This window comes from Lolium perenne, chromosome 4 (assembly GCF_019359855.2).
Source record: "Lolium perenne isolate Kyuss_39 chromosome 4, Kyuss_2.0, whole genome shotgun sequence".
Classification (NCBI taxonomy): Eukaryota; Viridiplantae; Streptophyta; class Magnoliopsida; order Poales; family Poaceae; genus Lolium; species Lolium perenne.
The window spans coordinates 165,323,342-165,395,054 of NC_067247.2; the positions used below are offsets into that span (position 1 = coordinate 165,323,342).

Below are 71,713 nucleotides of genomic sequence, written 5' to 3' on the forward strand. Positions count from 1 at the left end.
TCAAACTTGGACACAGGGACAGGCTTAGTCATCATATCAGCAGGATTATCATGAGTACTAATCTTGCATACCTTCACTTTACCTTTTGCAACCACATCTCTGATTGCGTGGTACTTAATATCAATGTGTTTTGTCCTCTCATGGAACATCTGATCTTTAGTAAGATAAATAGCACTTTGACTGTCACTGAACAACTTAATGCAAGAATTATCTCCACAAAGCTCAGCATATAAACCTTTCAGCCAAACAACCTCTTTACCTGCCTCAGCAATAGCCATGTACTCAACCTCAGTAGTAGATTGTGCAACAGCATCCTGCAAAGTAGCCTTCCAGCTAACAGCACATCCACCAACAGTAAACACATAACCTGTGAGGGACCTTCTCTTATCCAAATCGCCAGCATAATCTGAATCCACATATCCAGCGAGCCCCTCACCAATCCTGCCAAACCTCAAGCAAGCTTTTGATGTGCCGCGAAGGTACCTGAAAATCCACTGAACAGCTTTCCAATGTTCTTTACCAGGATTGGCCATGTATCGACTGACCAAACTCATAGCATATGACAGATCAGGACGTGAACAAACCATGGCATACATCAAGGAACCAACAGCACTAGAATATGGAACTCGAGACATGTACTCAATATCATCTTGAGAGCTAGGACATTGCAAAGCTAACAACTTGAAATGAGAAGCAATAGGAGTAGTAACTGACTTTGCATCATGCATATTAAAACGATGAAGAACTTTCTCAATGTACTTTTCCTGACTAAGAAACAACAAACTAGACTTTATGTCCCTTTTAATTTCCATGCCTAGTATTTTCTTAGCAGGACCAAGATCCTTCATCTCAAACTCACTACTTAATTGATTCTTTAAAATAGTGATCTCTTTCATGCTCTTGGCAGCAATCAACATATCATCAACATATAGCAGCAAATAAATAGGTGATCCATTAACAAACTTGATATACACACAGCTATCATACTGAGATCTCTCAAAACCATGTGTAAGCATAAATGAATCAAACCTTTTATACCACTGTCGTGGCGACTGTTTCAGACCATAAAGGGACCTCTTTAATTTGCAAACAAGATCCTCCTTACCAGGCACAACATAACCTTCAGGTTGGTCCATATATATCTCCTCCTCCAACTCACCATGCAGAAAAGCAGTCTTTACATCTAGCTGCTCAAGCTCAAGATCATGCATAGCAACAATACCAAAGAAAGCACGAATAGAACTATGCTTCACAACCGGGGAGAATACATCATTATAATCAACACCTGGAATTTGACTGAAACCTTTTGCTACTAACCTTGCCTTAAACCGTGGAGGCTCATTAGGAGACAAACCTTCCTTTCTTTTAAATATCCACTTGCAGCGGACAACCTTCTTTTGTTTAGGCAAGTGCACAACATCCCATGTGCCATTCTTCTCAAGCGATTGCATCTCTTCTTGCATCGCACCTACCCACTTCTCTTTATCAACCGAAGCAATGGCTTCAGTATATGTAGCTGGTTCAATATCATGCTCCACCTGTTCAGCACAACTCAAAGCATAATCAACAATATCACATTCTTGAATTAATTGGGTAGGAGGTGTAATATTTCTCTTAGGGCGGTCAGCAGCAATATACCGTCCTTGTCGCTGAACAATAGGTGGTGAAGGTGGAACATCATTATCATCATTGTTGGTTTCAGGAACCATATTTTCATTCTCCTTTGCGTGCTCCACCTGCACGTCAATTCTGTGCTGCTCATCATCAGAAACATCAGGAGAATCAATAGCATCAGAAATATCAGTAGACGGACTATCAGTAAACATAACCGCCTCATTAAAAACGACATTCCTACTCAACACAATTTTCTTAGTTTCAGGATTCCATAATCTATATGCCTTAACTCCTGAACCATAACCAAGGAAGATGCACTTAGCAGCCCTTGGATCCAACTTTCCATTATCAACATGAGCGTAAGCAGTGCAACCGAAAACTCTCAAATCTGAATAATCAGCAGGCGAACCAGACCATACCTCAATTGAAGTTTTCTTATCAAGTGGAACAGAAGGTGACCTGTTGATGAGATAACATGCGGTGGAGGCTGCTTCAGCCCAAAAACTTCTATGCATCTTTGCATTAGACAACATGCAACGAGCCCTCGAAATAATGGTCCTGTTCATGCGTTCAGCCACGCCATTCTGTTGAGGGGTGTACGGAATGGTATGATGTCTTAACATCCCATCATTGCTGCAAAACTCATCAAATCATTTGAACAAAATTCCATACCATTGTCAGTACGGAGTATCTTAACCTTCTTTTCAGTTTGGGTTTCTACCATAACTTTCCACTTTTTAAAAGCATTAAAAACATCAGATTTATGTTTCAGGAAATATGGCCACACTTTTCTTGAGTAATCATCAATAATAGTAAGCATGTAATTAGCACCACCATTAGAAGTTCTACGGGACGGACCCCAAACATCAGCGTGTACATAATCTAAAATGCCTTTGGTGGTATGAACGGAAGCATTAAATTTTACTCTTTTATGCTTACCAAAGATGCAGTGCTCACAGAACTCAAGCTTACCAAAATCGCAGCCATCAATTAGCTCTCTCTTTGCCAATTCTGCCATGCCAAGCTCACTCATATGTCCAAGACGCTTATGGCAAAGGTTAGTCTTACTAGATTCATCAGAACTAACAACAGCAGCAATACCAGGCAAAGTGCTACCTCTAAGGACATATAATTTCGCAGAATTCATATCACCAATCATAATAATGAGAGAACCTGATGATACCTTCAAAAGTTTGTTCCCACCTTTGTACTTGTACCTGTCACAATCAAGGGTACTCAAAGAGATCAAATTCCTCGCCATGGAGGGTATGTGTTTCACTCCTGTCAACGTGCGTGTCATCCCATCATGGGTCTTGATCTGAACAGAACCAATGCCAACAATGCTGCACTGGTTGTCATTCCCCACACACACAAAATCTCCACTCTGCACATACTCATAAGAACTGAACCAATCTTTGTTACAGCAAATATGAAACGAACATGCAGTATCAAGAATCCATTCATCATCACGTGAAACACATGCAGCCAAGACAGCTAAGCAATCTCCATCAGAACTATCACTACCAGCAACAATAGCAGCCTCACCCTTACCGGTGACAACGGCAGCCTTACTGTCGAGGGTACTCCTCGCCAATGCCCTCCGATAGGGGCTTAGGGTTGATGGAATCCTGTAGGCTAACACGAGACATCGGTTCACAGACAAGCGGGGAGAGCGATTTACCCAGGTCGAACCTAAGACCTGGGTAAATCGCTCTCCCCGCTTGTCTGTGAACCGATGTCTCGTGTTAGCCTACAGGATTCCATCAACCCTAAGCCCCTATCGGAGGGCATTGGCGAGGAGTACCCTCGACAATTGGCGCCGTCTGTGGGAACCCTGTCGGCACAAGATCGGACATCGGCTGAACCCGTCATGTCATCAGCACCATCATCGTCTCATCTGGGAAGCCCGATCCGTTTTGGCTCCTACGAATTCACCCTGCACAGCGAATCGTCTCGCTCCACCTTCTCTGGTCTGCAAGGCAACATGGACATGGCGTTCGGGAGCGTCCACTACAACGTCAACTCAGAGGGAATTCTCCGGCTACTGGAATCTCCTATCTCCAGATCGACAAGCCCAAGTGCGTCATCGACACCCGACCCTTCGGCTGACCAAGAAAACCCGTCGAGTCCGTCCACGCCATCGACTCCTCGCTCGGCATCTTCCATGTCAGTTGGATCTGATGACCCCGTGCCCTCGGAGATGACCTCGTACTACTGCATAAACTACGACACCAGGCATGGACTAGGGTCAAGCGACACGCCCTTCATCTGCAACGCCTACTATTCGTCGGGAGAGGACAGCATCGGTAGCGTCGTCCGAGGAGACACCCGAAGAGTGGCGCCCCTCCAAGTCAACGTCACTAATAGGGGAGATGGGGAACGCACCCCCCGTTCCAGCAGGCGGGCTAGTTTCGGAGATAGCGCCAGCAATGACAACAGCGACCACACCATTACAGAAGAAGAGTGGGCAGCAGCCAAGGCAGCCGTGCTCAACAACACACCGCTTTCGGCGGGAACCACGGTTGGTACGCTCAACGCTTACCGCTCCATATTGGAGAAAAATCGGGAGCGCCTGTCTAAGGAGCAAGCCACCCTCGAGAAACGACTATCTGCGGCAGACCGGTCCAGCGAGTGACGAAGGGCCTCGCAGGGGAGCGCCTCCCGAAGTACCCACGGAGGGGGCAAACATCGATCGAGGATGTCCAGGCTCTCGGAAGATGATGCAAGGGAGATAACATCAAACTTGACCAAGTCCTTTATGACCACGGACACCGCAGGCATGCCACGGCCAAAAACCGTCGCAGGAGCAACAGCCAATCTTGCAGCGTACCTCATTAACCAGCGTCCTGAAGGATCCATGGCTCAAGCCCACCGCGGTGCTTTGGAGAGTCTTGCGATACTAGGACATAATCTAGTTCCGCCGAAAGAGAAGACCCTGCAGGCCAGCGGGTCAAAACATCACGCAAGAGACGCTCGGGACGAAATCACACAGAGCAGGATTGACAAAGCAAGGCGACGACGCGCCATGAGAGAAGAACTTGACAGCGATTCTTCGGACGAGACCCAGGAGAACGACGGCGAGCTTAGAGGAGCCGATTGTCTGAGCTACAAAATTCGGGAGGCGATGCCACCCAAAAAGTTCAAACCTACGCCTACCGACGCTGCCAAATACGATGGGCAGCAGGAGCCAAGATCCTCGATAGAGGACTATCTGCAGACAGTAATTCTGCAAAAAGGGAATCAGATAGCAGCAATGCAATGTCTGCAGCTTTACCTAAAGGACTCAGCACGAGCCTGGCTCAGAGGGCTGCCGAAGGGTTCCATTAAGTCATGGGATGACTTAGTAGAAGCTTTTGTTGCTAACTTTCAAGCAACCTACAAGAGGCCCGTCGGGATCGAGGAGTTACGGCACTGCCAACAGAAGCAGAAGGAGTCGATGCGCGCGTACATCGGGAGGTTCACCAAACTCCTAAATGCTGCAGAAGACGTATCTGTCGACAGGGCAATTGACGCTTTCAGCGATGGCATCCGACGTGAAAGCTATATAGAAGAGCTTGGGCGCAAAAAGCCGAAGACCATAACCAAGCTAATGGAAATCGCCAACAGCTGGGCCGATGGTGAAGACAATGTCCGAAAACCACGGCAGCGCAGCGACGACGAAGAGGATGACCAGCCGAAGAATGATTCGGGTGGTCGAAGGGACCGGAGTAAGAGAAGGAAGAACCGCAGTTACGATGACAACAACCTAGTGGCCGCAGGTTACTCTGATCGATAGGATGATCGGTACGACAACAAGCGAGACGATCGGCAGGACGGTAATCGGAACGACTCTGGGAACCGTGGCAACTATAAACCATGACCTCAGAGAACTCCCAAATTGCCTTACGCTGAACAGATCAACGCCCCTTGCTACCTACATTCTTATACCGATTCCAAGGATGGAAAAGTAAAATCTAGCCACCTGCTCAGGGATTGTCGGCAGTTCCTCGATATGCATGAGCTCATCCAGCAGGCAGGCCAGAAACAGCTACCGCCACCACCACCGCCACCCCCGCCACAGCATCAAGTCCAGCAAGCTCAACCTCATCAACCCAACGAGGCGTTTCCACCGCCACGTGGGCAAATGAACATGATTCACAGGACAGGTGTTTCAAGGAGAGAGATGAAGAAGCTCACCCGAGAAATCAACCTGGCAGAAAGCGTCATGGCGAACATTCCCGAATATGTCGAATGGTCATCTCAGGAAATCACGTTCAGTCGAATGGATCACCCGATGACCATACCAAAGCCAGGGCACGCCGCCCTAGTGGTCGAAGCACAGATAGGAGGGTTCAAGATGAGCAAAGTCTTCATGGATGGAGGAAGTGGACTTAACTTGATATTCCTTGACACAATTCAAAGTATGGGGATCACCATGAGAATGCTGGAGGACTCAGATACTCGCTTCCATGGGATACTCCCTACTTCACCGGCGCATTCTCTTGGCAAAGCTTTCTTGAATGTCATTTTCGGTAAACCCGACAACTTCAGGAAGGAGAAGATCGAGTTCGAAGTCGTGAACTGGGAATCACAGTATCACGCCATACTCGGAAGACCAGCTTACGCCAAGTTCATGGCCGTGCCGCACTACGCATACCTCAAGCTGAAGATGCCAGGGAACAATGGAACAAACATCACAGTCTATGGGAGCTTTTCACGCTCGGACAATTGTGATCGTGACTTTCAAAGGATTGCTGCTAAATTTGGGCCACGGCGAGATACTGTCGACCCCCCGCCCAAGCTGACGATACAAGAAATCAAGGAGGAAAAACTCGACAGGGAAATTAAGAAGAAGCCAGCTCCCGAAGGCCCAGCAGCAATAGCATCGGCAGAAAAAGTTTCGGCAGAAGATGCAGGAGGCAGCAAGATACTAACAATTGCTGCTCAAGCACCTGGCGAAATCAACAGCACTGTCGCGACCACCAGCATGACGAAGAAATCGGAAGATCCTTCTGAAGAAGAGAAGAACCCCTTTCTTGATAAAACACTCCCTTAGTTCTTAAATTTTTCCCCTTTTACTTTACACAGGGCCTCTTGTTTTCGCCCTCCAGTTTCATATTTACCCTATCAATAAGTACTTAAGTTCCGATTCTTGTTAAAGTATTGCAGTAACCAAAAGCATCTATGACCGTGCTGCCGCCAAGTAGCGGCATAATTTAACGTGCGGCAGAAGATAGCGCTCAGGACAAAAACCTTTACGGGCACTGCAAAGAAGAATAAGGACATCAATCCGCTCCTCTGCTTCAGATGCCTCTACAAGTGCCGTACAAAGCAAGAGTTTGGAAAACTTACACACAACCCATGCCTGATATTTCACTTATGGAAATATCAGAGAACAACGGGTTCATCGGCAGAATCGTTACACCCGAAAAATTCGGGAATGACTGTCGAAATTTATAAACGGTTGAAAGCAAAGTTGCGCATACAACAGGTTTAGCAAAACCTGCAACACGAGCTGATCACTCATAATGATTTGCTAACCAACTAGTACACATACATCCAACGGGCAATTAAGCTTCGCCCCTTCGAGTATTTGCCAACGGCATGGTAAAAGTACATATTCATGTATCAACCAAGACAAAAAAGTTGCGGCTTAAAAATCCGAACACTCGGAAGAACTAGCCAAAACAATTTACAAAAGTAATTTTACACCTTTACATCACCCTTGCGGAGTTTCCTTTTCCTCAGGTACCTTTGACATCTCCTCAAGCCTGTCGACAATTATATGGGCAGGTGCTAAAACCTTCGGGTACAACTCCTCGAGATCACCAGTTGCATTGGCGATAGACAACAAGCAAGCGAAGGATAACAAGCAAGCACAAGGGCAAGCGTGCACTTGGCCCCTGCAAAGACTTGAGATCTTACCAGCTCCCGAACCTTCTTAGCGCTCCCAAATTCAGACATCAAAGTCAAGAGGGTAGGAGGAACTGCATTCAGAGGAAACATTGTTTTCCAAACTACCCTCATAGCCTTGTAGCACTTGTTGAAGAACTGGTGGACCTGGTGTACTCGATCCTGAAATTTGACGACAGCCGAGGCCTTCGAGTGTTCCCGCCAGAAAATTTCTTCGGATGAGGACAGCTGAGTCAAAGCATGCACCCGCTCGTGTATCCGTTTGTTCTCTTCCGCATGGTTCAACGCTATGACTGCCAAAACAGTTAGTCAAGACTCAGACAAGAAGTTGCTAGCAAAGAGGCAAAGGGATCAGGAAACTTACAGTTTAAACTTTCGGTAGCCTTATGCAGTTCGCCAAGAGTATACCGCTCTACGTCGGCTGCAATCTCGCTCTTTTTGTTGATGATGGCAGCTAAAGCATAAGTGCTGCGTAAGTCCTTTTCCATCTACGTGATCCGGTCTTTCATGCGCTGGATCCGATCGCTTTCAGGAAGAGCACCCGACGAGTCGTCTGCAAACGAAGGTACTGGGAAGACCTGCAAAAAATACTGGTTATAAAGAAGTGATGGATATGGCACAGCCAAACATCCAAAATAACTCCCATCGGGAGAAGTGCAAGAAAGTGATATCATAACAAAAGTGTGCTAACAACAATGCTAGCACGGAGTTTATTACAAAGCATGAGTTGTGCGGCAGAACAATGTTTTGCATCAGCTCAAGGCACAAGTTTGTTACAAGAATCAAGGGAGCTGGGTTTGAGTCGATGAACTAGGGCCAGTCGACGATTTCCTTGATGAAACCAGCTCAAGAAGCTGACGGGCGCAAGTAAGAGTAGAAGCCTTAAAGGTGCTCAAATCAACAGGCTGCCCGTCTTGCTCTTTTGGAAGCCCCTTAGTCATTTCTTCGATGTCACCCTTAAAGCCGTAACCCATCATAAGTTGGAAGGCAAGGACAGCACCAAAAGTGCGCGATGTACGCTTGAATACCTCGATGACCTCCTTGGTATCAACCGCGAAGGTATCGATCAGCTGTCCCAGGGTCTTCTCTTGCTTGATCTTGGGAAAGATCATCGAGTGCATCCGCGCCAGAGCACCCTTCCCCTTCACAAGAAGCTCTTGTGTAAGCTGGTGAGAAGCGAGAATCGTTGACACAACATTCGCTGGGGAGTTATTTGGAACTCTTTCCAGGGCATCGACAGGAATGTTTGCTGCCTCTGTAGTAGAAAGGAAGGAGAAAATTCAGTCATTGACAAAATGTTTAAAACCATAAGAATGTCACTCGACACAAGTATGTTAGAAATTACCAAGCAAGGCCAAAGAAGATTGGCGAAGGACTTCATCCTTTTCGGCTGCTCGAGCCTCAGCCACCAGCCTGGATGCTTCTTCCTCCTTCAACTTCCCTTTCAGTCTGGCCAGCTCATCCTTCAGAGAATCAATCTCTTGGTGAGCCACGGCAGCTATCTTGACTGCGCCATCCAGTTTTGAGGAGGAAGATTCGACTTCTTCTTGCAGCCGAACTTTGTCAGCCTCTAGAGAAGTGAATCGGGAGGCGAAAACCTCCAGAGAAGAGATAACGCCGCGCAGGTCCTTAAGAGAGAAAGAAAAACAATTAAACAAGGCACGCTCCAAGAAATCTGTACTAAGATCAGAAGAGAACTTACAGAAAAAGGAGCCGCAGTAGCAGCAGTTGGAGAAATGTCCTTCCCTTTGGAAAGGGAAGACGCAGTCGATGCTTGAGCCACTGGGGCAGCCTTAGGAGCCGAAGCTTCGGAAGCCACCACAACCGGCGAAACGGCATCAGACTTGGCCTTTTTAGGAGGAGGCTCGATAAAGCCCTCATCACTGTAAAAGAAAACAGTCGACTGTGATTATAACAAGAGTATGAAAGGTAAAAAAGGCACAGTATAACCTTCAGAGAAGAATTGCTTACATATCGAAGAGATCATCTTCATCGGCAAAGCCGCCGGTTGATCTCTTCGCAGGAGAAGCTCTGGCCCCATCAGCAGCGGCATCAACAAAAGTATCATGATCAGTGTCGATGTTACGCACTGATCCATCTGCGATGCAAGTGTTATCGGCTGAAGGGCGAAGATCAGCGTGGGCAACTTCAAGATTCATCGGACCGTTATATTCATCCTCTAGACCTGTTTCATCGGTGGTGTGAAAATCTATGGGGATTGAGGAGCCTCTCCCCTCGGAAGTATCATCCGGCGAATCACGTGTATTTTCAGAAGCCATAGGGATCTGGCAAAGAAAAATGAAAAAGTAAGAACAAAGGTAATCATGTCGGCTGAGCAAGAAGCTATAATAAAGATGTGAAGAAAGGAAAATACCCCTGATGGTGGATGATCAACGTCAAGGGGAGCATAAGAAGAGATTAGCGGGATCGAATCTTCCTGGTTGAAGGAAGTAAGACGACGAACTTCATCAAGCAACTCCTTTTCTGATAGATCAGCAGCATTAATCCTGGTCTCATCCTTTGGGCCTGAGTACAACCACATCGGGTGAACTCTGGCCATGACTGGCTGGATTCGACGCTTCAGGAAAACTGCTGCCACCTCCGTACCAATCATAGTTTGGCCGTCAGCCTCTTTGATTCGAAGGAATTTGGCAAACAATTCTTCGGCTGAAGCCCTTTCGTCGGCTGAGAGGATGTTCTTCCAAGAGTCCTTAGGCTTGGCTTCAGAAACATCGGCATAGCAGGGGAGTCGACACTCGGGTGACAAGGAATCTTTAACGTAAAACCATTTCAGCCTCCATCCTTGCACAGACTCTCTCATTGGGAAATTGAAGTAATTAACTTCTGAGCGGGCAACGAAATCTACCCCTCCGGTGACAAAGTATCCATTACTACTGCTGTATCTCTTCACATAGAAGATCTTCTTCCACAGTCCGAAATGAGGTTCAATACCCAAAAATGCCTCGCAAAGGGTGATAAACACAGCAACATGGAGGATTGAGTTGGGGGTGAGTTGCCATAGTTGGATCTCGTACGTCCGCAAGAGATGGAGGAGGAATCCGTGAGAGGGGAGTGAAAGGCCTCGATGAAGAAAAGATAAGAACATCACAGAAAACCCCGCGGGAGGATCAGGCCGAGAAATCGCACCTGGAAGGATCACATCACCCGTGTCGGAGGATATCAATCCTAAGCTTCGGGACCTCTTCTCATCACGCTTGGTGACGGTTGAAGCTACCCAGTCCCCAGGTTTGACCGTCGAGCCCGACGGCACTGGCGGCGCCGGAGCTGGGGGAGGGGCGCTCGGGGCACTCCCCTTCGGAAGAGAAGAGGAGGACTTGGCAGCAGCACCTCCGCTGGTGGAGCTAGCGGCGGCGGCGGTGTTCTTCTTCTTCACCATCGCGAGATCTGAGGAAGATTGATACTGTGGCGGCGACGTGACAATGGCGAAAGAAGGGAGAAGAGGGAGAACGAGGAGATGCTGCGGGAACCGTGGAGAAGATTGAGAATTTTTTGCCTCTAGAGATTTTAAGGAGAAGTTAAGGGGTAAGTAAGTACGTGGCGCCTGAGGAAGGGAAGGAACTGACGGCCCACTACGCCCACGATTGCGCGAAAATTGAGGAGCCACCTCGGTCGTTACACGTACAGTGGTCAAGCCCTAAAACACTGATTGAACAGGGCTAGAGCTAGCTCGTCATGATGGACCTGTCAAATCAGCCTGCAACAGTAACACGTCAGCAATGACGTCATAATTTGGAAGCATTCGAAGGAAACATTAAAAGTCATCGGATGAAGGATTTGAGTCCACGCACGGATTGCAAGCATCCGAACCTGGACTCGGGGGCTACTCCCATCGGGAGCGCTGACGCGCACCCGATAAAAAGAAGATTCGACAGAATGAGCAGTCGAAGGAAAAAGGACTGAGTCTGCACTCAAGCGATTACACCCAGACACTCCCATCGGGAGCGCATGATGTACATCCAGTAAAAGTTTTTTGCACTCCAGGATCATGCCCGGGGACTTGATTCTGTGTAGAGTAACGTTGTTTTGCCATCGGCAGTTAACCAACAAAAGTTGGGCACGTTGCTCATTATCCTTTGCGTGAAGAAAATATATCGGAGGACCTATGAAGCCTTGCGAAAAAATTCGGCAGAGGAAAGTATTCGAGTAGTACAACTTGAGTCTACGCATGGATTGCAAGCATCCGTACCTAGACTCGGGGGATACTCCCATCGGGAGCGCTGACGCGCACCCGATAAAAGGAAGATGAAGCATAATCAAGATGAATAAGAATAATGAAGGATAAGAATATCATAAGAGGACATGCATTAGTCTCTACCCGAATTATCTTCGGCTAGACACTCGGGGGCTACTGACGTGGGCACTACCCTTCGAGTAACCGACGTTGCCCTATCCTGTATTGACTAACTGGAGGCCCATGAAGACACCCGAAGACTAGATGGGCTACTAGGCCGGCGTACCAGAAGATCCCTTGACGGGCAAGACAAGGAAGCGAACGAACAAGGAAAGATTGGATCTAAACTATTGTAAAACTAGTCGTATTCGGTTAGACCTCTTGAGACCTGGCCTCCTATATAAAGGCCAGGAGAGGGGCTGCCGAAGGACACGAACAATCTTAGCAATCTTAGCCAGGAAAAGCTTAGAGCTAGGTAACCCTAGCAACAGCAATCTCGCCTAGATCTCTGCCGAACTATTCGGCACCCCATTGTAACCCATTATTCTCATAATCAAAGAACAGACAGGCAGGACGTAAGGGTTTTACCTCATCGAGGGCCCCAAACCTGGGTAAATCGCTCTCCCCGCTTGTCTGTGAACCGATGTCTCGTGTTAGCCTACAGGATTCCATCAACCCTAAGCCCCTATCAGAGGGCATTGGCGAGGAGTACCCTCGACACTTACCATTACCATCATTATTTTTCGGTTGGTAAGTTCCGTTCCTTTTCTCCTTGTTCTGCAGCTTCCAACAATCATCAATATTGTGATTAGATTTCTTACAATACCTGCAGAACTTGTCACGTCCTTTGGACTTTGAGCGACCTCTGTCGCCCTTGCTCTTATCTCTGTTGTTGTGGTAGTAGTTATCTCGCTGCTCAAGCCTGCCACGGACCTCTAATGCCTCCGCCTTGGAGGACGAACTTTCAGCCTGCACCATAGATTTCATTTTCTCCTTTTGTTGGAGAGCATCATAAACTTCCGCGAGAGTTAGTTTGTCGCGGCTCAATAATATGGTGTCACGAAAATTACTAAAAGAATTAGGCAGCGAGCATAAAAGAAGAAGACCTAAATCCTCATCCTCATACTTAACTTCTATAGACTGCCAAATCAGAAACAATTTCTTTCCAGGAAGATAGGTGATTCATTACCGAACCTCCCTCTTGCAACTTATGCGAGAACAGCTTCATCTTCACGTGCAATCTGCCCGTGAGATCCTTGGACAAACAGATCTCCTCTAGTTTGACCCATAACTCGACGGTGGTTTTCTCCTGCAGCATGATACGTCTCCAACGTATCGATAATTTCTTATGTTCCATGCTACTTTTATGATGATACACACATGTTTTATACATATTTTATGTCATATTTATGCATTTTCCGGCACTAACCTATTAACGAGATGCCGAAGAGCCAGTTGCTGTTTTCTGCTGTTTTTGGTTTCAGAAATCCTAGTAAGGAAATATTCTTGGAATTGGACGAAATCAACGCCCAGGATCTTATTTTTCCACGAAGCTTCCAGAACACCGGGGGAGATACGAAGTGGGGCGACGAGGCGACGCCACACTAGGGCGACGCGGCCCAAGCCCTGGCCGCGCCGGCCTGTGGTGTGGGCCCCTCGTGGCGCCCCCTGACCTACCCTTCCGCCTACTTAAGCCTTCGTCAAGAATAAATCCAGTACCGAGAGCCACGATACGGAAAACCTTCCAGAGACGCCGCCGCCGCCAATCCCATCTCGGGGGATTCAGGAGATCGCCTCCGGCACCCTGCCGGAGAGGGGAATCATCTCCCGGAGGACTCTTCACCACCATGGTTGCCTCCGGAGTGATGAGTGAGTAGTTCACCCCTGGACTATGGGTCCATAGCAGTAGCTAGATGGTCATCTTCTCCTAATTGTGCTATCATTGTTGGATCTTGTGAGCTGCCTAACATGATCAAGATCATCTATCTTTAATGCTACATGTTGCGTTTGTTGGGATCCGATGAATAATGAATACTATGCTATGTTGATTATCAATCTATTATCTATGTGTTGTTTATGATCTTGCATGCTCTCCGTTGCTAGTAGAGGCTCTGGCCAAGTTTTTGCTTGTAACTCCAAGAGGGAGTATTTATGCTCGATAGTGGGTTCATGCCTCCATTAAATCTGGGGGAGTGACAGCAACCTCTAAGGTTGTGGATGTGCTGTTGCCACTAGGGATAAAACATCAATGCTATGTCTAAGGATATATTTATTGATTACATTACGCACCATACTTAATGCAATTGTCTGTTGTTTGCAACTTAATACTGGAGGGGGTTCGGATGATAACCTGAAGGTGGACTTTTTAGGCATAGATGCATGTTGGATAGCGGTCTATGTACTTTGTCGTAATGGGCAATTAAATCTCACACTACTCATCACATGTATGTGCATGGTCATGCCCTCTTTATTTGTCAATTGCCCAACTGTAATTTGTTCACCCAACATGCTTATTCTTATCGGAGAGACACCACTAGTGAACTGTGGACCCCGGTCCATTCTTTTACATCGAATACAATCAACTGCAATACTCATTCTACTGTTTTCTGCAAACATCATCATCCACACTATACATCTAATCCTTTGTTACAGCAAGCCGGTGAGATTGACAACCTCACTGTCACGTTGGGGCAAAGTAATTTGGTTGTGTTGTGCAGGTTCCACGTGGGCGCCGGAATCCCTGGTGTTACGCCGCACTACACTCCGCCGCCATCAACCTTCAACGTGCTTCTTGGCTCCTACTGTTTCGATAAACCTTGGTTTCTTACTGAGGGAAAACTTGCCGCTGTACGCATCACACCTTCCTCTTGGGGTTCCCAACGGACGCGTGCTGTACGCGTATCAAGCTCTTTTTCTGGCGCCGTTGCCGGGGAGATCAAGACACGCTGCAAGGGGAGTCTCCACCTCCAATCTCTTTACTTTGTTTTTGTCTTGCTTTATTTTATTTAGTACTTTGTTTGCTGCACTAAAACAAAACACAAAAAAATTAGTTGCTAGCTTTACTTTATTTACTGTCTTGTTTGCAATCTCTATATTAAAAACACAAAAAAATTAGTTGCTTGCATTTACTTTATCTAGTTTGCTTTATTTACTGTTGCTAAAATGGGTACTCCTGAAAATACTAAGTTGTGTGACTTCACAACCACAAATAATAATGATTTCTTATGCACACCTATTGCTCCACCTGCTACTACAGCAGAATTCTTTGAAATTAAACCTGCTTTACTGAATCTTGTTATGAGAGAGCAATTTTCTGGTGTTAGTTCTGATGATGCTGCTGCCCATCTTAATAATTTTGTTGAATTATGTGAAATGCAAAAGTATAAGGATGTAGAAGGTGACATTATAAAATTAAAATTGTTTCCTTCCTCATTAAGAGGAAGAGCTAAAGATTGGTTGCTATCTCTGCCTAAGAATAGTATTGATTCATGGACTAAATGCAAGGATGCTTTCATTGGTAGATATTATCCTCCTGCTAAAATTATATCTTTGAGAAGTAGCATAATGAATTTTAAACAATTGGATAATGAGCATGTTGCCCAAGCATGGGAAAGAATGAAATCTTTGGTTAAAAATTGCCCAACCCATGGACTGACTACTTGGATGATCATCCAAACCTTTTATGCAGGACTGAATTTTTCTTCGCGGAACTTATTGGATTCAGCTGCTGGAGGTACCTTTATGTCCATCACTCTAGGCGACCCAACAAAGCTTCTTGATAATATGATGGTTAATTACTCTGAATGGCACACGGAAAGAGCTCCACAAGGTAAGAAGGTAAATTCTGTTGAACAAACCTCTTTCTTGAGTGATAAGATTGATGCTATTATGTCTATGCTTGTGAATGGTAGGACAAATGTTGATCCTAATAATGTTCCGTTAGCTTCATTGGTTGCCCAAGAAGAACATGTTGATGTGAACTTCATTAAAAATAATAATTTCAACAACAATGCTTATTGGAACAATTCTAGTAACAACTATAGGCCATATCCTTATAATAATGGTAACGGTTATGGTAATTCTTATGGGAATTCTTACAACAATAATAGGAATACACCCCCTGGACTTGAAGCCATGCTTAAAGAATTTATTAGTACACAAACTGCTTTTAACAAATCTGTTGAAGAAAATCTTGGGAAAATTGATATACTTGCTTCTAAAGTCGATAGTCTTGCTGCTGATGTTGATCTTTTGAAATCGAAAGTTATGCCTAATGAAAATAATGATATTAAGTCATTTGCTACAGCAAACGCCATCCAAGTTAGAATTAATAAGAATATAAGATTGATGGCCGAATTGCGTGCTAGGTGGGAAAAAGAAGAAAATGCTAAAGAAGATAATATAGCTAAAGTTTGGACTATTACCACCACAAGTAATGCTAATGCTCCACATGTTGCTGCACCTCCTACTATTAATGGTAAAATAATTGGTGTTGGCAATGTTTCTACTTCTAATGCAAAGCGTGAAAAACTGCTGAAAGCTGCTAAAGCTACTAAAGCGCTGTGATAAAACTGCTGAATTTTTTTCCAACATTGGGGACAATGATCCCATTGCTTTAGATTATAATGGTTTGGATTTTGATGATTGTCACATCTCTGAAGTTATAAAGTTCTTACAAAAACTTGCTAAAAGTTCTAATGCTAGTGCTATAAATTTGGCCTTTACAAAACATATTACAAATGCTCTCATAAAAGCTAGAGAAGAGAAATTAGAACGCGAAGCTTCTATTCCTAGGAAGTTAGAGGATGGTTGGGAGCCCATCATTAAGATGAAGGTCAATGACTTTGATTGTAATGATTTATGTGATCTTGGTGCAAGTATTTCTGTTATACCTAGGAAAATCTATAATATGCTTGACTTGCCACCATTGAAAAATTATTATTTGGATGTTAATCTTGCTGATAACTCTACAAAGAAACCTTTGGGGAGAGTTGATAATGTTCGCATTACGGTTAACAATAACCTTGTCCCCGTTGATTTTGTTGTCTTGGATATTGAATGCAATGCATCTTGTCCCATTATATTGGGAAGACCTTTTCTTCGAACTGTTGGTGCTATTATTGATATGAAGGAAGGCAATATTAAATATCAATTTCCTCTCAAGAAAGGTATGGAACACTTCCCTAGAAAGAGAATGAAGTTACCTTTTGATTCTATCATTAGAACAAATTATGATGTTGATGCTTCGTCTCTTGATAATACTTGATATACACTTTCTGCGCCTAGCTGAAAGGCGTTAAAGAAAAGCGCTTATGGGAGACAACCCATGATTTTACTACAGCACTTTTATTTTATATTTGAGTCTTGGAAGTTGTTACTACTGTAGCAACCTTTCCTTATCTTAGTTTTGTTGCATTGTTGTGCCAAGTAAAGTCTTTGATAGTAAGGTTCATACTAGATTTGGATTACTGCGCAGAAACAGATTTCTTGCTGTCACGAATCTGGGCTGAATTCTCTGTAGGTAACTCAGAAAATTCTTCCAATTTATGTGAGTGATCCTCAGATATGTACACAACTTTCATTCAATTTGAGAATTTTCATTTGAGCAAGTCTGGTGCCTCTTAGAAATTCGTCTTTACGGACTGTTCTGTTTTGACAGATTCTGCCTTTTATTTCGCATTGCCTGTTTTGCTATGCTTGATGGATTTTTCTATTCCATTAACTTTCAGTAGCTTTGTGCAATGTCCAGAAGTGTTAAGAATGATTATGTCACCTCTGAACATGTGAATTTTGATTATGCACTAACCCTCTAATGAGTTGTTTTAAGTTTGGTGTGCAGGAAGTTTTCAAGGATCAAGAGAGGAGGATGATACAATATGATCAAAAAGAGTGAAAGCTCTAAGCTTGGGGATGCCCCGGTGGTTCACCCCTGCATATTTCAAGAAGACTCAAGCGTCTAAGCTTGGGGATGCCCAAGGCATCCCCTTCTTTATCGACAACAATATCAGGTTCCTCTAGTGAAACTATATTTTTATTCCATCACATCTTATGTACTTTGCTTGGAGCGTATGTATGTTTTTATTTTTGTTTTGTTTGAATAAAGTTGGATCCTAGCATTCATTGTGTGGGAGAGATACATGCTCCTCTGTTGCATATGGACAAATATGTCCTTAGGCTTTACTCATAATGTTCATGGCGAAGGTTGAAACTGGTTCGTTAAAATTGTTATATGGTTGGAAACGGGAAATGCTACATGTGGTAATTGGTATAATGTCTTGAATAATGTGATACTTGGCAATTGTGGTGCTCAAATAGATCATGTTTAATCTCTTGCATCATATACTTTGCACCTATTAGTGAAGAAATACATAGAGCTTGCTAAAATTTGGTTTGCATGATTGGTCTCTCTAAGGTCTAGATATTTTCTAGTAAGGGTCGAACAACAAGGAAGACGGTGTAGAGTCTTATAATACTTACAATATGTCTTTTATGTGAGTTTTGTTGTACCGGTTCATACTTGTGTTTGTTTCAAATAACCTTGCTAGCCTAAGCCTTGTATTGAGAGGGAATACTTCTCATGCATCCAAAATCCTTGAGCCAAACACTATGCCACTTGTGTCCACCATACCTACCTACTACATGGTATTTCTCCGCCATTCCAAAGTAAATTGCTTGAGTGCTACCTTTAAAATTTCTATTCTTCACCTTTGCAATATATAGCTCATGGGACAAATAGCCTAAAAACTATTGTGGTATTGAATATGTACTTATGCATCTTATCTCTTATAAGTTGCTTGTTGCACGATAACCATGTTCCTGGGGACGCCATCAACTATCCTTTGTTGAATATCATGTGAGTTGCTATGCATGTTCGTCTTGTCTGAAGTAAGGGCGATTTACCATGAGTTGAATGGTTTGAGCATGCATATTGTTAGAGAAGAACATTGGGCCGCTAACTAAAGCCATGATCCATGGTGGAAGTTTCAGTTTTGGACAACAATCCTCAATCTCTTATGAGAATATTAATTGTTGTTGAATGCTTAAGCATTAAAGAGGAGTCCATTATCTGTTGTCTATGTTGTCCCGGTATGGATGTCTAAGTTGAGAATAATCAAAAGCGAGAAATCCAATGCGAGCTTTCTCCTTTGACCTTTGTACAGGCGGCATAGAGGTACCCCTTTGTGATACTTGGTTAAAACATATGTATTGCGGTGATAATCCAGGTAATCCGAGCTAATTAGGCCAAGGTGCGGGCACTATTGGTATACTATGCATGAGGCTTGCAACTTGTAGGATATAATTTACATGATACATATGCTTTATTACTACCGTTGACAAAATTGTTTCTTGTTTTCAAAATAAAAGCTCTAGCACAAACATAGCAATTGATGCTTCCCTCTGCGAAGGGCCTTTCTTCTACTTTCATGTTGAGTCAGTTTACCCATTTCTCTCCATCTCAAGAAGCAAACACTTGTGTGAACTGTGCGTTGATTCCTACATACTTGCATATTGCACTTATTATATTACTTTATGTTGACAATATCCATGAGATATACATGTTATAAGTTGAAAGCAACCGCTGAAACTTAATCTTCCTTTGTGTTGATTCAATACCTTTACTATGAATTTATTGCTTTATGAGTTAACTCTTATGCAAGACTTATTAATGCTTGTCTTGAAAGTACTATTCATGAAAAGTCTTTGCTATATGATTCAGTTGTTTACTCATTGTCTTTACCATTGTCTTGGATCGCTGCATTCATTGCATGTGCTTACAATAGTATTGATCAAGATTATGATGGCATGTCACTTCAGAAATTATCTTTGTTATCGTTTACCTACTCGGGACGAGTAGGAACTAAGCTTGGGGATGCTGATACGTCTCCAACGTATCGATAATTTCTTATGTTCCATGCTACTTTTATGATGATACACACATGTTTTATACATACTTTATGCCATATTTATGCATTTTCCGGCACTAAACAATTAACGAGATGCCGAAGAGCCAGTTGCTGTTTTCTGCTGTTTTTGGTTTCAGAAATCCTAGTAAGGAAATATTCTCGGAATTGGACGAAATCAACGCCCAGGATCTTATTTTTCCACGAAGCTTCCAGAACACCGGTGGAGATACGAAGTGGGGCGACGAGGCGACGCCACACTAGGGCGGCGCGGCCCAAGCCCTGGCCGCGCCGGCCTGTGGTGTGGGCCCCTCGTGGCGCCCCCTGACCTACCCTTCCGCCTACTTAAGCCTTCGTCGAGAATAACTCCAGTACCGAGAGCCACGATACGGAAAACCTTCCAGAGACGCCGCCGCTGCCAATCCCATCTCGGGGGATTCAGGAGATCGCCTCCGGCACCCTGCCGGAGAGGGGAATCATCTCCCGGAGGACTCTTCACCGCCATGGTCGCCTCCGGAGTGATGAGTGAGTAGTTCACCCCTGGACTATGGGTCCATAGCAGTAGCTAGATGGTCGTCTTCTCCTAATTGTGCTATCATTGTTGGATCTTGTGAGCTGCCTAACATGATCAAGATCATCTATTTGTAATGCTACATGTTACGTTTGTTGGGATCCGATGAATAATGAATACTATGCTATGTTGATTATCAATCTATTATCTATGTGTTGTTTATGATCTTGCATGCTCTCCATTGCTAGTAGAGGCTCTGGCCAAGTTTTTGCTTGTAACTCCAAGAGGGAGTATTTATGCTCGATAGTGGGTTCATGCCTCCATTAAATCTGGGGAGTGACAGCAACCTCTAAGGTTGTGGATGTGCTGTTGCCACTAGGGATAAAACATCAATGCTATGTCTAAGGATATATTTGTTGATTACATTATGCACCATACTTAATGCAATTGTCTGTTGTTTGCAACTTAATACTTGAGGGGGTTCGGATGATAACCTGAAGGTGGACTTTTTAGGCATAGATGCATGCTGGATAGCGGTCTATGTACTTTGTCGTAATGCCCAATTAAATATCACACTACTCATCATAACATGTATGTGCATGGTCATGCCCTCTTTATTTGTCAATTGCCCAACTGTAATTTGTTCACCCAACATGCTTATTCTTATCGGAGAGACACCACTAGTGAACTGTGGACCCCGGTCCATTCTTTTACATCGAATACAATCAACTGCAATACTCGTTCTACTGTTTTCTGCAAACATCATCATCCACACTATACATCTAATCCTTTGTTACAGCAAGCCGGTGAGATTGACAACCTCACTGTCACGTTGGGGCAAAGTAATTTGGTTGTGTTGTGCAGGTTCCACGTTGGCGCCGGAATCCCTGGTGTTGCGCCGCACTACACTCCGCCGCCATCAACCTTCAACGTGCTTCTTGGCTCCTACTGGTTCGATAAACCTTGGTTTCTTACTGAGGGAAAACTTGCCGTTGTACGCATCACACCTTCCTCTTGGGGTTCCCAACGGACGCGTGCTGTACGCGTATCACAGCACTTCCTGCAGAATATTATTGGACAGATGGAGTTGAATCAACGATAAAGCCTTACGATCTTTTCGCTTCTCCGCATCGGTCCAGGTATCCTTCGCTTTCTCGCCGAAAGCATCGATCGCTTCATCCAGATCTGAAGATTGGGCGAGAATCGCCCTCATCTTCACTTGCCACAAAGCAAATCTCGTGGTGTAGACCAGCTGCGGTAGATCGAACTTCAGTGACGACATCTCGTAAACCCTAGATCCAAAGAACACGGGCTCTGATACCACTTGTTATAATCGAGATGCACAATAAATGAAGAACGAAAAGTAAAACACTGCAGGGGACACGAGATTTTAACGTGGAAAACCCTTGCAACACACAAGGGAAAAACCACGGGCGCCAGCCAGCAAAACTTCACTATTTCGGTGGTGTTTACAAACGCCGTGGGTGTACAATGATGCGACCAAACCCTAGCGGCGGCTTACAGGGAAAATATATAGACGGTGGCAACGATCAGGCCTCGCTCCGCTCGTCAGAAGTTAGCCTCCCTTTAGTATATGAATTTGGATCACAATATAACAGATTCGTTGGGATTGATTAATTTGCTCATGCTAACCTCATCATCACTAGATGAAATGCACAGGAAAACACACAATGCTTACACTAAAGCTATGGTGACCACAAGTCATGTTTCATTGGTAAATGGCTCTTCAATATTTTTGCTGAAGAGGGAGTTTGGCAAACCCTACTTAGGAGAAAGTGTGTTGTGTCAGGTTTATTGGATACCTATTGACTCCCATTTCTGGGATGGTCTTATGGTGACTATGAAATTATTCTTTAAATACGGTTCTTTCTCTTTTAGGGATGGATCCGAGATTAGGTTTGGGGAGGATAAATGGTTTGGAAACTCCACACTCAGAGAACAATACCCATCCTTGTACAATTATGCACCACAAGAGCCATGGGTGGAGCCAACGTACGAATAATGGGTGTACATAGTACACCTAAAGTTACATTTTTACTCACATTTTTTGTTTTGATTTGATGTGTATTGCTTTGTATTTAAGTTAGACATAGGTATACAAGTTGCTGCCAAAAAATAATGGGTGTACATTTGTACACCCATGAACTAATCTGACTCCACCTATGATAGAGCGTTACGCTCGCTGAGGTGGTGAAAAATTTCCCTCTGAATGTGTCGTCCAGAAGGAGTCTCATTGGCCCTAGGCAATTATCTTGGAATGATTTGTTACAACGTATGGATTCGGTCCATTTGACGCAGGGATCATATGTATTTCGGTGGAATCTCAACGAAAGTGGTAAATTCTCGGTGGATTCTATGTACAAAGCTTTTAATCAAACCTGATATACCAATTGATAATAAGAAGAAAAATATTTGGAAGATGAATATCCCGCTTAAAAGGTGTTTGTGTGGCACCTTCGTCGAGGGATAAGTCTTACCTTTTGAAACGCAATTGGCGGGGGAAGTAAAATGTGTGTCTTGTGCCACCATGATGAGACTATAAACCACTTATTATTCTTCCAAATTTAAATTTGCTAGATCTATATGGGCAGCCATCTAGAGAGTTTCTACTTTACCCACCACGAAGCGTTGCGAATATATTCAGCAATTGGCTAAATGGTGTGGGTTGTAGGTTTAAGCTACTCAAGGTGAGAGCTATGTAGAAATGACGAAGTGTTTAACAATAAAAAATCTTCTCTCATGCATGTCATCTATAGGTGCATATCTATGCTTCGTTTGTGGTTGTCTCTACAAGGTGTGGAACACCGTGACCAATTTACGGAGGTGTCTACACAGTTGGAGTATACGACAAGGGATTATTTTTTTCAACATGGATGGCAGCATGAGCTGCGGATTAGGCCTCTTTTGGCTTAGGCTCACTTTTACTTTCTTGCATGAGTACTTGTTGCGTGTTTCAGTTTTATGGTTGTAACTTCTAGATTGGATCGGCTGTGTGCCTATGCAGAGGCCGTGTGTAATGCTTGAAACTTTTGAGTAATAAAATGCCCATTATCAGCTTTCATCAGGTTTGAAAATTCAATCATGGCTGTTTATTGTGTTTCAAAATTCAGGTTTCGAAATTTGTCGGGAAAACCTTATTTTGAGTTTGTTTAGAAGATACCGTCGATATTAATACAGAGGTTCAAACCAATTTTTCATGATAATTATTTTAACACTTAGTTCCATTTTAAATATAGGATTGAAATTTAAGTAGGTGTACTATTGGATGCACTGTTCAAAAAATCGTTCGATTCAACGATTAATCGCCTTATTAATCCCTATTCACTGGTCACCGATTAGCCGATAAACTCATTTATCACCCGATCAACTCATTTATCGCCCGATTAATCGGCTGATTTGCCTATTAATCGCTAATCGTCAGCCGACCGAGTTAATCCCGATAAGCGATTTCCTCAACATTGATTGGATGGGTGAGAGAGAATTATTGTGTCAGTCACCGCACCATTTGCATGCAAAAAGGAAGAAACATTCCTGTCCGTTTCCAAATCTCAAAGCAACTACCTAGAACTGGCGGTGCAATGGTGCATGCATGCTAGAAGTGTATTTCTAATTGTCTCGGTGCTGTCCATCCAGGCCGCGAAGGTGACAAAGTGAATTAGGGGCACTAGGGCATGTACAACGGTGATATCTTAGTAGTGCCACGTAGGATAAATGCTTAGGTGGAGGAAAGAGAAAGATGAAAAAAGATTTTGCCTTCTCTTAACTAAGAGATCATCTCTTAACACAATCTCTCTCACCATAAATTTAGGATGTCTCGTTACGAAAGATAAGACTAAAAAATAACCTATTGTAGATCATGTTTTATTGTTATATCTAGTTTATGTGGCAAGACTAAGATAAGACAGTCTTATCAACTATTGCACATGCCCTCATGCAGCGCTACCTGACAAGGACACACATTTGAGACGACGATACAACCGATGAACTCGGAGTTAGCTAGCTAGCTACTGGTTAGCGTCAACACCGACAGGGTAACGTACTTATTTATCTTGATTTCCCGATGAACGTCGTTGTTGAAGCGGCTAACTGATTGAAATTCTCCGACGGCGACAAATTTGGCTCGATGATGCCAATCCATGACACACGGCCGGCCGGCAACGGGCCTGTACCGGCGCCCGTATATATTACACCCAGCTGTTCGATCACGATGGATTACCGGGGCAGCTGATCTATCTCTGCAAGGTCGAACTAGCTAACTATCTGGTAATGGCGCGCTTCTCCGCTGCCACCCTTCTCCTCATCCTCGTCGGCACCGTGTCCGTCTACACCTGTTCCACCCTCGCCGGCGCCGCTCTCGGCCGGACGCTGGCAAGTTCCACGAGGACGAGGACCAAGCAGCCGCCGGCGATGGACATCGCCCTCCGCGCCAGCGTCAGCCTGAGAGGCCTCGCAGAGGACTTCGCAAAGGTGATCATATGATATTCACGACGAACGTAGCCATCTCCACTGGTCGATCGAGTTTGGACGACTTCAAAAGAGATGATGGAAGAACTAATGTTGATACAATATACATGGTTGATTTCAGGAGCTCTGGGGTGGCAATCACAGGGAAGGACGTCGGTCAGGCGGCGCCGGGGACGGAGCAAAGGCAGCTCTCTCATCACCCGCCGCGCGTGCGAGCGTCCCACTCTCACGAGCCGAATTACAAGACCAGCAGCGCCAGGCCATGCTGGCACAGATAGCATACACTAATATTCAGAGAGATATCAGCATGAGCGATGGCGTCCACGAAGGAGCAGCAGCAGGGAGGGCGAGGCCCTTGTCAATGCACCGCAGGGAAAGGAGCAGAGGGGGAGGGATGGCGTCCACGGAGCAGCAAACAGCGAGGCCGTTGTCGAGAGCACTCCGCAACTTCTCCGGTGAGATCTCGGAGGGGACGAAGCACGGAGGAAGAGGAGTGGTCAAGGTCGGGCCTTGGGGAGGATCAGGCGGGCTAGCTTTCAGTATGCCCGGCAGCGGCGGCGGCGCGGCTCGCCTCCTCAGCGTCTCCGTCGAGCACACCGACGCCGTGCACGGCTTCTCTTACGAGTATCTTCAGGCTGGGGTGAGACGTACGTCGGGGCCGCCTGACGGCGATCACTATGCTCCGAAAGGAATTGGTCCGGTGATAACCACTGGGTCAAAGGTAGCAGTCTCGTGAGAATTTCTAGGCGCTCACAGTCACAGACAAAGAATCAAGCCTTTCCTAACGCATCTCTCTGTCTTAATTTTGCGAGCGAGCAGATCGAGTTTTCATCCGATGAGCAGCTCACAGCGGTCGAGGGGACGTTTGGGCGTTGCAGAGGAGGATGGGCCATGGATGAGCAGCTCCCAGAACAAGTCGTCGTCACCTCCCTCACGTTCCATACGGACAAGGGAGAAACATATGGACCGTACGGCGAGGAGACGGGGACGCCATTCTCCATCCCTGCCGCAAATGGCTGCATCGTCGGCTTCTGGGGACGCTCTGGCTGGCTCCTCGATGCCATCGGAGTTTACATCACGCCGTGTAAAGCTCACAACATACCTTCTCCACGCCAAAATATAGTACTGCGTGATAACTTTAATTTCACTCAGGATAATTCTCGTAATGCTTGATATAGATATCAACATTCTGTTGATATTAGTTAAAGCATATTTGGTCGAACTTTACGAAAAAATAACTTCGATCAAAACCAATGTGCACTGCTACATATTTGCACAGAAGGAGCAACTTTATGTAATACTGGAGAAGTATGTGTCAAACATGTGAGACGTATGTCCATCTAGCTTATTATGATTTATAAGATAAAAGGGAAATATACATAGTACTACATGTTTTATAGCACAAAGAATTGATAGCAAACATCCATGCACATGCCTCCATCCGTGTCGATTAAATCCGACTGGAAGAAGTATATCCATATTTTATGAATTTCAGCTGGGAGTGACTATCACTAGTAAAAGGAGATTCCGTCCCGGTTGATAAGGGACTTTACTCCCGAACCGAGAGACTAAAGGCCTCTCCTTAGTTTCGGTTATGCTACGAACCGGGAATAAAGACCCTTCATGTGGGATGCGGGCGCGTGCTGGGACGGAGGCCCGTTATTCCCGGTTTATAACACCAACCGGGACTAAAGGCCTCCACGTGTAATTTTTATTCATTTTTTTTCTATTTTTTTCCAGAATTTCTAGTAGTTATTTGATCAGTTTAGTCTCTAAGTACATTTAATCTACCACAGTAGTTAGCTGTAGTCCACAACGCCCAATGAGTCTCTTAGTTTTTTGCTAGCTAAATTCCTTATTTTGATAAACAGTAATATCGATAAAATGGAATTCCATATGAAGTTACCAAAATTAATCAGTACTACTGAGTACGTACATAGGTAGAAAATTAATGCAAATTTGACTGTTATGACCTTCTATTCACCGCTATATAGACACGTTTTATTTCTTTACATACGATCTGAATTTAGAATCTAGTGATTAAGTTCCAAACAGTAGGACCATATATTTATTAGGAAACATAAACGGAGACAATGCATTAATCGGCGCCCTTCTATAAATACCAGTGCGGTTTCGTTGAAGTACAATAATACAAGGATAGAAAGAAGTCGGTTCAACAGAAAAGGTAGAATTCCACCACCGAAACCAAGAAAATGGCCAACGCCGCAGCTCTCCTTTTCCTCGTAGCCGCCCTTCTCTGCCACATGCGTACAGGTTCGTCTCGATCCCATAGATAATAAGCATACTGATCGATAATCCTTGGAGATCCTAGTTAACCTAATCGTACTGTATATGCATCAGGTGACGCCCAACGATCCTGCGGCAAGTCCGACATAACATTCACGGTGCGCAAGACGGGGAACGTGGTCGGCCGGCAGCCGGAGTACGTGGTGGCGATCAGGACGTCGTGTTCGTGCTCGATGAAGGACGTGCGCGTGTGGTGCGGCGGCCTGGAGGACAGCGCCGTGCCGCTGGACGCGAGCAAGGTGGAGGTGGACGACGGGATGTGCGTCCTCAAGCAGCCCGTCGCCAAGGGCTCCCCGGTCATCTTCACCTACTCCTGCGAGGTGCCGGTGAACTTCCGCGTGTTCAACACCGCCCCTGATTGCTAAGCGGCGTGGCTCATCACACATCACAGGCGTCATGAAATAAGCTGTAGTCGTGCGCCTAATTTGGGTGGTTTGTGGCTTGTGTGGGTGCGTCCACGCACCGTTTTCAAATTATTTACCTTGGGTCCATCCGGAATCAAGTATTAACATTGTTTCTTGTATCTGATCGAAATCTACAACTCCGATGATGTGACTGTGATCCACGGACTCTCTTACTACCACATTGAAGAACTGACCGAAAACTGCTAAGGGTCCAATGGACACTTGGACAGTCAACATGTTTCAAGAGGTCATCGTGATGAAGGCCCGGCTTGAAAACTTCGGATTAAATTACAGATATCTCGGTGCACAACAGTTACACTTATATTTAATCCACGAAAACACACTTGTATTTAGCGGGAGTGTTTGAGGCTGTTACATATTCCACCGAAGCAAGTATTCGAAAAAAACGATCGAACAGAAGGTGAAGATATACTACCTTTGTTTATAAAACGATGGGTTATATTTGTCTTAATTTGAATGTACCTATACACTAAAGAAAGGGGAGCGGCGGAGGAGGTAGGACGGACGCCGGAGGAACAATGGAGGCAGCCGGCCAAAGTAGGATCTGACACGGGTAGAGCCACGCAAGGTCGCGTTGGGCCGTGCGACAGCCGGCAGCAATGCAACTGGCGGCGTAGAGTGGGAGGTGGCCTGCGTTGGAGGGGCGGGTAGTGGTTTGCACATGAGTAGGAGGAAGAAGGGGGATTAGGGGGGGAGGTGGGCCCCATGAAAGATTCCTCTCTTTTAAAATTTATGTTCTTCCGGGCCATATTTTCTAACTGTAAAAGATTTTGCAATTTACCGGAAACAATTTTTATGATTTTGAGTTTTAACCTAACTAGTTTTGACTGTGAAGCGGGATGTATGGGGTGCTGCTTTGCAGCCCTCCTGGTTAGTATTACAAAGGTCCCACGCATGCATGAAGAACCTAGCACTAGGACGTCTTGGCCGGTATCCTACTAGTATTAGGGAGGTTGCAATGTGATCGAGCTATTCTAGATGAGCCTAGGGAGTTCTTTGTGATTAAAGAACTAATTTCGTGCTTGTTTGATCGATATAACGTCATGGTTATCGTTTGAGCAATTGGAAGTTATATCGTGTAAGTAACGAAAAACCTTCCTTAATTGTACCCAGAAACCTTTGATTTTATTTGATCGATGCAACATTACGGGTAAAATCGTGTTTAAGGTCTCCTAAATGAGATATTTTGGCAAAAAAAAAATACTACTAGACAGAGTAATATGTGTCACAAATTGATAACTATGACGGAAAAGGGGAAATTCACTCCATGAATTATGTCATCATTTTTGTGACATATAATTCATGTTTTGTTGATCAAATATTATTTAAATGTTATTCTTAAAATATGTGTCCGCCTATTAAACCGGTCTAGAAGGAGTACCAAAATAAATTAGTATGTACTCCCTCCGCACAAATTATAAGACGTTAAGGAAATCACGGTCAATTTTTTCAAGGCTACGAAAATTTTCCCGAGTTTCTGTTTTTACCCCTCTTTCCTCCACAGACTCGACCTACTCCACTCGCTCCACCCAGTACATAAGTGGAAAATGAATACAAATCCCGATCTGCGTGATCCACCCAGTACATAAGTGGAAAATGAATACAAATCAAGAACATAGTCATTCAGTTCCATAGGATCTCAATTAAGAATATATATTCCCATAGGTGGACCCGTTTTATTTCCATAGGATCTCAATTATAAGAATGTAGTGATTCAGTTCCAAACAAACTAGAACAACACCAATGCAGTAATGAGCGGCGCTTCTATAATTACCCGTGCAGTTTCGATGATGACAACAACAGCAGAAGCATTGAAATTCCGGCCACCATCGAAATCAAGAAAATGGCCAACGCCGCAGCTCTCCTCATCCTCGTCGCCGCCCTTTTTGGCCACATGCTTACAGGTTCGTCTAGATTCAGTACATGACCATGGTATACTTGTAATGCTTAGAGATGACGAGATCTTAGGTAATCTCGTCGATCTGGTCTATGTATACGCAGGCGACGCCCAGCGATTCTGCGGCAAGTCCGGCGTAACATTCTCGGTGCGCACGACGGAGAACGTGGTCGGAGGGCAGCCGGAGTACGTGGTGGCGATCGGGACGTCGTGTTCGTGTCCGATGATGTACGTGCGCGTGTGGTGCGACAGCCTGGAGGACAGCGCCGTGCCGCTGGACGCGAGCAAGGTGGAGGTCCAAGACGGGATGTGCGTCCTCAAGCAGCCCGTCGCCAAGGACTCCCCGGTCGTCTTCAAATACTCCTCCAAGGTGCCCGTCAACTTCCGCGTCTTCAACGCCTCCCCCCGTTGCTAAGGGGCGTGTGGCTCCTTACGGGCGCCATGAAATAAGCTGTAGCCGTGCTAGGCTAATTTGGATGATTTTGTCGGTTCGTTGTCGCATGGTTTTTGAATTACTTATGTTGGGTTCATCATGGGTAAGGTATTCGTATACATCTATATTGTTGCTTACCGTATCTGATCGAATTCTACAACTCCAATGATGTGATCTACGGATTATGTTAAAGCATCTTTAGTCGTGGAACCCTAATTAATTTTTTTCGATAAAGAATCCTAGCCTCTGCAACAACATCATGTTCTAATGGCATACAGGATGCACACAGCCAAAAAAGATAAAAGAATTACAAAAAAAAACCCACTACAGAGATCAAAAAAACTCTAAACAACAACACTGACACCACCAGGACAACACCAGAAGATCAAAAAAATTGACGGATCGATTGGAAGCCTCTGGACAAGATTCCCGATTTGGGGATGCTAGTTCCTAGCCCGCCACAATTGGAGCAAGGCTGTTAGGCAGAAGACTCAGCAGCAAGCCGCCCTGATCTCGTTGGCGGCAGCCAACCGTGTGGCGCGCAAGGAGGCGGTGGCGGCTAGGTGCTGCAAGTAGTCGTCAGTGAACAAGAGAACCAGGAGATGGAGGAGGAAGCGACGGCGGAGGCGCTGGAGGCTGTGGTGGAGGGATCAGGCTCGCAACGACACCGACAATAAGGCAGTCTAGTTGGCGAAGAGGGTGGCCCGCTAGGACACCGCTCTGGCAGAGGGATGGGTGTGGCAACGCGCGGAGAAGGGCCAGCATGAGCATGACAGGACGGAGGTCCTGATTGTGGATAGGACCGTACCTCAGCATGAGGCCGCGGTCCAGCGCCGCCATGCCCAGCTAGAACACGAGGTCTGGTACTCATGTTCTGGCTCCAACGGCCATGGTGGCCCTCATAGCATGTCGATGGCCAGTAGGGCGCGCGATGACGTAGATAAGGTTGTCATAGTTTAGGTTAATCCCCATGTAACCATCTGTGTAAAGATTGTTATTTTGGCTAACTAATATTAATGAACTCATTGCAATGATATGTGTCACTGCTGGCGAGCCCGTTGAGGCCTTGCGCAGATACCGGAGTGGTGCGCTGCGGCTAGTCCGCGTTGATGCATTGCTAGCCAAAATTAGGCCGCTGGGCTATGGTTTTGCTCCCCTAGCATCCGCAAGAACAAAAGTATGTTTTTTAGGTGGTGAGAGCGTACAGACCCGAAGCCGAGGAGGAGGAGGAGGTGGCTGAGGAGGAGGAAGAGGAGGCCGAGGCCGAGGAGGAGGAAGTGGCTGAGGAGGTGGCGGCGGCCCGGGCGAAGGCGGAGGCGAAAGCGAAGCGGAAGGCGTAGCCGGCGAGCTCCGTCGACGACGAGGAGGACACAAGTTCCTCCAATACGTCGGACAACACCGCCTCTTCGGAAGAGGTGACGAGCAGGAAGCGCCACCGTGAGGACGACGAGGCGGGACCATCAAAGAAGTAGTTTAAATTTTTATATGTAAATTTGTTTATATTTTTCAAAAAATTTATATGTAATTTGTGTATGTTGCCTACACATTTCTTCTATATACTAAATAAAAAAGTATTTTAAAGTTTGGTGGCGGCGTTTGGGGGACGCGGCTGGGGAGCGACGTTCCCCAAACGCGACATGAATGAAACACTTCCCTCAATTGCTTGATCCGGATGCGTTTGTGGAACGTTTTGGGGGACGCGGCTGAAGATGCTCTTACCTCACATACTAATCTAAGAAAGTGGACTACCTTCCTTTTAAAAGGTGGTTGGCATTACAAGGTCTCGCATATGACGAAGCTGGAATGTTTGTTCATGATCAACATCGAAGCCCTACACGATCATCCTGCTGCTAGTAGGAGTACTGCATACAATCGTATACGTACAAGGAAATTTATTGTCCAACCAAAGAAATTTTTTGTCAAAAACATAATATATTTCTAGGCAAGTCGCGCCATCTGCAAGTCCAAAGTTATATACCTACTTTGTTGCTTCTCGTATCTGATCGGATTCTACAACTCCAATGATGTGCTCATACTACAACATAGAAGAACATAGTGAAACAAAGCTCAGGCTCCAATGAACAGTTGGACATTCAAAATATCTTGCCTTGATAATTTAAAGGCACATCATATTTTTCATGGTTTATCGCGTCATTGAGTAGCCATTGTTTTTACGGGTGCCGACGACAACAATTCAAAGGGTTATTTTCTGTGACAAAGATCATTCTGACCGAGTTGTGCAACAAGCTGCCTGCGATGCCTTCTTCATGACTTTATGTTGTGATGCACTAGGCGAGGGATACTGAAAACTTTTGACTGATAAAATTAACGAATTTTTTTTTAAAAAAAAACTAGAGATTTGCTGCCAGGACTTCTATACGTGCTTCATTATTGATATCTTTTTTAGGTTCTACTTATATTCAAACATGTTTCTATTTCTACTGTACTAAGTGATTGCTTAGAATCATATATAGCATTACCAACTCGGGACTTTTGGTATTGTCGTCATTCTCTTAAGTTCGCCCTACCACAGATTTTCTTCCATCCTTCGCCATTGAACATGACTACCCTGGTGAAGCGCCACCGGGTCCACGCCCTCATTGACGGTGTATTCAACGCCAGCTCTACAAACGGCGGACTGGGCCGTAACACAAACAACTCCATGTGTGTTGTTCAACCTATTGACCTCACCGACATGAGGGGGCTAAGCAAGAAGGTGGTTAGCATTACAAGGTTCCGCAAATGAAGAAGCTAGCACCATAACATCTGCGTATCCTACTAGAGAGGTTGGAATGCGATCGAGCTATTGTGGATGAGACTAGGAAGTTCTTTTATGATAAAAGGATATATTAATATCGCGAAGATATCAATTATATCTATCCTCTGCACCAACAAGATGTGCAAATACATCACGGATGCACACATGTAGGGAAAAAATAAAGTAAGAGAGAAATAGAAAAGAACGCTCTGGTTGATGAAACACTCGCAACAGCAACAACAACACTCTAACCACCACCGAAGACAACACCCGGACCACAAAAAAAGTCCTCCAAAAGAAACACCTCCAAGATTGGAAATACTTTTGTACACCCACGCATGGGTGTGGGTGTTTCCGTCACCGTTCATCTATTCCTCGAGATTCGTGCCCACCATAGTATATGAAAAGATTCCTTTCCCTCTCCTCTTTTTATCCGAATCTCAAAGCATAATGGACGGTGACGGAAACACCCACACCCATGATGGTGTTTTAGGTGAATAATAACTAATTGCATGTTTGTTTGATTAATATAATGTCATTGCAATCGTTTGTGATTTAAAAACTTACAATTTGTAAGTAATCAAAAAAACTTACTTCTATTTTACCAAAAAATCTTCCATTTTATTTTTTGACCAGGGTAACATTATCATTATGCCAAAAAAATATTGTTCATTATCCGAGCAAAGAGCAGACTTTTTTATATTGCTTGACCCACAATTCTTCATGTAACACCGGCATTGGCTATATCTCGGGGTTTTCCATGTCGAAGTTGCCGAGTTAACCATTATAAACTACGGTGCAGGGAGAGATCAAGATAAGGTTTTTCTTGAAAACAAGGATGACTTAGGGCCTTTTGATCGATCCTTGCACACATATGGGGCCGAGGAGAGAAACAAATTGGAAGACTAAGGCCATGTACAATGACAGGTGCTTAGACGAAAATACAGTTTTGAACCCGAGCTCATATGCTCCTGCTTTAATAAAAAAAAATGTAAAAAATAGGAAATAATATCAAAAAATCTGGATTTTTCTACAATGAACATAATAATGTGTTTCTAACTGGAAGCAAAATTGTGGTGAGAAATGACATGTTTGGCGGCCTATGCAAAAATAAAAAATTATGGTGTTGTTTGGGGCATTTGAATTTTGTTGTTTAAAACAATCAGATTTGTCTTTTTTTGCACAGTCCAGTACATATCTTTTCTACGAGATTTTTGGCATGCTATTAAAACACATGTTCATGTTCATTGGACAAAAATTTCAGATTTTTTAATTTTTATTTGCTATTTTTCCAAATTTTTATTGAAGCAGGAGCATATGAGCTCGGGAGCAAAAAAGCCATGTCTGTGCTTAGAGGGGTACTTAGGTAAATAAACAAAGTTTTTTTGTTAGCACCGACGCTTATTTGTACATGAGAGATGCTAGTTAGGCATGTCTGGTACAAATAAGCACTGGTGCTTAAATAAAAAAAAATCTGTTAATTTTTCTAAACATTTACCTAGGCATCTTGCTTTGTTAAGTGAACGGGATAATTATTAAAAGGGCTAGGTTGTTGCGGAGGGGTAAAACTATAAGGTTAGTGCTAGTTTCGCTGCTTACTCGAGCCACAATAAGCAACATAATATTGGAAATCTCAAAGGAGGTGTATGTGCAACATGATAAGCCAGTTTTGACCAAACATGCATGCTCATCATGTGTTCAATCCCACGTCGCCACCGGCATTGACTTCGTTGATTGTTGCTCTCTGTCAAGTTCGGCGACGACGGACCATAGAAACGAGGGACACCGGTGGAGCAAGGTACGCCCGAGTCAGAGCATCTCCACTCGTCTCCCTTAGAAGCCCCACTTTTTTTCATCCGGACGGCGAAAATCGGTCCAGTCAGGCCCCCGGTTCATCGTTTTGGTCCGGATTTGAGCATATTTTCGTCCGGACTCCCCATGCCATCCTCGGTTTCCCGGGGGTCTCCCGGGGACTCCGGATGGAGCAAAACCAACCGCCCACGCCCACGTGTCTCCTCTTTCGTCCGGACTCCCCGGGTCATCCTCTTTTTCCCCGAGAAACGCCGCTTGGGGAGCACACGACTGGAAATATACTGCCCCCAGGCCAAATTTTCGTCCAATGTGAAAAGCGCCAACGAGTAGGGATGCTCTTACCCCCATCCCCCACCCCTAAGCATTCATGCCAACTGGACCTGTACATCCTTCCCAATTCCTCCACGTACGTTATGTGTGCCCCCAATTGTACAGCTTCAACTTCACATTCACATTCAGGGATCCGGATGGAGTAAAGGCGATCAATCAGTTGGAGAACTTGCATGATGCATCGTCAGTGGCCGCTGGGATGTTTGTCCTTGATCAAGATCGATGTCCTCCAGGACCATCCTGCTGCTAGTAGGAGTGTACTGCATGCAACATACAATTATAAAGTCTTAACCAACCAGGACAGCATAGGAAAGCATCTTTCCAAGTCAAAGCCCTCCATGTGGATGCATCTTTTACGGCCTTAGAGCAACTCTAACAGAGCCCGTATAAACGCGAACTGAAAACCCGGAGTTCAGTTCATCGAATTCGTGTTTACGGGTCGGAAAATCGTTGGCGCAGAACAGAGCCCGTAAAGCAAAACTGTAAAACAGAATATCGTAAACGCAGGGTTTATCAAAGAATTTGCATATGATCAAAGAAATGACACAATAAAATGCAAACAACTCATGCATAGTTCATAGTGCAGACATCAAATAACACAATCATAGCAAATAGTTCATAGTTCACCATCTCCTCTCACCACCGGCATTAAACCAAGGTTGGCCCGCCGTGACCATCATCGCCACCACCTCCATGAGTCACCGAAGCACCACCACTTGCCTCTTCACGAGCTAGTCTTCATCTCTCCATGATCTCCGCCGAGGCCTCCTTCCACCACTCCATTTGTTGCTCATTCATGTCCTTTGTGTTCATCATCATGATCTCCCTCTCTTCGGCCAATAATTGCTTCATTGCTTTGGCCTTCTTCATGTTGATCCTCATCTCCTCCAACTTAGCCTTGTTCCTTGCTTCCTCTCGATTGGCTGCAACCTTGGCAAGACTCACCTCTTTCTTCTTCCTGATGATGACAAGTTTGGTCTCCAAAGTCTTGGCCGCTATCACCTCCTTGGACTTCATCATTTGATCAAACTTGTCCCTCAACAATGCTGCCTCCCCTCGAGCTTGAGCCTCTCTTTGGCCTTCTTGTTTCCCTCCGGCTTGTCATTGTTCCGGCTCTCCTTCTCGTCCTCAGTATCGTCGAGCGCAACCATTGCAGCTTTCTTGGGTGCTACTTCTTCGTCCCTCAATTGCCACTTGGGGAGATGTTAAAGCACATCAAAGCAATGACACATGGTGAAGCTCTTGCCCTTGTTGTCGGCCATGTCTCTGTACCTCGCATCGGTAATGCGGTCCTACATTTGCAAAACCAAACACAAATCGTCAATATGTGGTCACCAAAGCAAAACTAAAATTGTACAAACAAAAAATGCGAGCAAATTCACTCAAATATTCGTCCACAGTTGCGCCGCTAGGAGGATTTGACACCACTTGATCCATTGCTGCTGCCCACCGGCTGCAGTCCGGTTTGATCGCGTCCCAACGCCTTGGAGGGATCGGTACGTGCGATCGATAGGATGGCGAACATGCGGCATCAGTTTATGGAATTTGTCCTCGATGCGTTGCCAGTACCACTTCCTGGTTTGATCGGTGCCGGAGACTGTGTCCATCCCAACGGATGAAAGTGCATGGAGCCCCCATGTGTGGTTTTGGTAATTAATGACAATCCCTATGGACTAAGGTTTGCATTGAGTTATATTTGCAGGAGTTGTCCATAGGCAATGCTTGAACCATATGTTGGCTTCAAGATTGCAATAAGAAGCAAATTAAGAAGATCAAGTGTCAAGTATGTCTTGAAGATGAAGATGAAGGGAGCCCTCAAGTTTAACTTCAAGACATCAACGATGAAGAAATGAAGTGCAAGTTCAAGATGAGCCATCTCGAAGATATCATTTGCTAGACTCTTGCCATCCATATGGTGATCATGGATATGTGAAGATGCATGAAAGAAGAAGTTCTCCCATAGTGGAGTATGGGGGAGATAGTGGAGTACGGGGGAGCAATCCAGAAGACTTCGTGAAGAAAGCACAATCAAGAAAGGCGTTCCATCTTGTTGCGGTCAAGACCGTCATCATCGAGCTCAAGTGGAATGCGCAAGATTAAGGTTTGCTCTTGATAGGTTTTCTTTCTCACCGGTCGCATGGTGTAGTTGGAGACCGGTTTATAGTTTAGTCGCCGCACTATCAAGAGGGCTCTCGAGTGAGTAACTCGATCATATCATTCGGAGAGAGCTCAAACCTTTGCATCATCTTTCTTGGTTTTTATTTAGATCTTATCCGTGTGATGGTTTAGAGCTTGTGCTTATTCTAATTACAAGCTCTAGTTCATCGAGAATGGTTTTTGCACGGGCAACTTGTTGCATTTTCAAGGTTGGAGGTTTTACCGGTATGTCCTTTTTACATAGGTCAAACCTTTCATATCCTACCTTGTTGGACTATGATGGTTCACTGCATGATCTTGTAGACCTTGTTCCTAGCTTCAAAACAAGCCCAAGATCATCAAAATCGGAGTCTGGATGCTAAAGTTATGCTCGTTTCAGTTTGTTGTTTCTGCTAGTTTTTGAGGGGGCGGATATTTCGGCCCAAGTTTGGGGATTATCCGGCCGCCGGATAATCCGGCCTGAGCCTACCCAAACGGTCATATTTCGATGGGAGGGGGTACTTAAGCCCCCCTTCTTCCTCCTTGGCCTGTAATCTCTTCCCCCATTTGCTCTCCACCATTGTTGACCTTGAGAGCTTTCCATATCCCTCTACTCCTCTTATGCTTCTTGAATCTTTTTGAGGGAAAAGGAAGAGGAGATCTAGATCTAAACTTCTACCAATCAAATCCCTCTCTTTGTAAGGGGAATTGATGACCCACAAGTATAGGGGATCGCAACAGTCTTCGAGGGAAGTAAAACCTAATTTATTGATTCGACACAAGGGGAGCCAAAGAATATTTGTAAGCCTTAACAGCGGAGTTGTCAATTCAGCTGCACCTGGAAACAGACTTGCTCGCAAGAGTTTATCAGTAGCAACAGTTTTGTAGCAGTAGTGAAATATCAGCAGCAGTGTCACAAAGACAGCAGTAGTGATTATAGTAAACAGCAGGATTAAAATAATGTATGCACAGGGATGGATGAACGGGCGCTGCTGATGGGGTTCGTAGCATGGAAAACAAAATTTTCCTACCGCAAAACGAATAAATCCAAGATCTAATCTATGGAACACCCAAGATCTAATCTACAAGATCTAAGCAACGAGATGGAGATGAGACTAACCCTCGAAGATTCCAAAGCCTACGAGATTAATCTCGTTGTTGGTGTAGACGATCGTCCCGGTCTTGCAATCCGGCAGCACTTCCGTACTCGGTCGCGCGTACGGTGTCGATGAAGCTCCTTCCTCTCCCGTTCCAGCGGGCAGCGGAGGTGTGGTAGATCTCCTCCAAACTCCAGCAGCACGACGGCGTGGTGGTGGTAGTGGAGGAAGAAAAACTGCAGGGCTTCGCCTAAGCCGGAGCAGCGTATGGTGGAGGGAGAGGCGGCCAGAGGAGGAGGCAATGGATGGGGGGTGTGGCCGGCCACCCCCTCCCCTCTTTATATAGGGGGGCAGCCGGCCAAGGTGGCCCCCTTTCCCATCTAGGGTTAGGGGGGGCGGCGGCCAAGGGGGGGAGAGGGGCTTTCCCCTCCCCCAAGTTGATCCCCCCCAGGGAAACCCTAGGGGGTTGGCCGGCCTGGGCCTTGGGGCCAAGTGCCCCTGGCCCATTAGGCCAGGGAGCATCCCCTCGGCCCACGGTGGGCCTCCTAGGTCGCGGGCCCCATGGTGGACCCTTCCGGAACCTTCTAGAACCTTCCAGTCAATACCGGAACAATCCCGAACATTTCCGAAAACCCAGAAATCAACTTCCCTTATATGAATCTTATTCTCCGGACTATTCCGGACCTCCTCGTGACATCCTGGATCACATCCGAGACTCCGAACAAACTTCGTCTCCATACCATATTCAAATCTACTTATGCGACATCGAACCTTAAGCGCGTCACCCTACGGTTCGCGAACTATGCAGACATGGTCGAGACTCCTCTCCAAGCAATAACCAATAGCGGGATCTAGAGATCCATAATGGCTCCCACATATTCAACGATGACTTAGTGATCGATTGAACCATTTACATACGATGTCAATTCCCTTTGTCTCACGATAGTTTACTTGTCCGAGGTTTGATCATCGGTATCTCCATACCTTGTTCAACCTCGTTACCGACAAGTACTCTTTACTCGTACCGTGGTATGTGATCTCTTATGAACTATTCATATGCTTGCAAGCTAATCAGATGACATTCCACCGAGAGGGGCCAGAGTATATCTATCCGTCATCAGGATGGACAAATCCCACTGTTGATCCATATGCCTCAACTCACACTTTCCAAATACTTAATCCCATCTTTATTGTCACCCATTTACGCAATGACGTTTGATGTAATCAAAGTACCCTTTCGGTGTAAGTGACTTATATGATCTCATGGTCGAAGGATTAAGACAACTATGTATTGAAAGCTTATAGCAAATAAACTTGATGACTTGATCTTATGCTACGCTCATTTGGGTGTGTGTCCATTATATCATTCAACTAATGACATAACCTTGTTATTAATAACATCCAATGTTCATGATCACGAAACCATGATCATCTATTAATCAACAAGCTAGTTGTACAAGAGGCTTACTAGGGACTCCTTGTTGTTTACATAACACACATGTATCAATGTTTCGGTTAATACAATTATAGCATGGTATATAAACATTTATCATAAACACAAAGATATTATAATAACCACTTTATTATTGCCTCTTGGGCATATCTCCAACAGTCTCCCACTTGCACTAGAGTCAATAATCTAGATTACATTGTAAGGTACCTAACACCCATGGCATTCTGGTGTTGGTCATGCTTTGCCCTTGGGAGAGCTTTAGTCAACGGATCTGCAACATTCAGATCCGTGTGTACTTTGCAAATCTCTACTTCACCATCTTCGATGTACTCGCGAATCGAATGAAAACGCAGCTTGATATGCTTCAGCTTCTTGTGTGACCTTGGTTCCTTTGCATTGGCGATGGCACCCGTGTTGTCACAATAAATGACTAACGGGTCCAATGCACTAGGAACCACACCAAGCTCAACAATGAACCTCTTCATCCATACCGCTTCCGATGAAGCCTCTGAAGCCGCTATATATTCAGATTCTGTTGAAGATTTTGCCACCGTGCCTTTGCTTGGGCTGCTCGACTTCTTGCGCACCATTCAATATAAACACGTACCAGGCGAGACTTGGAGTCATCGGGATCGGTGTTCCAACTTGCATCGGTGTAACTAGTTACAACGAGCTCTTGGTCACCGCCATAACAAAGAAACATATCCTTAGTCCTTTTCAAGTACTTCAGGATATTCTTGACCGCTGTCCGATGTTCCATTCCTGGATCACTTTGATATCTGCTGGTCAAACTAACGACATGTGCGATATCCGGTCTAGTACACGGCATGGCATACATGAGAGAGCCTCTTGCCCGAAGCATAGGGGATCTTGCTCATCCTCTCTCTTTCTTCTGCTGTAGCTGGACCTTGAGTCTTACTCAAGACCTTACACAGCAACATAGGCAAGAACCCCTTCTTGCTTTCATCCATTCTAAACTTCTTTAGAATCTTGTCCAAGTATGTACTACGTGAAAGGCCTATTAGGCGTCTTGATCTATCTCTATAAATCTTGATGCCTAAAATGTATGCTGCTTCACCAAGGTCTTTCATTGAAAAACTTTTATTCAAATAACCTTTAACACTGCTTAATAGTTCTATATCATTCCCAATCAATAATATGTCATCCACATATAATATCAGAACGCTTCTGAGCTCCCACTCACTTTCTTGTAAATACGAGGCCTCACCATGAGTCCGTATAAAACCGAAATCTTTGATCACTCTATCAAAGCGTAAATTCCAACTCTGGAAGCTTGCTTCAGTCCATAAATGGAACGCTGAAGTTTGCATACCTTGTCGACATTTTCGGGATCGACAAAACCTTTGGGTTGTACCATATACAACTCTTCCTCAATATCACCATTAAGGAACGCCGTTTTGACATCCATCTGCCAGATTTCATAATCGAAAAATGCAGCTATTGCTAACAAAATCCTCACAGACTTTAGCTTCGCTACAGGTGAGAAAGTCTCATCGTAGTCAACTCCTTGAATTTGTCGGAAACCCTTTGCGACAAGTCGAGCTTTATAGACAGTAATATTACCATCGGCATCTGTTTTTCTCTTAAAGATCCATTTATTCTCGACAGCCTTGCGGCTATCAGGTAAGTCTACCAAAGTCCATACTTTGTTATCATACATGGATCCCATTTCGGATTTCATGGCTTCTTGCCATTTGTTGGAATCTGGGCTCATCATTGCTTCTTCATACGTCGCGGGGTCCTCATCATTGTTGTCCACAATCATGACATTCAGACAGGGATCATACCAATCAGGAGTGGTACGGTCCCTCGTCGATCTGCGAGGTTCGATAGCTTCCTCGTTCGAAGTTTCATGATCATCATCATTCGCTTTCTCTCCTATCGGTGCAGGCTGTGCAGGAATTTCTTCGACGCTGCGCTACTCGATCTATGAGAGAAGGTTCATTAACCTCGTCGAGTTCTACTTTCCTTCCAGTCACTTCTTTAGTGAGAAACTCCTTCTCAAGAAAGGATCCGTTCTTGGCAACAAAGATTTTGCCTTCGGATCTGTGATAGAAAGTGTACCCAATTGTTTCTTTAGGGTATCCTATGAAGACGCATTTCTCTGCTTTGGGTTCTAGCTTGTCAGGCTGTAACTTCTTTACATAAGCTTCGCAACCCCAAACTTTAAGGAACGACGACTTAGGTTTCTTTCCAAACCATAGTTCATACGGTGTCGTTTCAACGGATTTAGATGGTGCCCTATTTAAAGTGAATGCGGTTGTCTCTAATGCATAACCCCAAAACGACAACGGCAAATCGGTAAGAGACATCATAGACCGAACCATATCTAACAGAGTTCGATTACGACGTTCGGACACACCATTACGCTGTGGTGTTCCCGGCAGTGTCAACTGTGAAAGTATTCCGCATTTCTTTAAATGCATGCCAAACTCATAACTCAGATATTCGCCTCCACGATCAGAACGCAGAAACTTAATCTTCTTGTTACGTTGATTTTCTACTTCACTTTGGAATTCCTTGAACTTCTCAAAAGTCTCGGACTTATGTTTCATAAAGTAAATATATCCATATCTACTCAGATCATCCGTGAAGGTTAGAACATAACGATAACCACCGCGCGATGCTACACTCATTGGTCCGCACACATCGGTATGTATGATTTCCAATAAGTCTGTAGCTCGCTCCATTGTACCAGAAAATGGAGTCTTAGTCATTTTTCCCATTAGACATGCTTCGCATCTGTCAAGTGACTCAAAGTCAAGTGACTCAAGAAGTCCATCGGAATGGAGTTTCTTCATGCGCTTCACTCCAATATGACCAAGACGATAGTGCCACATATAAGTAGAATTATCATTCAATTTCATTCGCTTAGCATTAATGTTATGAACATGTGTATCACTACTATCGAGATTTAACAAGAATAAACCATTCATCTCAGGTGCATGGCCATAAAAGACATTACTCATATAAATCGAACAACCATTATTCTCAGACTTAAACGAATAACCGTCTTGCATTAAACAAGATCCAGATATAATGTTCATGCTCAACGCAGGTACCAAATAACAATTATTAAGGTTTAAAACTAATCCCGAAGGTAGATGTAGAGGGAGCGCGCCGACAGCGATCACATCGACTTTGGATCCATTTCCAACGCGCATCGTCACCTCGTCTCTTGCCAGGCTTCGTCTATTCCGCAGTTCCTGTTTCGAGTTACAAATGTGAGCAACCGAACCAGTATCAAATACCCAGGCACTACTACGAGAACCAGTAAGATAGACATCAATAACATGTATATCAAATGTACCTTTCTTTTTGACTTGGCCGCTCTTCAGATCGGCCAAGTATTTGGGGCAATTGCGCTTCCAGTGCCCCTTCCCCTGGCAGTAATAGCACACAGTCTCAGGTTTAGGACCAGCCTTAGGCTTCTCAGGATGCGGTGCAACTTTCTTGCCGCCCTTCTTGAAGTTACCCTTGTTAGGCTTGCCTTGCTTTTTGAAACTAGTGGTCTTGTTGACCATCAACACTTGGTTCTCCTTCTTAATCTCTACTTCAGCAGATTTCAGCATGGAAAAGATTTCAGGTAAATCCTTATTCTTGTTCTGCATGTTGTAGTTCATCACGAAGTTCTTGTAACTTGGTGGCAGTGATTGAAGGACACGATGAATACCCAGCTGGTTAGGGATCATCATCCCCAAGTCATTGAGCTTCTTCGCATGCCCGGACATGACGAGCATGTGCTCACTAACGGAGCTGCCTTCTTCCATCATGCAGGTAAAGAACTGCTTCGAGGTCTCATAGCTCTCCACGGCCGCATGAGTCTCAAAGATAAGTTTGAGCTCACGCATCATCTCACAGGGGTCGTGGTGCTCAAAACGCTTTTGGAGCTCTGCCTCTAGGCTGCACAAGATGGCACACTGAACTTCGAGTACCGAGTTGCCCGAGTCTCATAAACATTCTTTATGTCCTCGGATCTGCGGGAGGTGGTGGGGGACCTAGCGGTGCTTCGAGCACAAATTGCAGGTTTCCACCGGTGAGGAAAATCCTCACATGACGGAACCGATCGGTGAAGTTGGTGCCATTGCCCTTAAGCTTTTCTTTCTCTAGGAACTGGTTAAAATTGATGGAGGGGGGCGCCATGATCTACAACATATTTGCAAAGAGTTTAGACTAAGTTTATGATAAATTGAGTTCAAATTTTAATTCTGAAATTAACTAGGTGAACTCCCACTTAAAACAACGTCCCTCGCATTGTCTTAGTGATTACACGAACCAAATCCACTACACCAAGTCCGATCTTCACGAGAAAAGATGTAGCTTCAAAGGCGAACACTCAAAGTGTTCATCATATCATTCATATGACTCATGCTCTACCTTTCGGTATCCCGTGTTCGAGACCATGTACGTACATGCTAGGCTCGTCAAGGCAACCTTAGTATCCGCGTGTGCAAATCTGGCTTGCACCCGTTGTATGCACATGTAGAGTCTATCACACCCGATCATCACGAGATGCTTCGAAACGACAAGTCTTAGCAACGGTGCATACTAAGGATGAACACTTTATTATCTTGATATTTAGTGAGAGGGATCATCTTATAATGCTACCGTCGCGATCTAAGCAAAATAAGATGCATAAAAGGATTAACATCACATGCAATTCATAATGTGTGATATGATATGGCCTTTCTTCTTTGTGCTTTTGATCTCCATCTCCAAAGCACGGACATGATCTCCATCATCACCAGCATGGCGTCAAGGTCAGTGGCGCCGCTTCATGGTTGTCCATCACTTATAGCTACTATAACAACTACTTGAAATAAAGCTATTACATGATGAATAGACACGCAGGTCTTTAACGAAATTAAAGACAACCATTAGGCTCCTGCCGGTTGCCATAATACAATAATGAACATCTCATACATCAAATATAATCATCATCACATCATGGCCATATCACATCACCAAACCCTGCAAAAACAAGTTAGACGCCTCTAATTTGGTTTGCATATTTTACGTGGTTTAGGGTTTTCGAGTAAGATCCAATCTACCTACGAACATGAACCACAACGGTGATACTAGTGTTGACAATAGAAGTGTAAATTACAATCTTCACTATGGTGGGAGAGACAGACACCCGCAAAGCCACTTATGCAATACAAGTTGCATGTCAAGCGTGGAGCAAGTCTCATGAGACGCGGTCATGTAAAGTTAGCCCGGGCCGCTTCATCCCACCATCCCGCAAGAAGCAAAGTACACAAACTAAAGCAACAAGAGCATCACCGCCCACAAAACCATTGTGTTCTACTCGTGCAACAGATCTATGCATAGACATGGCTCTGATACCACTGATGGGGTTCGTAGCATGGAAAACAAAAAATTTCCTACCGCAAAACGAATAAATCCAAGATCTAATCTATGGAACACCCAAGATCTAATCTACAAGATCTAAGCAACGAGATGGAGATGAGACTAACCCTCGAAGATTCCAAAGCCTACGAGATTAATCTCGTTGTTGGTGTAGACGATCGTCCCCGGTGCTGCAATCCGGCAGCACTTCCGTACTCGGTCGCGCGTACGGTGTCGATGAAGCTCCTTCCTCTCCCGTTCCAGCGGGCAGCGGAGGTGTGGTAGATCTCCTCCAAACTCCAGCAGCACGACGGCGTGGTGGTGGTAGTGGAGGAAGAAAAACTGCAGGGCTTCGCCTAAGCCGGAGCAGCGTATGGTGGAGGGAGAGGCGGCCAGAGGAGGAGGCAATGGATGGGGGGTGTGGCCGGCCACCCCCTCCCCTCTTTATATAGGGGGGCAGCCGGCCAAGGTGGCCCCCTTTCCCATCTAGGGTTAGGGGGGGCGGCGGCCAAGGGGGGGAGAGGGGCTTTCCCCTCCCCCAAGTTGATCCCCCCCAGGGAAACCCTAGGGGGTTGGCCGGCCTAGGCCTTGGGGCCAAGTGCCCCTGGCCCATTAGGCCAGGGAGCATCCCCTCGGCCCACGGTGGGCCTCCTAGGTCGCGGGCCCCATGGTGGACCCTTCCGGAACCTTCTAGAACCTTCCAGTCAATACCGGAACAATCCCGAACATTTCCGAAAACCCAGAAATCAACTTCCCTTATATGAATCTTATTCTCCGGACTATTCCGGACCTCCTCGTGACATCCTGGATCACATCCGAGACTCCGAACAAACTTCGTCTCCATACCATATTCAAATCTACTTATGCGACATCGAACCTTAAGCGTGTCACCCTACGGTTCGCGAACTATGCAGACATGGTCGAGACTCCTCTCCAAGCAATAACCAATAGCGGGATCTGGAGATCCATAATGGCTCCCACATATTCAACGATGACTTAGTGATCGATTGAACCATTTACATACGATGTCAATTCCCTTTGTCTCGCGATATTTTACTTGTCCGAGGTTTGATCATCGATATCTCCATACCTTGTTCAACCTCGTTACCGACAAGTACTCTTTACTCGTACCGTGGTATGTGATCTCTTATGAACTATTCATATGCTTGCAAGCTAATCAGATGACATTCCACCGAGAGGGCCCAGAGTATATCTATCCGTCATCAGGATGGACAAATCCCACTGTTGATCCATATGCCTCAACTCACACTTTCCAAATACTTAATCCCATCTTTATTGTCACCCATTTACGCAATGACGTTTGATGTAATCAAAGTACCCTTTCGGTGTAAGTGATTTATATGATCTCATGGTCGAAGGATTAAGACAACTATGTATTGAAAGCTTATAGCAAATGAACTTGATGACTTGATCTTATGCTACGCTCATTTGGGTGTGTGTCCATTATATCATTCAACTAATGACATAACCTTGTTATTAATAACATCCAATGTTCATGATCACGAAACCATGATCATCTATTAATCAACAAGCTAGTTATACAAGAGGCTTACTAGGGACTCCTTGTTGTTTACATAACACACATGTATCAATGTTTCGGTTAATACAATTATAGCATGGTATATAAACATTTATCATAAACACAAAGATATTATAATAACCACTTTATTATTGCCTCTTGGGCATATCTCCAACAGCTGCATGGATGAGAGAACTCATGTAACAATCAAGGTAGGGCATTTGCAGATAGTAATAAAACAGTATCCAAGTACTAAACAACCATAGGCATGTGTTCCGTATATAGTCGTACGTGCTCGCAATGAGAAACTTGCACAACATCTTTTGTCCTACCAGCCGGTGGCATCCGGGCCTCTAGGAAATCTACTGGTAATTAAGGTACTCCTTTTAATAGAGCACCGGAGCAAAGCACTAACACTCCGTGAACACATGTGATCCTCATATCACCGCCTTCCCCTCCAGTTGTCCCAATTTAAGTCACTTTGGGGCCTCGGGTTCCGGACAGCAATATGTGTATACAACTTGCAGGTAAGATCATAAAGCAATGAATATCATCATGAATTGATAACATGTTCAGATCTGAGATCATGGCACTCGGGCCCTAGTGACAAGCATTAAGCATAACAAGTTGCAACAATATCATAAAAGTACCAATTCGGATACTAGGCACTATGCCCTAACAATCTTATGCTATTACATGACCAATCTCATCCAATCCCTACCGTCCCCTTCAGCCTACAGCGGGGAAATTACTCACACATGGATGGGGGAAGCATGGCTGGTTGATGGAGAGGCGTCGGTGGTGATGATGGCGATGATCTCCTCCAATTCCCCGTCCCGGCGGAGTGCCAGAACGGATTTTCTGGTCCCGAGACAGAGTTTCGCGATTGCGGCGGAGTTCTGGATGTCTTCTGGCAATTTCGTCGAACCCCCTAGCGTTTTTAGGTCAGAGGGCTTAAGTAGTCGAAAGGGGAGTGTCGAGGGGTGGCCGAGGCGCCGTCACCATACGTCGGCACGGCCCAGGGGCCCACCGCGCCGCCTTGTGGTGGGAGAGCCTCGTGGCCCCCCTCCGTCTCATCTTCTGGCTCCGTCAATCTTCTGTGAAAATAGGCCCATTGCGATTATTTCCGGGGATTTTCCTGAAAATTGAGTTTCTGCACAAAAATAGGACACCAGGGCAATTCTGCTGAAAACAGCGTTAGTCCATGTTAGTTGTATCCAAAATACACAAATTAGAGGCAAAACAATAGCAAAAGTGTTCGGGAAAGTAGATACGTCTTGGATGTATCAGGAATCCACTAGATCTAGATCTTGGAGAAATTTGGTGTTCCTCCTCTTATTTGTTCGTCCTCTCTTATTCCCCCAATAGCTTTTGTAGCTTTGTTGGAATTTGAGAGAGAAGGACTTCAGCATCTTTGTGGTGTTCTTGCCATTGCATTATTTGGTGCATCGGTTTGAGTTCTCCACGGTGATTCGTGGAAGTGAAAGCAAGAAGATTGTTATTCTTGGGTTCTTGGAACCCTAGAAGGATTATAGGCCTTTGTGGCGATTTCTTGGGAGCCTCCAATTAAGTTGTGGATGCGTGCCCCAAGCTTTTTGTAAGGCCTGGTTTCCGCCTCGAAGGAAATCCCTTAGTGGAACCGTGACCTAGGCCTTTGTGGCGAGGGTCACCGGAGAATAAGGTGAGGCGCCTTCGTGGCGCTCGGTGTGTGTTGTGACTCCCGCATCTTGGGGTGAGGCCTTTGTGGCGTTGGTGTGCATCGAGCAACCACACCTCAAGGTGAGGCCATTTGTGGCGTTCGGGAGAGCTAAGCCACCGCACCTCTCCAACGGAGATTAGCAATTGCAAGAGTGTGAACTTCGGGATAAATCATCGTCTCCCGCTTGCCTCGGTTATCTCTATACCCGAGCTCTTTACTTATGCACTTTACTTTGTGATAGCCATCGTGCTTGAAGTTATATATCTTGCTATCACATAGTTGCTTGTATTGCTTAGCATAACTTGTTGGTGCACATAGATGAAACATAGTATATAGGCTTTGGGCTTGACAAAGTAAACGCTAGTTTTATTCCGCATTTGTTAAGCCCATCTCGTAAAAGTTTAAAACCGCCTATTCACCCCCCCCCCCCTCTAGGCGACATTCGTGTCCTTTCAACGGAGGCCCAAGCTCGGCACAAGGTCGCGTCTTCTATTTCCATGTAGTTGTTCGCACGTCTCTTCTTCCTCTTTCCATCGGCCTCGACCTCAACCACACCCTCGTCCCCTTCATCTTCTTCCCCTTCTTCCCCTTCTTCCCCTTCTTCCCCTTCTTCCGCGTCATCCTCATCTCCGCCCATCCCAGCGTCGAACGGAGCGAGTGGGGTAATGTTTACCTCGCCAACATCTCCATGTACGAGGTGTTGTCGTTCCTAACAGTATGTGGCCTCAATATCTACTCAGAATGAAAACTAAGTAAGAGTTGTAATTTGTACCTTGTTGACCTGTCGTCGAGCACGTCCTGGGCGATATTTGCGGTGGCTTCCGGTGGCGGCGGCGGCGTTGGTGGCACGGATCATCGTCGCCTTCACTTTTGTCCTTTTCGGCTCCGAATTCTTCGGTCTGGCATGGGATGCCTTCGTCTTCGTTGCAACCGCCGGCACATCAGTGCTGGCCGCCGCGACACCGGCTTGCGGGACCACATGCATTCCTGCGCGCCGCCACTTCACCACGCTCGTCGACGAGACCATGGTAGCGACGTCCACGGTGGTCATCGGGGTCATCTGGGTGGTTGGTGTAGAGGCAGAAGCTCCGGCGACTACGGGAGAGGGTGGCGGATCCTGCGAGCTAGCAATGGCGGCCGGCTGGGTCGATTGGAGACTCATGGTAAAGAGATCGGACGACAGCGACGCAGAGGAAGGTGAGGGCGCGCAGATCGGCGGTGGCGGTTGGTAGGAGGTGAAACTTCCCTCGAGCGCAAACTAGGGATTGTGTTCCTGATGCGTTCGGTTCGCTCCGTCGGTCCATACAAAATACAGGCTGAGTATGGGTTTCGGTCTCGGCCCAAATTCTTTTTTCAGTTTCGCCTACTTTACAGTATCTGGTCTGCGCTAATTTACGAACCGAACCCTTAAAATTACGGTTATTTTTTGGTTTTGGCCTGTTTACGGGCTCTGCTAGAGATGCTCTTAGACTAGACTAGTAATAGTGGAAAGTAACATAGAGTAGTTACATGTAGATATTACTAATCTATGTTACTATCTCATATTTGTGATATCATGCAAATAAAGTCATATTTATTAGGTTATAGATTTATTTTGTCTTGAAACGTGTGAAGTGATGGTAACATATCTAGTTGACATTGCATGTAGTATTATATATCACTACATAGGTTACTCACACTATGAGTAGTTTTATGATTCGCTGATTTGGTGGTGGCTGACTTTGGTCACACACGACATGAAGGTGACAAGAAATGCCTAAAAGTACCCTTGACCACTTTAGTTTTGAAAAATAAACTAGTTTTGAAAAACTGATGTAACATTGAAATTATAGTTTATTTGTCAAGTAGGATTATAGGGTATCCTAAATCGTGACCTACTTGCATCTCTACTGATTTTTTTATTTTTTTGCACAACACTACCGATGGCTTTATCTCTTGATTTTGAATTAAGAGAATGTAGGTATATGTATCATAGGGAAATAATGGGAGTTTCCTTTCCATGCAGTAATTATCATAAGTAGGAAAGAACTCAATATAAGATGCAAATCAATCAGCCAACACATACAATATTACGGGACATGAATCCTCTGACGGCCCCACGTGTCAGTGGATCAATGGGAAAGTTGGCTATGTTAGGGGATCCTCTTCCAATATTACGGTGGACTATAACCGACTGAAAATTCCAAAAGAAACTAGCAAAATAAAGATATATGGATGTCATATCCTTTAAAAGGTTCGACTTGTCGAAAGATTGTTTGTGACAAAGTTTAAAGAGTTGACTACGATAAGATTGGATCTCCCGTAGCAATGCTTAAGGTCTATATGGATTATTCTAATAATCACTACATATTTCTTTCACGAGATATGGTAGTTGGATGGCAAAAAATGCATTCTTTAACATAAGTATGTACTAAAGGTGTATACAAGATACAACTGAAAGTTTTGTTGACCCATAGAATGCTAGATAGGTATGCAAACTTCAATGGATGAAGTAAGCATCACGGAGTTGAAATGTTCACTAGATGAAATAGTCGAAGAGTTTTGATTTCATCAGGTATGGTGAAGATGCTTACGTTTGCAAGAAATTAAGTGGGAGCATCGAGACATATTTCTAATATTTTATGTGGATGACATATCGTTGATTAGAAATGATGTATCTTTACTTGACATATTAAAATTTTCACCGAAATGATTTTCTTTGAAAGGATATGGAATAAAACCATATTTAGCATCAAGATATGTGAAGATAGATTGAGACGCATGATAATTAAGTCAGAGTACATAGAAGAAAGATTTGAATATGGAAATGTCAAAAGAATGTTCTTGTCGTGTGGAGTTTTAGCAAGACTTGAGTGTGTTTGACGATCACATGATTGATTTTAAATCATGAATGGCATGATTTGTATACAATCAGATGTGCTATGATCTGAAGTGCTACAAGCATATACCAGAGTGATGATCACAGTATCCCTAAGTGCTTTAGAAGAACTGAGGATATAGTTTTGTATGCAGTAATGACAAATCAATCGTTGTGATATGTTACACTGATAAGAAGTGAGTTAAGCTCATTTGGTTAGGGAAGTGGATGTACAACCCAGCCACCAAGGTTCAAGTCTCCATGAACGCATATTTGGGTTCTTACTATTTACAGAACATTGTAGGGGCTTCCCCTACCGTATTCTTTTCCAAAAAAAGATGTTACACTGATACTAGCTAGTTTGGTTACATATACAAATGGATTTCAATCTTAATTAGGCTAAGTGTTTATTGAAAGGTACACCGTGGGCTAGAACAAGTCTCTGTTGGATTTAGAGGAGTTTTAAAACTTAAACATTGTGACGGATTCTACAAACGAAGGCTAAGTATATCACGGTTTTGGAAATGACTAAAGAAAGGTGTTTAAGTCAAGAAGTTCCTTTCGAAATTGGTGTAGTTTCGAGAGTGTTAGAACTGTGAAGCTATATTGAGTGCGACAATACTGGTAACATATTTAAGATCGAGGAATTAAAGTTCCATGATAATACCAAACATATATAGTGTCGACTCATTTGAAATGGGTGATGCGTTGGAGAGGTAAATGAACTGCAAAATGCATACGGTTTTGAACATGTCAGATCCATTGACTATAACCTCTCCCAAGAGAAAAACATGATCAACACAAGAAGGCCATGGGTGTTAGATCTTTACAAATGTGAACTAGATGATTGACTCTAGTGCAAGTGGGAGACTGTTCGCAAAATACAATAGAGGCAATAATAATATAGTTCTTATCATGTTTCACTCTTCATTTTAATTTTCTATATTCCATGCTAGAATGTATTAAGCAAAAAGATTAATACTTGTGTGGTTTGTAGGCACCACCGTGTCATTAAGCCTCTGTTAGAGTAGTTTATTGGTTAATGATGGTTAAGGTTTCCTAACCATAGACATTCGTTGACAATTAGCAACAGGAACATGTCATTAGGAGAATGACATGATGAAGAAGACCTCATTAAGCAAAGGAATATGATCCTAGCAATGTTTAATTGTTGTATCTTTCATATGTCAAATATACCAATCCTTAAACCATGATATTATGCTACTCCCTAGTACCGAGAGAATACTTTGCGGGCATCAAACGTCACTTCATGATTGGGTGATCATAAAGGTTTCTTTGGGCATCTCAGAAAGTGCTTGTTGGGTGGTATGTATAAAGAGTGGGATTTGTGCATCCTCGTAGCGGATAGATATACTCAGTGCCCACTTCGGTAATACACATTCTATAATGGTTGGAAGCACTTGTCTATTGATTTAGTCACATTTAGTCACACAGGTAGGAGTCAAGAGTACTTGATGCAAACGAGATTAAACTAGGTATGATGATACATTGGATCGAATCTCGAGCAAGTAAAATATCACGAGACAAAGGGAATGGAATATGGGATTGTTTGACTCCTTGACATCTTGGTTCAACTGATAAAGATCTTCGTTTAAGGTGTGGAAATCATTATGGAAATATAGGTCCCACTATTAATTATTAATCGGAGAGATGTCTCGATCATGCCCACAGATTCTCAAACTCATAGGGTCACGCACTTAACGCTCAATATCGCTAGGGTAGAAATGAGATATTCATGATGGTGATAGCGAAGGTTTTTTGGAATTTTTATGGGATCTAGGACATCCTGAGGAGCTTCAGAATGATCCGGAGAATAGGATACATAAATGGGATAGCATTTTTTGGGTTCTGGAAAAAGTTCAGGATTTTTTGGTATCGTTTCGGAGAAGATCTAGAAGGTTCTGGAGGGTCCATCGGAGGGCCCACACCTCCAGAGGGATCCACATGGACCAATCGGTGGATCCCAGGCCTACATGGGACTGGGAAACTAGCCCCACATGGCCCATGCGGCTGGCCCAAGAGGAAACTCTTAAAAAAAGGGAGATCAACTTGGGGGCATGTTTTCTTCCTCCCCTTTGGTGGCTGACCCTGGGGCTTGGAGGAGGGGCCAAGGTGCCCCCCTGCCCCTATATAAGTAGAGGAGGCACAGGGGCAGGGTCACTTCAGCCCTAGCCGGCCATACCCCATGATGTCTCTCTCTCTTCCTCCTCCTCTCTAGCATGTAGGTGAAACCCTACCCGCGTATCTGTCCACCATGGACACCACTGTTGTCACTGGTTGTAGATCCCATCTATCTCTCCACCATACTTGTTGGATTAAGAAGGAGGATACAATAGTGTAATGCACGTGTGCATAACTCAAAGGCGCCGCTCGTTGCGGTACTGGTCGGATTGGATCGCAGAGAGAACGACTACATCGATTGTGTTGAATATGCTTCCGTGTTGCAATCTACGAGGGTAAGTATATGTCATATTCCTTGTTGGTTGCGTATTATTACATTATATCTTGGATCTTCCTAGGTTGAATCTCGGTTTTGTTCGCATCTCGTAGGAAATTTTTTGTTGTCTATGTTGTGAATCCCATCACATTCGCCCGGATCGGCGTGGCAGCGACCCATTGTTGCATCACCTCTTGCTTCATCATTAACACTAGCCGCCCGTCTGCTACATCTCCACTAATGAAGGCAGTGTTCCCTTCTTCATCCTCTTTTCTTCTTCAACACCGGCACGTCATGAGCGATTACACGCTGCCGTCCGACTCGGAGAGCGAGGGCAAGTCGCCCGGATTCCTGGATTGGTGGGAATCGCCGGCAACGCCAAGCGATCCGGGCTCCACGCCCAGCTACCCTACCTCCACACCGAGTGAGGACGAGGAGGAGGGAGGCGGCAATGGAAGCGAAGGCCAGGAGGAGGACGGAGGCGGCGCTGCCAGTGACGCGGACGACGAGGAGGAGGGCCAGGAGGAGGAGGAGGACTCCGACAGCAATGCAGACGAGGAGGAGGGCCAGGACGAGGAGGAGGAGGGCCAGGAGGCCATTTCTTCCAGTTTCAAGTCCTCGACGGGCGCGTCGTCCTCCAGTTCCGACGACGAGGTGACAAGCAAGAGGCGGAGGAGTTTCCACGACGACGACGACGCAGGGCCTTCGAACAAGAAGGCCAAAAAATAGTTTTAGTTTATATGTTTTTTAAATTTCTTCTTATTTGTATGTTAAATATGTTTGAATCTAGTCGATTGACGTATCCGATTAATTGTTTAGGCTAATCTATTCGATTGGACCAACATGACATCATGTGAGTACATCCTTTTCGTGTTTAAAACTTGATCATTCAACTAAATTGAAAAGAAGTAGCACAAAAAAAAACAGTTCCATGTCCAAAATGCGTCGGACCGCTGGAGGTAGCCCCCGACGCAAACGGACATTTCGCCCCTCGCGGTCATTTTGGCGTCCGCGGGGCTACGCAAACGGACGCTCGCGACCACTTTGAGCGTCCGAAATGCGTCGCGCCGCTGGAGATGCCCTAATAGAACTTGAAAGTTTGATCCGCAGAATACGAGGGTGTAGCTGGCGTAGATCCCCGTATGTAACAGACGCAGAAGACAACTGATGCCGATTATAGTTCTGCGGGCTTGAAGATATCGAATGATCTCGCCCGGATGACGAAATTCAATCGCCGCAATTCCCACAGACGGCGTCAATTGATGAGGAAACACCTCGCCAATGTCTACGTATTGTAGACTTGGGTTTCGGGAGAGAGCGGTGATGGAGATTCCGGGAGTGAGATTAGGCACACGACGTACCCTGCTTCGGGTCCCCTCGGTGGAGGATCCCTACGTGCTGCTAGCAATCTAGTATATGATCATAAGTATGTTTATAGGGTGCCGCCATAGACGGAGCTATGTTGTCTATCTGTTCTCCTCCTCTATCGAGTGCTCTGGCTGGCTTTATATATGCAACCAGTTTAGGGTTTTACAAGAGTCTTAGTCAACTACTTCTTCAGATTGCCTTGTTGGGCGTTCTCCATATTAGACCGAGCCGAGCCAGATATACTAATAATGGGTACCCGAAGGGTATATACCAATATCAGTATGAAATAAATTATTTAAAAATGTACCATCGCTGGGTTCACCTCGTGCCCAAATGTAACAAGGGACAACACAACTTCATTTCCAATTTGCGGGCTGCCCCAATCGAATCAAAACGTACACATTTGGTGTCTGAAATGTGTCTTAAACCGGTTGAAGATGTCCTAACAAATCCCATAAAATTCACTGAAAATCGTTAAGTTCAAAAGAGCCCTCAATCCTGGCGTCGAAAGAAAGAAAAAAAACTGTTGTTACCACCTGAGTGAAGGGAAGGAAAAGCAAGAGGCATGGGCTGCACGACGGTAAAGCCGGGCATCGCATGACTGACATGCATGCCGTAGGTGCGGGTGTCCCCCATTTCCCCGTCAGGTCTCCATTGACGGGTACACATCAGCTTCACCCTTTTGACAACAGGGGTCCTTCCGTTCCACCACGGGCAAATCCGAGCTTGTCGCGGAGCAGACTCCCGTTCCCGTCACAGCTCGCAAGGAGTAAAACGGAGCAGTAAATTCTGTGTAGGGGTGTAGGGGAACGTACTGGGTAAGCTGTAGCACTGTTGGTCTAGTGCGTGGAGAGGACGGCGGAAATATGCAGTGGGAGATGACAAGTGCATGGGCACAAGGACAGGGCGAGAGAGGAGAGAAGGGCTATCGGCGCCCGTGACTGCCCCTGGACTCCGCTCCGGTCTGGTCCCTGCACGGCGCCAAAAGCCGCAGCAGCAGCGCCCATCTCATCGCTTTCCCCTCGCTGCGCCTGCATGTGCGGCTTTTCGATTGTCCTCTCCCCGTAGACCGTGTGGGATATTGGATTACTCTCTTTTCTCGAAAACATATTAAGGCATGAGTAATAGAGGCAGCTGTCCAACTAGATTTGGATAAAACTTTTGACATATGTATACCATGTTATAGTCTCATTAATATGTTTTTCTCGTAAAAAAATTGATTTCATTTTTCTCTTTCTCTCTCCCATTTCCACTTAGTTTTCACTTTATCTGAAGAGACTGCCTCCTAATGAAGAGGTTGTCTCCTTATCCGAACCTAATTTGGTGAACTAAGATAAAACTGCGAGGCAATAGCCCTGAGGCTATGCATTGGCCATGCCCTTATCATGCGGAATTGACTACTGGTGGTGTCTCAAATTAGGTAGTCCGACGGAAACGGATATGGGTCCTCACATGTGCTTAGCGGTCTGAAGTAAACTGATGGGCTGTTCACGGGACCCAACACGATCTAAAATTAGGTCGCGAATGCGTTATGCGCGAACGCGTCACGGACATAGAGCGTGTCCAACGGGCCGTATGTCAGCGTGCGTGAAGCCATGTCGCTTCAGCCGCATCGTTTCCACGCCTGCGCGTGCCGCAACCTTTGCCATCAACACTGCCTCGAGGTCGCGATCAATATGGCGCAACAGGAGGGCGGGCAGATCGAACTGCTGGAGGCGCTGGCCGAGGATCTGGCGACGAGGCCCAGCATCCTCATATCGGAGATGTTGTAGCCGCTACCACCGATGTCGGAGTACGTCATCGAGCATATGTTGGGGGCATGACGGAGGAAGAGGTCTTCAACCTGGCACCGCAGTACTCGATGTTTCCTCTATCGCCGCCTTTGCCCTCGTCCGCTCCACCTCCACCTCTACCCCCACCACTGGGCGCACCGGCATTTTCTCCTCCTATTCCCAACTGGCCATGGGTGATCCCGGACCTCGTCGAACTGACCCAGGTGCCCAGCGACGGCGAGGAGTCTAGGGTTAGGCTTTTAGCAAGCCATGGCCTTTTCTATTTTCATGTTTTTTTTATTTTTAAAGCGGTGTAAATTGTTTTACAAATGAAAAGATGGGAATAGTGAAATGTGTCCTGCTGTTGGGGGCTTCGGGCACCCCCCAGACGCAAGCTGTTAGTCGTGGCCCAAAGACAATTTCGTGTCTACGGCCAACGTTAATGGACACGCGTAGTCACATTTTCGCGTCCAAAATGCGTGGGGCCGCTCGAGATGCCCTTAGATGTCACATATTTTTGAGAATATATGCATTTTAGAGAATATATGCGTGGACTAAACCATTTCGAACACCAAGGGCGTGTTTGTTAGCATGGCCTAATTTGGGGCTTAGTGGGGCCATCCTGAAAAGTTGTTAGCATTTCGGAACGAGGCATGGGCTAACTTTGGCGATTTTTTTGGTTGCTTGTGATGCATTGATTGGGTCATAAGGATCCTGGTGTTTGGTTGGTTGTGGCCAAGCCCAAATCGCGATGGCGATGAGATATCGCTTGTTTGGTACCATCCAGGAAAAGGTTGTGGTGACCTCTTCTCTTTATTCATGACCTTACCATACTATCACCGTCATCACAGACAATGGCAGCTCATACGCAGAGTACCTAGCTAATATGATTGCCAGTTCATAAGCATAATCCCTAGATACTATGAATAGGAGTTTAACATAATAGTACAATGTTAATCAAAAGGATAGTTCATTAGAGGGGAATCGAAGTGAAGTTCACGAAAAGGGGGGTCAAGGGTAGTTTCTTCTTTGGCTTCATCGTCCTCTTCATCATCTTCTTCTTCTTCTTCTCTTCTGCTTCTCATATTTTAGTTTGTCCTCCGTCCTCCCACATTTCATATGCCCACTCGAGCCTCTTGTTCTTCCAGGCTTTATTATCGCCTCTTTCAAAAAAATAGGGCTCGTCTCAACTTCATCGGGCACAACACGTACTTGGAAGTACTCATCCTCGCCCCAACCTAAGATCCAATTTTGAATAATGCAGCAAGCAAGAACCCGCTTCATTTGAGCGTTGTAAGTGTGGATAGGTTTCTCGTCAAAGATCTTAAATCTATTCTTCAAAGCAGCAAAAACCCTCTCAATGGTGACTCTAAGGCTTCAGTGTCTCAGATTGAGGTGGTACTTTGTTGGTGGTAGAATCTCACGTCGGCATGTATATCCAGCATCTCCTAGTTGAACTTACCATCGGGAATTTGCAACCCATCAAGCATGGACAAGCCGTCGGCCAGGATGACTGAATCATGAGTTGAACCCTCCCAACCAAACAAGCACATATGTGAACGTCAGATCAAAATCCACAGCATCCCGGACATTTTGGCTAGCGTAGTGCTTCCTTCCCCATAATGTTGAAGACTGTGCTTTGGGCACCCTTGTTGTCACATGAGTACCATCGATAGCTCCAATACAATCATGTGAAAAATGAATAGATAGTAATGTTTGTGATCATAGGACGCTGATGCATGTAAACTTTGTAGTTTATTGATACATATTCTCACATATTTGCAACACATATGATGTCATGTCCATGTTTTACATTGATTTATGGGGATTTACCAATGATCCCCTTTATTTGGGTTATAACTCTGCAGGACAGAAAAATCCTATTTTATGTATTTTTACTTTCAGGGACCTAAACGGAGTCAAACTGAGATAGTACTTCGGGGATGCCAATATTTCACCAAAAGAAGCATCTGGGGCACTTGGATCTCACTAGGAGGGCCTGGAGGCCCAAAAGAGGGCAAGTGGCCCGCCTAGTAAGAGCGGGTGCGCCACCTTGACTCTTTTGAGCCTCGGTCATTCATTTTGTCTGATTCTTTCACCACTCGACTTCATTTGACCTAAATACTACTATATATATGACCCCCTAGGTTTGCCTCAAGGGGAGCACCGTAGAAACACTGAATCACCAAAATAGAGGCTGAAGCAGCGAAGATTGGAGGGGAAAACTCCACCGAAGCCGCCTCCGGAGGGATCTCTACCTTCTCCATCATCTTCCACATCAATACCATGATGAAGGGGAAGTATTCCACCTCTGTACTATGGGCTTGTGGCAGTAGCTTGATCTATTTCTCTCCTTTTCTTCATAGATCTTAGTAGCACATGAGCTGCCAAACATGATTATGGTCATATATGTAATTCCTATGTGAAGGATCTTTATTCTATGATATTGATATGTTAGATTGGAATCTATTATGTGTAAGTTGTATTGATAGTTGCATATCATGTACCCCGTTCCTAAGTACTTGTTCTGATCCAACTTGTATGCAAGAACATGTGCGGGGAGAAGTGTGTATTAGATGGAGTAGCATGGTTTTAGTGATTGAATAGTGGCAAAAAAAATCATGATCTATTATGGTTTTACCTTTTCCTTTGCTTCCCCACTAGGGATAAAGTGAATGCATGTTCTATGTTTATCATGTGACAATAGTGATAATCTTGTCTACTCAAGGTAGCATATTTGATATTCAAACATCATGTTAAAATACTTAAGGCTATGCTCTGTTAATTCTTAATACAAGATTGTTTGAATTTTTCCCTTTCTTGTGGAGTATAAGAGAGATGTGTTGCATCATCTCTATGTTAGGACCATGATGCCCATATGAATGCTTATCAAACACACATTGAAGTTCCACCAATATTATATCACTATTGAATTGTTAGTATCCACTACAACTTAAAAAGAGAGTAGACAAGTGAACCCATGAACCTCGGTCCAATTTTAATCATAAGAAACACCTTAATTTCCACTGCTTTTATCTTACTTTATACTTGCAACAATATTTTAATCCAAAAATACAAAAATACTTTCTTTACTTGAACACACTCAAAACCCCAAAACAACTATCGCTTTACCGCTTTTATTAGTTTACATAGTTTATTTGCTTTACTTTACTTTTGTTGCCTCTTTTATCTACAATAACTAGTACGAAACCTTGTGCTTGAAAACCACATGGTGGAGTTTGGGGTACAAGGCAAAACTTTGCTTTGCATGATTGCTGGAAGAAGAGAAAGAGGATATAACTTGAAGCCAATTCCCCGAGAGTTCGATATAAACCCTCGAGTCACCCTTGTGGGGAAAACAACTCTTGCTACGACACTCTCTGCTTGGAGTCCCAACGATTTGACGATATACGAGCGAGCATCATCAAGACAAATTTTCTGGCGCTGTTGCCGCGGAATTGGAAGAGCATCTCACAACTGCATCCTCATCAAGCTAGGAGTACAAAAACTCTCACGGCAACTGCCACAAGTTCTCTAGCACCATTGTCGGGGAGTTGCAAGAGCATCTCATAAAGGTTGCATTGTGGTTGAAGTCCCACAGCAACAGCAAGTTTTGTGGCGTCAAGGACATCGTCAATATCTTCATCAAGCTAAGTGAGCACATCTTGTGGCATCATCATCACCAAATTTGTACAAACACCCAAGCTTGGGGAGGTTGCACCACTGTGAACTTTTCTTTCTCTTTTAGATTTTGCAAAGTAATTTACTTTGTCTTGTTTTTAGTCTTTTTAGTTCTCTTTAAAACACAAAATCCATAAAAATGAAAAACGGAAAATATCATAAATACTTCTGGTATGGCTATTAGTCTTGATAAAAAGGACACCTTGGAAGAGTATTAAAATGCTAAGAAATATAGAGATTCATATGAAAGGGTACGAGTAGGAACTATTTTAAGACTTTTAAATAAATCTGCTACTGATTTGCTTGCACATTGTAAAAGGACTTGTTACTTTTGTTGTGGTGAACACTTAGACTTCCATTATAGATCCCATAAAGAACATACAATTGCCTACTATCATACTCATAGTTTTGTTCACTTAGGGATGGAAGAAGTAGAGAAATTTGTGAGCTTTATGGATGCCTATGAATTAAAAACCTTCATTGATGATATCTATAAAGCTATTGGTGTGACTCATCAATATGATTATGAGGTCACGTTTATCCTTAATCTTTGCATAACCTACTTTTTTGATAATATATATGTTCCTGACTATAATGAGAGGAACACCACAACCCAAGAAAATATTAGCTTATTACAAGAAGAATAAAATGAAGAAGCCACAGTTCCATCTAATTTTGGGGAAGAGTGGGATCTTTCACCTTCACCACCAACATGTGATGACAAATCCAAAACTGAATATACTCTAGATGATGGCCTATCTATACTTGAGAACCCTCCATGCTTAGAAAATACTGCGTTATGTGAGGATGAAAATGATAAACTTGATGGTTATGATGATGCTCTCACTCATGAGAGCCCCATATTATAGTTAAAATCTCATATTTACACAATAGAGGAGAAACATGCTTGTGTTGAAAAATACTTGTATGATTTTCAACTATCTTATGCCTATGGAAAATCTTATTACAAACATGGTGTCATGATTAAAAGTGATACTAATAATTATTTTTACAGAGCAAATCATTTTAATGAATTCCTTAATGAATTTAATGATCCTATTTATATGCCACAATTCTTCAAGGTTAATGATTCAAATAGCTACACTATTAACTTTTTTCTAGTAATTGCATTTATTATGAAAGAGGAGGATATAAGTACCCTTTGTATGCTAATGATAATTATAAGTTGCACTTACATACCATAGATATGCTTTGGTATACTCTTAGTGGTTGTGATTCATTCATATATAAAATCTCAATGCATAGGAAGAAAGTTAGACTTCGTTATTACTTGTTGCACTTTATGTTGTGTACTAATGTGCTTTAAAGTGTTTTAAAGTGTTAAAGATATTTATTGGTATGATCACACTATGGGATCTTGGCACTTTATTGACATTTCCAAGGAAGAAGGAGGTAGCACCAAGATTCAAGCTACCACATACCTTCCATACCACTTGAAACAAGTAAGTAAGTCTAGCTATATGGCTATGAAGAAAGCTCTTTAAGGGAGGCAATCCCAGATGTTTTTTTTCATAAATAGATATCTTAGATTTGTCTAAATATAAATGTAGTAGGGTTAGTATTATTTTTCTTTCACAAGTCTTAGGTACTTGCACTTTACCTCTATCTACTATGTCTGTCGACTATCAGTGTCTACTCTCTCCTCCATCATCTTAAATTTCTTTATTTGTCTCGTGTGCATCATTCATGGCTACCTTTTGCAAAGTCCTCGAATTTTAAGATCCTTTAAGAATATCGGTACGTCGTGTCTCAACCATGTGCTTCCGCTATTCCTCCATTTTCAAGTTCCTGCCATCTAGAAACTATAGAGGAATAGTTGACATGCATTTTTTTCCAATGATTCATTCTTAGGATTAGCACATGAATATCGGTACGTTGTGTCTCAATCTTGTGTTCCCGCCATTCCTCTATTTTCAGATCCTGTCATCTAAAAGATATAGAAGAAGAGTATAGATGTTTTCTGTTTTCAGTGATTCACTCTTAGGATTAGCACCCCACTCCCCCGTACAATTTCCAACAAAGAAAGAACTATCCTCTGCCCCAACTTCTAAGTAGGCATTGTTGAATTTATTCACCGTGTTCCATTTCTATTGTATATGTATGCATGATATGGAGCAGTACTCCAATCTATCTACATATGTACGCTCCTCCCTTGTACTGACAGCGTGATGTGGTTTTTTGAAAGCCATATAACTCGTAACCGAGACCCCCAACAGGGTCATCCTATTGCCAATTCCATGGGCATCAAAAGGAGCATTATGGTCGCGGCGATGATGTCGGACACACCCATAGATCACACCTTGTGGAACCCGGATCAACATGCCCTCCACCCATGCACCTAGGAGGAGTCACCAAGTAGATTGTAGGACTCAGCGTGAGGAATGTCTTGCCTAGCAAGCATCGACACGGATGTACATTGTGCTGGACAGGGACACGCCCCCATGTAGCGACTAGCATCAAGTCCATAAGCAACTACGGGAAATTTTCATGAGCATCCTCGACGGTTCAGGGAATAACGTTGTGGCATTGTCGCCACCTAGTCTGTGGCACTATCATGACCATTAAAACACCTCTAGTAGAAAAGGGGACATGTGGCATCAACGTTAGCTACCACATCACCAAGCAATGTTTTTCACCTCCGCTCTAACCACCGATCTCGTAGTCCACCAAAGCTAGGGCATATGAAAATCTTGCTTGTTAGACCCAGCATGACATTGTTGAATGGGAAAAGATGCCAATCAACGCAAACCAGGCTAGATCCAAGCGGTAAGGATGAGGAACATTCTGGCCCGACAAGGTGGATGTGGGGGAGATGATAAGGAAGCGGTGGCTAGGGTTTCGCCCGAGCAAACAAGAGTAAAAAAGAAATGACACTTTTTTGCGAGAATTGTGGTTGTATACATTGATAGATCAGCTCACAGCAATATAGATTATTGTCAAGGCTTTCTTTTGGATTGGAGAATAGAAAACATAGTAATAGGGAGAACATTCAATTTGATTGTAATACAAAGTGCAGAATAGAGGTTTGATAAACACGTTCGAATTGCAAAAACTGTCCTGAAAAGGGAGAGAAAACATGAAAAATTTAATCACACGCAAACCACCCACAGAAACTGAATTGGCAACACATATCAGGGCCACCTTCTGGTGTATGCCATGCTATAAAGCTTCCAAATTGGCAATTACACTCTCAGTTTTATGAATAGTGGAACCAAAACAACCACAGAATTACTCGCAGAACACAATGTAACGACACCATGGAGGCTAGTTACAGGCTCTTTGGGTGTCTATGCATCAAGTAACAAGACCTGGCTGCTAAAGATGTCAAGGATTAGCTACGGTATACTAGTATTTATCACCAAACTGAGATCCATTACAACCAGATCACTGAGTCGAGCATACAGCATGCAGTTATATATGCATGACGGTGGCATCACTTTTCACTTGTTCTGCTCGACTCTTCCCAGGATCAAGTACTAATTAAAACGACTGGTATTATTTATACTACTACTGAAAGGCCTAGAGCTAAAGACAACCTAGGACTGACTTGTTTCCTTTCTTAATCTGTTGCTGTTGTTGTTGAGTTGCTGCTGTCCCTCTCTCTGAACTGAAGATACACCTAGACTTTGTTAAAGTTTTTTTCCTTTGTTTTCTACTTCCACTTGATGGGGTCATGACCTGCATAATAAAAAAAAGCATCACAGACATCAGGGAGGGTAATTTTCCTATCATATCCATCCGTCATGATTGAGTGAATGATTGTTACAGGGTTGCTGTTGACACTTACCCTTAGCTGATGTGATGAGGGCCCTTTTCCTGCTCTATTCACAGCCCAATGGCTCCATGCCCAGATGAGAACCTGAAGAAGAAAGCCAAGTACACAAGCAAAACATCTCACATGAGTGCAACAATTGACTAAAAATCACATAAATGTAAGAAGGGCACTTGCTAATGCAGCTAATGATGTTCTATTAACATGGGACTGAACTAACTGAAGTGAGGTCTTGAAGGTTTGTTTGATTTGATCACCTGGGCACTTGGGAGAAGCAAGAGCTGTAGAGAGGTTTAGCAGAGGGGAACAGAGACAAGGCCACCGGGTGGGAGCTGCTGATGCTACCAGTGTGAGCTGTCTGCTGCTCAGCAGCAGCAGCACTGGTGGGGGAAGCAAAGGGGCTATCAGGCAGGTTGTGCTCCATGCCACTACAATTCAAACAGCAAGAGACGCACATACAGACATCAATCAACCAACCACGGATAGGGTAGAGCCCCACATAAAAAGAACAAGTAACTGCTTAACACTTGAGACTAGTCATTAAGTGGGGTCCCTCTTTGGAGCATTTCCTCCCCTTCTAAGAACTAGTACTAATCAAGAGAGACTGATTAGCACCCTAGCTAAAAGCCTATAGCTCTACTCCCTTTTGCAGTGGCTTTTGATAGCAAATTTTGTTAGGATAAAGAAAATGATGTGATTAGCATATACTACTGTGTATGCACAGTATATGCATGTTGTATACTGAACTAGCCAAATTTGATGCCTAGATGATTTGATTAGCACTTTTACTTGTTGCATGATATTTCCTCTGTTTCAAAAGAAGTGTCAGCTGATTTGTCTAGATAGCTAGATATGGCTACATAAGGATATTTCTGAACATTGCAATGCGTGTAGATATACTGTATGTAGACAAGCTGCGACACAAGCAAGGTAGTACTACATGTTATAGTATGGTCTTCAAAATTTACATGTTTTTATTTAAAAAATGCATTTCGAATATCGCGCAGACATCCAACCGAGGGGTGCCATTTGATAATAAAATAATTTAGGATTACAGATATCCTGGAGTATTACCTTTCTTGGTATCCACAAACAACATTGGTTGCAGCTGCTGCACCAGGACCAGATTCCCTCCTCCCCTCTTCCCCAGAGTTGACTGCCTGCTTGGGACTGCCACCATTGCCATCACCACCACCCTCCTCCTCCTCATACTGCTGCTCCTGCCTCCCGTCTTTACCAATGGCAGAAGCAGCAGCAGATGTGCCCATGACAAGGCCAGTGCTGTTATCTGCAAACATGGAAGTCATGATGATGAATGAGCTTTGATGAACACAGCGCATTTGCAGGAAGACCACGCTCCAAGAACTGAACCTTGAATGTTGTTCTCGAAATGGTGCACGCCATTGCCGTTGGCATTGAAGCAGCCGCCATTGCCGTCGCCTGGCGAGCCCACGGGGGAGCCGAGAAGGTGGTGGCCCCTGCTCTTGAGATCGAGCAGCTGCATCCCCATGAACCGGCGGTTCTGGAGCTCGATGGCACGCTGCAGCTCCGCCGACTCCTGCTGCTCCTCCAGCTTCCTCCTCAGGAACGCCGCCTCGTGGCCGGCCATGCTCCCGTATAGCATCCTCTGCCCTGGCAATGGCAATGAAGAGCTCGTTAGAACACAAATCTGCGATGAGAATGCACTAATTCATTAGGTAGAGCGGTTCAGATGCTCACCGATCTGTGGCTGCTGGAGGTCGAAGGGATCCCTGGAGTCGAGCAGGCCGGCGGCGGCGAAGTCGCGGTGGTGAGGAGAGAGGCCTCCGCTGTGCCTGAACCTGTCAGGGACCTTGCCCTTCTCCTTGTAGGGCTTGACGAGGACCCTGGCGTCGCAGACGAAGTGCGGGTTGCCCTTGGCGAGGACGAGGCGCACCGTCTCCGGGTAGAGGAAGGAGACGAAGCCGAACATGCGTTTCGGCTGGTGCGGGATGCGCACGTCCTGTACCGGCCCGTACATGCTGCTCGCGCGAGTACCGATCGATCGCCATTAGAGCAGAACGGAGAGGTCGAATACGCAGCAAAGGCGGCGTTTTGCGTACCTGAAGTAGCTGGACACGTCCTCTTCGGTGAAGCTGGAGTCGGCGGGGAAGGTGAGGTAGATCTGCCGCGCCCCGTGGCTGTTGGAGAGGTCGGCGCGGTCCATCCGGGGCGAGCGGAGGGCGAACCTGTGCATGTCGTCGCCGGCGGCGAGGAGCATGGCCGCCGCCCTGGAGCAGGAAGTACCATCAGTAATCCGCACGGCAAAATGACAAGAAAAAATGGAATCTTTGATTGGGGGGATTAAAAAGGTGTCACCTTTGGGACTCGCTCTGCTGTTGCTGCTGCTGCTGGAGGAGGAAGCCGAGGCCTTTGGGCGGAGACGGCGAGAAGGCGAAGGCGGGGGGCATCATCTGCGCCCGCGCGGCGGCGACAGCGGCGGCCTTGGCGCGCATGACCGCCATCTCCTGCTCGGCGACGTCGTCGGGGAGGCCGTGCAGGAAGCGGCAGGCGGAGCCGTTCTTGCAGAACCCCCGCGCGAAGTACTGGCACGGCTTCCACCCGCCATCGGCGTCGCTGAGCGAGTAGCTCCGGCGGTGGCCGCCGCTGGTCGGGGACCAGCAGCCGTACCCGTCGTCGGGGTAGAACGGGTCGCTGGCGGCGGAGAAGGGGTGGCCGGCGTCGACATCGCCGGGCGCCATACCCCAGGAGGCGGGCGCGGGCGGGGAGGAGGGGTTGGTGCGGGCGAGGAGGTCGGCGCGCTCCCTGGCGACGACGGAGTGGAGGAGGTGCTCGGGGCCGAAGGCGAGGCGGATCATGTCCTCCTCGCTCTTGTCCTGGGTGAGCAGCGCGCCCATGATCTTGGAGGCGAGGTCCGGGTCGACGAGCTCCTGAACCCTGGCGAACACCACCTTGGTGGCCTCGTAGGCGTCCATGGCGGCTGCTTCTTGCGTTGGTTCGCCGCCTCGTATTCTCTTTGGCGCGGTGCGCTTTGATTTGTGGGAGGGGATGAGAGCGGAGGAGGGAGGTGAAAAGGGAGGGAGGAGTTACAGACGAGACGAGGGGTACAGCTGTAAGTGGCACAGTGAATTAAATGTTTTGGGGCTTGGGGTGTAGTGTGGGGTACAATGAAAGTGGAGTGTTCGAGTACCTCGTTTCAGTTTCCCTCCACAAGTATTTTCGGGAAAGTTTGGACTGAACGGCTGGGTTTCCCTCCTTCTCTCGCCTTTATTTTTTTTAAATTCTAAGGGCATCTCGAGCGGCCCACGCATTTTAACGTCCGCGTGCGCGTCCGTTTGCGTCGGTCGAAATGGTTGAAATCGACCGTGTGTCCGTTTGCGTCGGGGTGGCTCCAGCGGCACGACGCATTTTTTGGCCGAATCATTTTTTTTTATACATGACACATAATTTACATGGTTAAAACGTGAAAAAAAAACTAACGCCTACTGCTGCTCGTGGTCGCTATCGAGCACGATGAGCTCCGGTATCGCCAACGGCCAGTTGCCATCGGGGGAGTGTACGCCGGGCGCGTCGGCGGTGCTGGAGGTGGAGGCGCCCAGGGCTGTGGCTGTGGCGGCGGTGGAGACGCCCAGGGTTGCGGCTGTGGCGGTGGTGAAGGCGCCCAGCGATACGGCTGTGGCGGCGGTGGAGGAGGCGCCCAGGGCTGCGGCTGTGGAGGAGGAGCCCAGGGGTTATACGGTGGCGGTTGTGGCGTCACCGAGTCCTGTAGCGCCTGTCGAAGGGCTTCATCCTCCGACAGACCCGGCGGCATGACGCCGATGGCGTAGCAGGGCAGCGGCGGCTGCACAGGCGCGTCGTTCTCGGAGACGAGGACGCCGAGCTTCGCCATCTCATCGTCCGTTATGTGTCGTCATGGCGAACGAGCAGATCCCATGGGATGGCTTAAGTTGGGGCCGAATGGGCGCTAGAGGATTCGGGGGAGGGTTTGCGACTAGATGGGATGAACTTCCGGATGCTTTCCTCAAGAACACAACCAAAGGCCGGTATGCAAGAAGAGAGACAAGAGGAAGAACTCTGCTCTAGATCGCTAGCTTCATTGATCTTAACATGGTTACAGGTTTCTGAATACAAGGTTCCTCGTCTAATCTCCTCTATCAACCCACGCAACGTGCCCGTAAGAGGCTATGCCCCCTCTCCTTATATAGGGGAGAGGGTGGCTTACAGAGCAAGAAACCCTAATGGCATCTTTGACTGGACAAACTACTTTACAAAGCTACTTTAATCAGGGATGACGCCGGGGTCTTCTTTAATCAGGGACGCTGACGTCCTCCGGCTTCTTTCAGCGTCACCTCTCTCTTTGGCGCCAGGGCTCCGATTAAAGCTACTTTGCTTAGCTCATCCTTGTCTTCTAGCTCTGAAGAGAATCTTTGACCGGTCTTGCCGACCTGCTCTCCTTCCGGTATCTTCTTCATCCGGTTCCGGTATACCCCTCTGGGGATACCGGCTTGTCTTCTCTTAGCCAAACTCTTGTCTTTGTGCTCCGGTAAGAATATTAAACCGGTATCATGATGGCTCAAACCATCCGGTTTGGCATGCCTTTGGCATACCGGGGGTCATCCCCCCAACATTAGTCCCCGAAGCTGGTATAGTCTGTCGGATTATATCCTACAGACCATGCCAGGTTCTCATGTTTATAGGATACCGGTTTAATCACTCCAGCGCTCAGCTTGGATCCGGCATCTTTGCCCAGACTTACGCTTTCTCTTTCTGCGACGTATTCCCCGGCATCTTTTTTCTCCGGTATCTTTCGCATTTACTCTCTCCTCGGCAAAGTCGAGAATTTCTTGGGCCCCGCGCCTGTCAGTGACATGCGCACTGTTAACTGGCGAGCCAGTGTCAGAGGTCACTTCGCTTCGACTCCCGCGCGCGCATTAAATGCTCCACAGCGGATCCCACTCGCCACTTCGGATCTGTGTGCGCCTCCGTGTGTCTTTTCATTTCTTTGCGTGTACCACCGCGCCACATGGCGGCACGCGGTGCGAACCGTCGTGGCCCGCGGAGCGAACCGCCGCGGCCCGACGGTTTTCGGCCCATCTTCTCTCTTCTTTATAAGGCAGAACCGTCGCCTCTTCTTCCTCTTCTCGCATTCCCCACTCTTTGCGCATAGTGCTCCTCGCTCTCTGCACCTCCGCCGTTCTCCGTTCGCCGCTGTTCGCTCGAGCTCTGCAGCCCGGAAAACTCGCGCCGCTCCTTCGCCGGACCTCGCCATGCGGAAATCCCTCGCAGCGCCTCCGTTGCAACCGCTGCATTCACGCTTCCTCGCGCCCTTTTCTGCTCCGCCGTCGACGGTGCTCGTCGGTGACCGTAGGCCCGCTGCTTCACCGTCGAACTTCTTCTTCAACCACTGCGCCGCCTCAGGTTAGGTCCAATCTCAGTTTGCTTGCCCTTTGCTCGTTTTCTAGATCTTGGGTCGACAGTGTTTTTATTTCCTCTTTTTCTTTGATTTTCCTCTTACTCGTAGATCTTCGCGCGGGGGCCAACTGTGGGATTTCTGTTTTTCCGCATCTAAACCGATGTCTAGCGAGGAATCTTCCTCTGCCTCCTCCTCTGCCTCTTCTTCCGGTAGCCGGCGTAGGCAATCTTCCGATAGATCCGCCGATTCCGCTTCGATGGATACCGATTCCGGTAGCCACGGAGAATCCGGTAGCTCTAGCCAAGCTTCCGGTGTAAATCCTTCTACTGTCACTCGTGGAGCCTGGATGGGCTCCAACGTCACTGAATACGAGATTGACTGGCTTTACCGGTTGCGAAGGATTCCGGAAGGGGTAACCTGCCGGCTTCTTGGCGACGAGATTGAACCGGTGCTTCAGCCCGGTGAACACGTTGTTTTCCTTGCTCATTTTGAGCGCGGCTTCGGCCTTCCTGTTTCCGAATTTTTCCGGAAGTTCTTAGATTTCTATGAACTTCAACCTCATCACCTCCCTGGCAACGCCATTTTTTATCTTTCCTGCTTTGCCACCTTCATGGAGGCCTACATTGGCATTCGTCCCACTCGTGAGACGTTCGTCCGCTTCTTTGCCCTACGGATCAATTCCGTTCAGGGCAAGGAAATTCCTAATCCCAAACCCCCCGTGCAGTGCGGGTCTTGCATCATCGGCTCCCGCCAAGGGAGCACTTTCTTCAAATTCTCCGGCCTCGAGTCCTGCCGCTTATGGCAAGGGACCTTCTTCTACGTGAAGAACAACGGCCCCGCGAACCTCATCGATCTGCCGCCCTTCAACGCGGCGCCACCCAGCAGAGCCAATTGGAGCTACAACCCGAAGACGGATCACATCGAAACCAACCGGGTGGTACGCTTCATGGCGAACTTAGTGAAGGAGACTAACATCTGCTCGGATGATATTATCCGCACTTTTATCTCGCGCCGGGTGCTTCCTCTCAAGCGCCGGCAGCATAGGATGAGCGAGATGTATGGTCCTGGTGATCCCACCAAAATCACCGGCCTTCCCCTCTCCAAGAAGGACGTCGTCCGCAAGGCTAGGCAGATCTGCCAGACTGCCATGCCGGTTGACTGGGAATGGGGCCTCCTTCCTCTCAGCACTACTAACCCTCCGACCCAAGAAGTAAGAGATTACGCAACTCGGGTCGGCTTACCGGTAACTTTTGCTGTTATTAACCTTCTTTTTTCTTGTTTCAGGCCAAGGATCACTTCCCCACCATTCACGCAGAGCGGCGAGGCCCTTGCGTGAAGCGTGCGCTTGATTCTGTCGATCCGGATCCATACATCCGTTGGAAGGATCTGAAGATGGGCAAGACCGCAGCTTCGCGCCTCGGCAGGTCCGTGCCGGAACCAACCGGTTCCTCCGATGACCTGACCTTGCTCGAGGTACCTTTCTTTTCCGGTTTCTTTTACTTCTTTCATTATTGTTCTTTTGCGGATCTTTTCTCAGCTATCTTGAACTCGTAGATCCACGAGCACGCGCCGCCCTTGCGAGCCGAGGCCGGTCATGAGTTTGTGGACAAGCTCATGGCCCAGGGCCAGAAGAACAAGGCGCCGGCATCTGACGCCGGTTCCAGCCAGGCCCCTCCCTCTAAACGCTTCCGGACGGAGCCTCTGGGGGAGAAGGAAGTAGGCATGCAGCGCTACAAGCGCAAGCAGATGCCGACCGCCTCTGGGTAAGCTTCTCGTTTTCTTGCTTGTTTCTTTTTACCAAGTTCTTTTGCCGGTTGTTTTTCCAACTCTTTGCTTTTTCTCTTGTTTAGCCCTGCGCTGAAGCTTGGTCCAAGGCCAGCAGGCTCTGAGGGTTCCGCGAGGACCTCAACCCCTCCTCCTCACTCAAGACCGGCACCTTCTGGTGCCGGCAACATCTCTGCCTCCCCTCTGGGGGGCACTACAAGTTCGGGGCGTGCGGCCCCTACACCGCCTGAACACCGCACGGAGGAGGACTTCGTCTCCCCTCCCGAAAACCAAGATACCGGCGCCAGCAACATCGGCGCCGAGGAAGAAGCTGCCGGGCGGGCGGAACCTTTGGTTCCTCCCGTCCTTGAAAAGAAGAAGACTTCCGCACCGGGAACTTCCGCGCCGGAAAGTTCCATCCTGGGTGACGCGCCTAGCGCTCCCCCTTCTCCACGAACTGCTCCAACGCCACCGCCGGATGCTCCTCGCATCAAGCCATCCGGGGCTGCTCCAACTGCGCCGCCGCCCAAGACCTCCAAGCTCATCACGGGGAAGGCGACGGCCTCCAACGCCCCTTCCGGCGGTCAGCAGCCCTTGGTGCTGCACGTCTCCAAGGCCGCCAGCGCTGCTAGCGAGAAGGCCACCGGCCTGCTCGGCCGGATCACCGAGTTCCAGCGCGGGGGCCGGGAGCTGGGGCATCTGCTGCCCTACGCTCAGAAGTGGAACGCCACGGATATGACTCCGGCGACCCGCGGCATGGGCAAGGACAAGCTGCC

General features: G+C 45.8%; 4 protein-coding genes across 5 annotated transcripts; 3 read left to right on the forward strand and 1 right to left on the reverse strand.

Moving 5' to 3' along the window:
- The first annotated feature begins 24,356 nt into the window (after positions 1–24,356).
- LOC127294435 (uncharacterized) lies at positions 24,357–25,956 on the forward strand. The gene is made up of 3 exons (XM_051324249.1): positions 24,357–24,598; positions 24,717–25,316; positions 25,415–25,956. Exons 1-3 carry the CDS (start codon positions 24,398–24,400, stop codon positions 25,766–25,768), a joined length of 1,155 nt encoding a protein of 384 aa, XP_051180209.1. The 5' UTR covers positions 24,357–24,397; the 3' UTR covers positions 25,769–25,956.
- An 801-nt stretch (positions 25,957–26,757) lies between these two features.
- On the forward strand, positions 26,758–27,404 carry LOC127348726 (uncharacterized). Its single transcript, XM_051374655.1, has 2 exons — positions 26,758–26,869; positions 26,957–27,404. Exons 1-2 carry the CDS (start codon positions 26,809–26,811, stop codon positions 27,265–27,267), a joined length of 372 nt encoding a protein of 123 aa, XP_051230615.1. The 5' UTR covers positions 26,758–26,808; the 3' UTR covers positions 27,268–27,404.
- A 1,740-nt stretch (positions 27,405–29,144) lies between these two features.
- On the forward strand, positions 29,145–29,757 carry LOC127348727 (uncharacterized). Its single transcript, XM_051374656.2, has 2 exons — positions 29,145–29,231; positions 29,329–29,757. The coding sequence occupies exons 1-2, from the start codon at positions 29,171–29,173 to the stop codon at positions 29,637–29,639; spliced, it is 372 nt and encodes a 123-aa protein (XP_051230616.1). The 5' UTR covers positions 29,145–29,170; the 3' UTR covers positions 29,640–29,757.
- Positions 29,758–63,325: 33,568 nt separating this feature from the next.
- Positions 63,326–66,853, reverse strand: LOC127294436 (zinc finger CCCH domain-containing protein 53). Of its 2 annotated transcripts, XM_051324250.2 has the most exons (8): positions 66,119–66,852; positions 65,863–66,030; positions 65,501–65,781; positions 65,153–65,413; positions 64,856–65,069; positions 64,039–64,209; positions 63,797–63,868; positions 63,326–63,687 (listed from the first exon to the last, which is right to left on the reverse strand). In XM_051324250.2, exons 1-7 carry the CDS (start codon positions 66,733–66,735, stop codon positions 63,835–63,837), a joined length of 1,746 nt encoding a protein of 581 aa, XP_051180210.1. In that variant the 5' UTR covers positions 66,736–66,852; the 3' UTR covers positions 63,326–63,687; positions 63,797–63,834. The 2 variants fall into 2 exon arrangements, with proteins under 2 accessions (XP_051180210.1, XP_051180211.1); XM_051324251.2 differs by lacking the exon at positions 64,039–64,209 and having other exon boundaries at positions 66,119–66,853.
- Between the last annotated feature and the right edge of the window lie 4,860 nt (positions 66,854–71,713).

Bases quoted from the DNA above. Each gene is read 5' to 3' on its own strand.
- LOC127294435 (XM_051324249.1), top strand. From the start codon at position 24,398: ATGGCGCGCTTCTCCGCTGCCACCCTTCTCCTCATCCTCGTCGGCACC. The intron at 24,599-24,716 runs GTGATCATATGA...GGTTGATTTCAG, and splicing joins TCGCAGAGGACTTCGCAAAG to GAGCTCTGGGGTGGCAATCA. The intron at 25,317-25,414 runs GTAGCAGTCTCG...GCGAGCGAGCAG, and splicing joins TGATAACCACTGGGTCAAAG to ATCGAGTTTTCATCCGATGA.
- LOC127348726 (XM_051374655.1), top strand. From the start codon at position 26,809: ATGGCCAACGCCGCAGCTCTCCTTTTCCTCGTAGCCGCCCTTCTCTGC. The intron at 26,870-26,956 runs GTTCGTCTCGAT...TATATGCATCAG, and splicing joins TCTCTGCCACATGCGTACAG to GTGACGCCCAACGATCCTGC.
- LOC127348727 (XM_051374656.2), top strand. From the start codon at position 29,171: ATGGCCAACGCCGCAGCTCTCCTCATCCTCGTCGCCGCCCTTTTTGGC. The intron at 29,232-29,328 runs GTTCGTCTAGAT...ATGTATACGCAG, and splicing joins TTTTGGCCACATGCTTACAG to GCGACGCCCAGCGATTCTGC.
- LOC127294436 (XM_051324250.2), bottom strand. From the start codon at position 66,735: ATGGACGCCTACGAGGCCACCAAGGTGGTGTTCGCCAGGGTTCAGGAG. The intron at 65,070-65,152 runs GTTCAGTTCTTG...CCATGTTTGCAG, and splicing joins TTTCGAGAACAACATTCAAG to ATAACAGCACTGGCCTTGTC. The intron at 64,210-64,855 runs GTAATACTCCAG...TTTGAATTGTAG, and splicing joins GTTTGTGGATACCAAGAAAG to TGGCATGGAGCACAACCTGC.